General features: G+C 48.0%; 1 protein-coding gene and 2 long non-coding RNA genes across 16 annotated transcripts; 2 read left to right on the top strand and 1 right to left on the bottom strand.

The window, feature by feature from the left end:
• The first annotated feature begins 35,556 nt into the window (after window positions 1–35,556).
• Window positions 35,557–40,256, top strand: LOC120755409 (uncharacterized). The gene is made up of 4 exons (XR_005701763.2): window positions 35,557–36,040; window positions 36,812–36,938; window positions 39,037–39,114; window positions 39,789–40,256. It is a non-coding gene; the product is annotated as an uncharacterized LOC120755409 (long non-coding RNA).
• A 1,073-nt stretch (window positions 40,257–41,329) lies between these two features.
• Window positions 41,330–44,892, bottom strand: LOC120755408 (uncharacterized). Of its 4 annotated transcripts, none has more exons than XR_005701761.2 (4): window positions 44,710–44,892; window positions 44,531–44,630; window positions 44,052–44,163; window positions 41,330–43,047 (listed from the first exon to the last, which is right to left on the bottom strand). It is a non-coding gene; the product is annotated as an uncharacterized LOC120755408 (long non-coding RNA). The 4 variants fall into 4 exon arrangements; XR_005701759.2 differs by having other exon boundaries at window positions 44,531–44,580; XR_005701762.2 differs by having other exon boundaries at window positions 44,531–44,567.
• Window positions 44,893–44,934: 42 nt separating this feature from the next.
• On the top strand, window positions 44,935–54,565 carry LOC120755406 (maestro heat-like repeat-containing protein family member 6). 11 transcript variants are annotated; one of them, XM_040070263.2, is made up of 17 exons: window positions 44,935–45,064; window positions 48,275–48,407; window positions 49,344–49,476; window positions 49,720–49,772; window positions 49,880–50,020; window positions 50,327–50,475; window positions 50,736–50,883; window positions 51,092–51,279; window positions 51,368–51,505; window positions 51,778–51,892; window positions 52,065–52,202; window positions 52,442–52,618; window positions 52,752–52,907; window positions 53,053–53,154; window positions 53,504–53,606; window positions 53,860–53,916; window positions 54,205–54,565. In XM_040070263.2, the coding sequence occupies exons 3-17, from the start codon at window positions 49,368–49,370 to the stop codon at window positions 54,408–54,410; spliced, it is 1,980 nt and encodes a 659-aa protein (XP_039926197.1). In that variant the 5' UTR covers window positions 44,935–45,064; window positions 48,275–48,407; window positions 49,344–49,367; the 3' UTR covers window positions 54,411–54,565. The 11 variants fall into 11 exon arrangements, with proteins under 11 accessions (XP_039926197.1, XP_039926202.1, XP_039926205.1 ...); XM_040070262.1 differs by having other exon boundaries at window positions 45,052–45,186; XM_040070264.1 differs by having other exon boundaries at window positions 45,052–45,186; window positions 49,281–49,476.
• Window positions 54,566–61,305: the final 6,740 nt, after the last annotated feature.

Below are 61,305 nucleotides of genomic sequence, written 5' to 3'. Positions count from 1 at the left end.
GCCCATTCACCATCACCACATAGATGTTCTAACCGAATTGACAAATTATTATTATCAACAGCCGTTTCAGGATTTTGCCAAAGCTCTGCAAGTAAATCTCTTAATCTTTTTTTCCATGTGGAGTCCCAAAGCCTGAACTGTGTGGATGAAAGGAGAGCAGAAAAAAGCTGCCGGAGGTCAAAGGGAACAATAGGATTCCACGCTAAATTTGCTTTTAAAAGGCTGCAAAAGTATTCACTTTCGCGTCCAAATTTGGCCTGAGCTTTACACAAATCCTGGATCACTTGTTGTGGAAATGGATCCCAATTACTGTGGACAGCACTCCCTCTTTTTGACTGTCGGTATGTGACAGGGGTGGCTGAGAAGCCAAGATAATTTCCTGCTTCCGGGTTCCCGGCTTCCCCCCCACCCAGGGCATGGGAATTGGGACTGTGGGCGGGGAACCTGTGGGAACCAGGGGCAGGGAAGGGCTGGAGGCTTGAGTCACACGGGGCAGAGTTGGAGGGCGGAGGTTTGAGGGTAGGGGCAGAGTCAGAGGAGAGGGCAGTGCCGGGGGCGGCACCGAAGGGAAGGGGGGGTCTGGGGAGAGGAAGGGATTGCGAAAGGGACTGTGGGAAGGAGGGACAAACAAAGGGATAAGCTCCTTGTGATTCGAGAGCACGTGGCTTCGGCCATTTTGGGAAACACAGGAGTCCCCTCCATCTTGTGATCCTCCTTCTGCACTAAGACTAGCTTGGGATTCACTAAGATGGGGGTTTTGTGCACTCGAACTGTCTGCAAAAGTAAACCTAACTCTGGGTTTGCAAGCTGGGGAAGAAGGCAGTTTTGGGGAAAGCTTAGGCGTTTCTCAAGGAATATCCGGTTTTGGGAAAGAGATTTTGGGGTCAGGATAGGGAGAAACTGAGGAAACTGTGGAAAGTCCACAAGGAACAAGCTTTTTATTCTTTTCATTTTGTTTTTGCATTGCAAATAGAATCTGCAGGCTCCAAAGAGCAAAATTTGCTTTTTCTTTACCATTAGGGGAGCTTGATTGAGACAATTCTTGTGCTATACGTCCTAAAGTTAATTCGTGTTAAGTAATAAGATATGTAATTCATTCACCACAGAATGTAATAACGTACCATGTAACATTGATCCACTTTAAGTTTGGTTTAAGATCAGTAAACTCAAAGGTGTGTACAGGGTTAACTGAGACAAAAACTACACGGAGGGACACGAGGAATTCCTGCCGGGAATCGTTTTAGAAACGGCACAGAAGGACGGAGAAGGGAGATGGGTGGCCTGATGATCTTATGATTACATCAGATCGATATATTATCTGTTCCGGCCCGGTGTTAACATTTCCAAACCTTCTCCGGATGCGGCAATCAGGACATTGTTCTGCTTTTTGAGGAGCTATTCAGCGGACCCCGGACCCGAACATGAATATCTAATGACAGCTACCGCAAGGCAAGAGTCTTACAGTCTCAGCCAGCTCTCAGCGGAGGGACTGTATAAAAATCCGCAGTATTGGACCCAATTTGTGAACAGAGGGGGTAACAGGCTGACAGAGTCAGTTACCGTGTTCACCCAGTGCCGAAATCCTGGGATTCGACGCTGTCCCTTTTAAATTGTGGCTACCTGAAGATTGTGTTTAAGTCTCAAAATAAAATTCTAAATTTTGATTTTCTGAATTTGGCTTGGAAAATTTATTACAATTCTTTTACAAGTTTTCCCAAAATTCTGGGGAGTTTATTTGCTCAGATACCTCTGGAAATTGAGCCAATAAGCACCGAAGGAAATTTTTTAATTGCTTCTTGGAATGGGTTTTCCCATCCTCCAGGCATTTAAAATATTGTAATAGACCCTCTTTTTGAGACACAGATAATTTCGCACCCATTTTTGGCTCAGATTTTAAGTTCTGTGTCCTCTCTATTGTGACTGAGAAATTGCAAGGAAGAGAAAAGAGAAAGAGAAAAAAAAACCCTTCGCTGGAGAGAAAAAAAGCCAAAAAAAGGGGAAACAGTTTCCTTTTCCACCCCCCCAAAACTGATAAGAGGACTTTGAAGGTGTTTACTCTGAAAGTATAACCTTCCCCGATAGAGGGAAAAAACCCTTTTCCCTGAGGAATCCCACCTCGGAAGAAAATTTTCCCTTAGAAAACCGGAAGTGGTACTCACCAAAATTCCAGCGTTTCTTTCCTTTTCTTTCCTTGTTCCTTGTTTTGCCTAAGACTGACCCTTTTTGGTGCAAAAAGGGCTTCTAGTCTCAGTCTCCCGGATTAGTTTTCCACGAGCACGTGGTCACTCTCTCTGGGAGCAGCCTGTCGCTCGTTAAGGCTTCTTTGCAGCACTCCGATGGGATTTTTGAGTCCAAGAGAGAAAACTGCAGTCCTGGCCTGTAGAATCCTGTATCTGGAGACTCCACAGCGAACGCCAAGCCTGACGGGTCTGTCTCTGCGTGGGTTTCTTCGGCCACGTGCTGAGTGGTTCTTCCAGCTTTTTGGGAACCTTTTGTGGCTTCAAGCCCCAGTTCAGGTGCCAGTTGTAGCCGTCCCCATGAGATCAGATGGCCGCCGATGGCAAAATAAGAGAGTCTATTCCCGGCTCCTTTGGGATTTTTACAGCTTTATTCACTTGTGTCCTGCTTCGTTTGCTGACCTGTCCCGATGGCTCGCCGGTCCCGAGTGTCCCCGGCCCTCCCCTGCCATGGCTTTTTCCCCCAGGGGCAGGGCCCAGGGCTAGACCCAGAGGGCAAACACCCAATCAGGTTCAGAAGAGGGGGAAGGGGAAAACCGGGACCCGACCCGAGGAGGATGTGCACCATCAGACAGGGACAGATATATAGAAGAACACCCACAAATGTAAACTCCATCAATGCATTACAACATCCTTGGGTGTGCCGAAGGGCAAGCGAAGCAGCAGCACGGAGGCCGAGACTCAGACGTGCGACCGTGCCAATGGCCGGAGCACTGTCAGGCAGTGCTGGGATCCTGGGTGTGGGAACTGGGCCCCACAACTGAGGGATCGCAGCCCCTGCCTCAGACCCAGTCAGAAAGCCAACCAAGTAAGACCAGAGGCAGGTGGGCACCCTTCCAGTCTCTCTTGGGCATAGCTACCTGCCAGCCCCTGCTTCTTCTTACTCCACCTGTGTTTGGGGTGTGCTGATGGCAGCACCAGCCAGGTTGTGCTCTGTGCACCACAGGCTGTTGAGAGCTGGCATGAAAGTGCTGTGTGCACGGCGGAGAGTCCTGGAAGGTGCTGGCAAGAGTGTCCTGTGGGAACAGGGCTCTGGTCTCTGGCTGGGAGCAGCCTGGTTTTGCTGCAGTGACCTCAGAGTTTCTTAACCCCAGCCTTGCCAGGGATTCTTAAGAGTGTGTTGGTGTTCCCCAGGAAAGCTACACATTTGGAGAAAAGCCTTTAGGGGAAAGGGGCTTGCTTCTCAAGGAAAGTGCTGTCCAAGGAGCTCCCAGTGAGGTAGGTGCAAGTGCCTCCCCTGGCTCTCTGTGGTCCTTTCCGTCCTTGAGGAGAAGGCTGTGAAGAGCAGGTTTGGCATCCACATGGACCTGTGGGGATTGAATCATCGTAGAATCAAGGAATAGTTTTTGTTCAATGGGACCTTAGGTGTCATCTGCTTCCACTGTCTGTCATGGGCAGGGATGCCTTCCACTTGATAACGTTGCTTCCAGCCCGGTCGTGAACACTTCCAGGGATGGCCAGGTTTTCTGGCCAGTGTCTGTTATGGCTCAGTCACCCTCACAGGGAAGAATTTCTACCTAATGTCTAATATAAACCTACTTTTTTCCTTTAAAGCCATTCTCCCTTGTCCTGCCACTATGTGCTCAATATGTAAATTCAAACTTGAATCCAAATTTGTGAATCTGAAAGATGGATGACCTTCAGAACTTTTTGCAAAAGACTGAATAAGCTGAAGTTTTTCTTGACTGACAAGGAAACCTGGTAATGTTTCACTAAATGGTATCCTTCAAATCGTCTTGTTGGAGAGGTGATGCCTGTGACTACAAAATGTGAGGAAAGGATAAAGTTTGCTCTTGTGAAATTTACCACCTCTTTCCTTTTCAAAACAATAAGAGGTGAAGATTATGGGAAGTGGAGTAAGTTTAGTTTCTCTGGGGTTGATGAACTGCAGATCCTCATGATGGGGCAGAGATCTGGGTATCACAGAGATTGCTGTTATATGTTCTTCCTGGCAAGTAACAGAATAAAGGAAAGGAAGCTTAGGGAACAGCTCTATTTCTATTGAAAGGCTTCTGGTAACCTGAAGATGTGAGATCTGGAGCCTCGCTAAGTTTGGTGTAGTTCAGCGACTGATGACTAAGGTGACTTTTAAAACAAAACCCCAGACTATGGGGTTTGAGTATTTGTCTGAAGAGGAGATCAGTGAATGCTTGTTTGGCTTTGCTGAGTAGCCAAGGGAACAACCAGGTCAGATCAGTGGAAGCAGGCTAGGGATTTAATGTAGCTGAGTGCTGTTCCAGTATCAAGAAAAGTATCTTTGGGTGATAATGTGAACACACCCCTGCATCTCTGAAATCATTGTTTGTAAGAGCCACTCTAACTTTGATTTCCTCAAGTACTTGCTTGTATTGGATGTTTCCAAGTGTAGTTTCAGCAGATATTTATCCATGTGCTTGTGGAAGTGAGAATGTACATTCCCTACTCAATTTCCCCTTCCTGGTAATGATTAAAAGTTTTTTTGATTGTTGCAGTCAGTAGCTTCATGGTTAAGACCCTGGTTTTGGTCTTAATATACAAGCAGGAGAAGGTTTTGTGGTGGCTCTTTGTCCCACAAGCAGTGATTTTTGTGTGGACTGAGAGGCTTGTTAGCACTCTCTCTTGCTAAATACCTCTGTAGACAAGTTGTCAGAGAGTATTGCACTTCTTTCTTGGATTCCTCCTTTCCTGAGAACTTGCTGAGTGATCATGTAAAAAAGCCAAGATTGCAAGATTAGAATCAGAAGAAGAAATTTATTGGTGGTAGAGAGTTAATAGTTTCCATATGGATGTTGCTGAAGGAGAAAAGTAATGATGCAGCTTGTGAACCTGAAAAGGAGAAACAGGAGAGTATGTGTGCTCCTAGGGAAGGAGAGAATTTAATCTGTCCTGTTCAAAATCCTGCCTGTTCCCTCAAGCAGCCCTTTTTTGGAGCACTAATGTTTAGCTCAGTGGAGAACAGGTATTCAGGTATATGTCTGGAGATGAGTTTGCAGCAAGGACTTGACTTCCTTTTTTTTTTTTTCCCTGTGAAAAATTTTAAGGGCAGGGAGATCTTTGAGTTCTCCTCTGTCCTTCAGCCTGAGCATTCCTACCACAAGAAGAGATATTGATTTAAAAGAAAACCATGCCCAACTTGGGGAAGCAGAGGGAGATATGGGCTCAGATGAGAAATAAAACTATGCTGTGGAGTAGAAAAAGACTGAACAGCAAATTGAGACATTATAGTATGGCTCTGGGACTGCAGTTAATTTTTAGGAACAAGACCTAGGCTTGGTTCCCTAGCACAGGGAAATGTCATTTGCTCAGGTTCTCCCTGTTCCTGTGCAGATAGGAAGGCAGGGTCCTGTGAGATTTTTTTATTATGCTTTGTGAGATTCATGTTAGCAGAATGAATGTTCACTATTTCTGGACTTCTTTGGAGAGCAGCTTCACAGCTTGTCTTGTCCAGAGTTAGTGTGTTCAGCACTTGTTTTTCTTGAGACATGGGAAATATTTGTGCTGTCAAATCTGCATGGCTTTCACTTCTGTTTTCAGAGAACCCTTAATATTTACTTGATAATTTTGTTGTCCCTTTGTTGGTTGAAACCCTCCTTTTTGTGTTCTCATGAACTTAGAAGTCTTTCCATTTTTCTGAAGATAATTCAATGCAATGCAAGAGCCAAGAGGCTGTTTGAGAGGTCTGAACCTTTTTTTTCTTGTGAATAACTGATTTACATAGAGCATCAGGGATTTAATTTCCAGACAAGCTGCAAAATGGAAGTTTTCATTGCAAAATCAGGGGCTCGGGGACACCTCAACCCGAACAAATCCGCCTTGCCTGCTGCCCACCCAATGACACCCAGACAAAAGCAAACTTAACAGAAAACGAACGCGGAGGTCACTCCCCTAAAACCGGGCAAAACCTGAAACCCAAACCCGGGGGGTCCGCACCGAAAAATAAAATCGCAGTGTCTAAAACCCCTGTGGACACTTCCACCCAAAAGACAACTGCCCGAAACTTAAAGTTTACAAAATGAAAAAGAACAAAAGAGCACCCCGAGGAGAGTAACCCGCAGGGGGATGAGGCTAACCACCACCCCCCCGAGCTGCGCAGCCTGAGATCCCCCCCACTCCTGGAGGATCCCTCCCGAAATTAGGGTCTCCACACCGGGAGCACCCTCCGAAAGTAAGCCCCCTCACGAAGAAGGCTTACCCCCTCCTGAGATGCGATGAAGCCTGGGGTCTCGAGATCAGCTGCCTGAAGAGGACCTGCTGGGCGCTTCAGGCTGTCCTCTTCGTCCCTTGGGAGCGTGATCTTACGAAGCCGCTCGACCAAGGGTAGCGGGGCGTCCAGGGACTTTTCTTCAGGCTCTTGCAGCCTAAGTCCGTGCTGCGGGGTCCGCCTCGTGACCGGGGGGTGCCCCACGATGGACGCCAAACCGCTGTCGCGGTGCTGTTCCTCGCGCTGATGAGCGCGGCCACGGGCTAGCTCAGTCTCGTGCACCTCGGCAACGTGTGAGGTCGGGGTGGCAAGCCAGGCGAGCCACCTCCTCCCTGTGGGGTCTCGGTTCCCCTCACAGCGACGGTCAGCAGATGACAAATGCAACCCACGGCAGCCAATCAAAAGGCGGACTCCTCTGGGCTCAGGTAAACAGGATTTTATTCAGGGGGAGAAGCAGCACGGGGCTCAGCACTCTCTGACCCACCGCCCAGAAGAGACCCCGAGGCCAGGCGTGCGGCAGGTTTTAAGGGTGGGTGGAAACAGGGGTGGCGACAACCGGTCAGCCAGTCACAGGAATCAGGGGGTTAACCGGGGGTGTGAACCATGGAACTGGGGACCAATCACAAAATGAGGGGAGGGGGCCTCCCGGGCCCCAGCCTATCACTCGACACCCTTCCCGGAGTTCTCTAGAAGCCAGGGAAGGGTCTCTGAGTGACAGGCAGGAGACCACGAGGAGGGGGAGGGGGATTGACAGCGACAGGTGCAGGGAAGAGATGAATGACGGAAAACGTCTGGTTTTACAATAGACAAAATAACCGATGCAGAAGGGAAAACCAATGCAGTACACAGGGGTATACAGTGAACGAAACCATTATAAAAATAACTTTAAAATCTTACAAAAATAACTTAATAACTTAATAAAAACAATTCTCACACTACCACACCACAGTGGTGGAAGCCCTGTGTTCCCCTCTCTATGACAACACAGTGGTGGAATCCCTGGGTTCCCCTCTCTATGACATCACAGTGGTGGCAACACCAGTGCTTCCGTCTTTGTGACATCACAGTGGTGGCAGCCCCAGCGTTCTGCTCATTATGACACCACAGCAGTGGTAGCACCAGCGTTCCCTCGTCTATGACACCACAGTGGTGGCAGCCCCAGCGTTCCCCTCTCTATGACAACACAGTAGTGGTAGCCCCTGTGTTCCTCTCTCTATGACACCACAGTGGTGTCAACAGCAATGTTCCATTCTCTATGACACCAGAGTTGTCCAGCTGCAGCTCTCCTCCCTTTGTGACAGCACAGTGGTGGCAGCCCCAGCGTTCCCGTGTCTGTGACACCACAGCCGATGCAGCCCCAACCTTCCCTGCCTGGAGATGCTCAATGGCAAGTGTCCAGAGCTGCGTCCAGTCAACACCACTGAGCCGCCCCTGGGCCCCTGCCGGCCTGGCCTCAGCTTTACTCCTCTGCACACAGTGGCTCAGGGAAGGCCTTCTTGGCCTCCCCCACAGTGCCACAGACCAGGCTCAGATACAGTTACAAGAGCTGTGCCCAGAGCTGGCAGGCCAGTTCATTAAAATGCACAAAAACACTCTGCCCCCAGCAGAGCTGCTCCCTCCCTCCCTAGTTTCACCTCCACACACAGAGCACCTGAGACTGCAAGCAATGACCATTCCTCAGGCACACCTGCAGCAAAAACAGCTTGAGGAGTATTACCATGATATGCAATGCAATCACATGTAGACGAGAATTTTCACAGGGCCGAGAAGCTCCTCCGTGCCTGCTCAAAACTGAGTCCAGGGCCGAGAGCGAGCCTCCTTGTTTATTTCTTACTTTATATACATTTTTGGGTCTGGCCGAACATTGGCTTCTTGGAGTTCTCACCCCTCAGCCGAATGGTCAAACCAGCTGTCAGTTACAATTGCTTTTTAGGTTAGAAATATGCAAACAAAGGACAGAGAATGAAAATCAAAGGATTTGTTTATGTTACATATGTGGGAAAAAGGTAGAAACTGCTTCTAATATTGTACCATAGCTAAAAGACCTGACTCCATTTTATGAAAATTCAAAAGGCTTTAAAACACTCAGAAAACCCAGGGTAACATCTCACCGTTTTAACTTTACAAAAAAAGAAAAACAGAAAAAGAAAAATGAACATATTTACATAGGGAATATATACAAATTCAATCACTGTCTGTGGAGGAATCATCAGAGTGATCACTCGAGGATTCATCCACTTGGTGGTTTTCAAGTTGATCACGGCTTCCACCTTGCCTGTCGGCTGAATTCTGCCTCTGTGGTCGCAGGTCAGGACGGACACACTTTGAAGGTAGACAGCGTGTCCCAATGTCCGTGGACACACACGCATACCCTCGCCCCATAGCGATTAGGTCATTGGCTCCTTCCCATTTCTTGGTGACTAAATTTCAGACCCATACCTTTGCTCGAGGCTGTTGCTCACCGTCCGAAGCCTGCAATGAGAGATGATGGTTCAAAATGACAGGATTATTTGAGTTCTGCGGCACCATAAGGTGATTGATGCTGTACAAAGTCTTTGCCAACCGACAGTGCGGGGTTTCACCCTGCATTCCTCGCTTTTGTTTTTGAAGAACACGCTTGAGTGTACCGTGAGCACGTTCTACAATCGCCTGTCCCGTCGGAGAATGAGGGATGCCAAAGTTATGTGACACACCCCATGACTGTAGGAACTGCCGTACCTTCTGTGAGGCATAAGCAGGACCACTGTCTGTTTTCACAGCAGAAGGTATGCCAAGAACAGCAAAGGCCTGCCTCCAGTGGGCAATGACATCTCGGGCTTTCTCTCCAGTGTGAGCAGAAGCCCACATCGCAGAGGAGAACGTGTCCACTGTGACATGCACATACTTGAGCCGGCCAAACTCGGCGACCTGGGTAACATCGGTCTGCCAAAGCTCCAAGGCTTTAAGGCCTCTGGGGTTAACCCCTGCCGGCAATGGCGCACCAAAGGCGTGACAGTCGTCACACAACTGGACAATTTCACGAGCCTCAGTGGCCGTCAGTTGGAACTGCTTCTGCAGCGTATGCGCATTTTGGTGGAAAAACCCATGCGATGCCTTGGCCTGCGCGAGCACGTCAGGCTGAGGGGCTACCCACGCTGGGTTAGCCAACTTGTCAGCCCTTGCGTTACCTTCCGCTACAAATCCTGGCAAGTTAGTGTGACTCCGTACATGCAGAATGTAGTACGGATGAACTCTGGCCTGAATTGCACACCACGGGGCCTTCAGTAAATGAAACAAGGCAGGGTTACTGACCTCCTTCAAAACTGAACAACTCAATCGCTGTGCGATGTCAGCAACATAGGCAGAGTCCGTGATCAAATTGAAAGGTTCCTGGGAAAATTTCTCAAATGCCATGACATCAGCCCTTAGTTCAACCAGTTGGGCTGACCCATCCTCACGGCCTTCCAAAACCTGCCACTCAGATCCATCCTGCCAGGTAACAATGGCTTTTCCTGTTTTGCCCGAACCGTCAGTGAAGATGGTGGGACCTTGCACTGGCTCTTGGCTATTTTTGGGTCGTAGAGAAAATTGAGTATTTTTGGCCACTTGCAATAGCTTGTGGCTAGGCAGATGGTAAGTGATCTGCCCTGAAAAACCCTTGAGAGCACTTTGCAGTGAAACATTGTTCGCATAGCTCCAATCAAATTCCTCCCTCTGAACCAGGAGTATAATCTTTGAGGGATCTGCACCCATCAATTGCAAACACCATTGCCGGCACTTGATTATCAAGCGCGCAATCAATTCAAACGGCACCATTGCCGTCTTACGCGGCTGATGAGGCAGAAGACCCATTCCAAGACGTGCAGAGGATCAGTCCAATCACCATTCCATTGGCCGATGATACCTGTAGGATGTAAATCAGGAGTGGTAATGAACACAGTGACATCAATGGAAGGTTCAATGCGGTACACCTGGTGAGCCAAAACAGCTTGCTGAACCCCCTCCAGCACTTTTTGTGCCTCAGGGGTCAATTCACGAGGTGACTTTAAATCAGTGTCCCCTTTCAACAATTCAAACAAAGGAGACAGTTGTGCTGTGGTCTGTCCCAAGTAAGGACATAACCAAGTGATAACACCTACCAGCTTCTGAGCATCATTCAGTGTCTTCACCAATTGCACAAATTGTACCTCCTGGTGACGGATTGTCCGTTCCAGAATTTTGACCCCCAAATATTTCCAGGGAGGTTGTTGTTGCACCTTTTCTGGAGCCACCTGCAGTCCATGTGAATGCAGAGCATTCAACAACTGAGGCTGTAGCCTCAGCAGCTCATCCTGGGTGGGTGTAGCCACCAAAATGTCGTCCATATAATGATAGACGTGAGCATCAGGAAACTGCTTGCGAACTCCAGACAAGGCACAGGCTACATACCACTGGCATAACATTGGCGAATTGCACACTCCTTGAGGCAAAACTTTCCATTGATACCGCTGTGCGGGCTCGGCATTATTTATTGTTGGTACCATGAAGGCAAATTTTGGTCTGTCATCGGGATGCAGAGGGATCGTAAAAAAACAATCCTTCAGATCCACAATGAGGACTGGCCAGTCCGCAGGAAGCATGGTAGGCGATGACATGCCCGCCTGCAATGTCCCCATGCCTTCCATCATGGCATTGATCTTTCGGAGGTCTCGTAGCAACCTCCATTTCCCAGACTTCTTTTTGATACAAAAGACAGGAGTGTTCCAGGGACTGGTAGATGGTTCCAAATGCCCCTGGTCCGACTGCTCCTGTACGAGTTCACGAAGGGCGATGTCCTAGAGTAACTTTATGATGCTTGTATCCCCAATCGTCTGTTCTGTTTGTGCTGTATATTGAGTCCTGTGCCTTTAAGACTGGTTCTAAGAGCAAGGAGAAGTGCGGAGTTTGTTTTGAGAAAAACTACCTGACTCCTCCACATTCTTCTCCGGATGGTGTGTTCGGCAGAGGCTTGGAGAGACTGCAGGACAGAGATCATTTTTTTTGCTTTTAGTTAGTTTCAGCTAGCTAGGGCAGAGAAGTTCCCTGGACTGGTTTTTTTTTTCTTTTCCTTAGAACTGTTTAAACCTGCTCTGGACTGAAAACCCAGGGGAGCACTGAGAGCTGCACCTGCGGCCCACCGAGGCCTGGACCTCGGCATTTTCCAGCAGCGCCGGAGAGACTGGGACTGAGGAGAGACTGAGAGAGAGCTGAGCTACACCCACGGCAAGGACTTTCTCAATTTGCCATCTCACTTCAGAAGGAGAGGTTTTATTGTTTCATATTATTCATTCTTTATACTTGTATGCACTTCATTTGTTTAGTAAAATAGTTTTTTCCACTTTTCTCCAAAGAGGTTTTTTTTACCGGACCGGTTGGAGGGAGGGGCCACTTGGGTTTGCTTCCTTAAAGGGATCCTATACAGGGGTTTTCTCCCAGATTTGTCCCAAACCAGGACACACTTCTAACTGGCGCCTACTGTGGGGCACAAGAGAGTGGAAAAAAACTTGTATTGATTATTATTAACTGCATTTTTTGGTTATCCTTTGGGTGGGGATTAAACAGTCAGTAGCCATGTTGCTTCTTGAATTCCTAATGTCTCTTAGAATGGAGTCTTTTCTGCATTTCTGTTCCCTAGGCTTTTTTGAGGTCTTAATACCTTTCTAGTCCCTAGGTTTGTTTTCTTACCCATAAATAGCTCCAATATTATCCCTAACATACAGCTTTTACACTAGGGATGCACAAATTAGAATAGTTATTTTGCTGGGTTCAGTGATTATGGTTTACAAGAAGCTTATAAAGATACTGGAGTTTGTTCTGGGTATGTTCGGTTTATGTTTTTTTCGTCCTACCCTGCGTCCTAGTTCCAGCAGCATGTTTTAGGGATTTATCAACAATTGCACCCAGTTTGTTATAGGAGGAGTAGGGGATGAGGCTCTTCAGCCTCTTCTTTCCTTCTTCTCTTTTGAGTCAGTTACATCACTTTTGGAGAATGTTCAGGGTCTCCTGGATGTTAAAGACACCACCTTCCTGGTATTTCACCTGGTGACTTTCCTCTATATGGTTTATAGCTTTTCTAGAATGAGTCACACACTGCTAAACACTGTAGGGCAGCAGATAGAGGCAAGGGAGCAGGGAGATAAATCAGTCACTCAGGCTGCAGCCAATCCCACAGCTATTCAGGCTGCAGCTAAACCAGACAGTGAGGCTAAGACACTGGCAGTTGCTGCAATAAAGAAAGGAAAGAAGCACACGGACAAAACCGATCGACCAGTAGACGATGATTCAGGTGAAGGATCCTCAATGCCTCTTGACACCCAGTCAGGAGTCAAACCAACTGACACACAATCAGAAGCTGAAGCAACTGATGATACACAGTCAGAAGCCGAACCAACTGATACAAAATCAGAAGCCCAACCAACTGGCACAAGATCGGGAATCCAACCAAGTAGCACAGGATCAGAAGCCCAAGCAACTGCTACCAGATCAGGAGCCCGACCAACTGCTGCAAGAGCAGGAGATACTATTGAGTCCTTTCCCCTGAAGAACCTTCGTGGCCTAAGAAAGGATTATACTCAACGACCTGATGAATCTATAATTAGTTGGTTAGTCCATCTTTAGGATGCTGCAGGCGAGGCTACAATGCTGGATGGCACTGAAGCAAGACATCTGGGATCCCTATCACATGATCCAGTTATTGACCAAGAAATGATAAGAGAGGCTAGTCCTTGCAGTCTCTGGGAACAGGTCCTGGGAAATGTGGCACAAAGATATCTGTGTGCCGACGATCTCTATATGCAGCAAACCCAGTGGAAAACCATTGAACAAGGGATCCAGCGCTTGAGGGAAATGGCAGTGGTGGAGATTGTCTTCTCAGATGACATAAACACTAAGAACCCCGACTTGGTACCATGTACACCTGTGATGTGGCAAAAACTTGTACGACTTGGGCCACAAGAATACTCCTCTGCTTTAGCAATAATGAAGTGGGATGAGACAGAGGAGACCGTGCTTGATATGGCGAAGAAGCTCCGAACATATGCAGATGCCGTGCACGGTCCAACACATGCAAGAATTGCTCTTGAAACTAGCTCTAGAAACACAGGTGCGGGAATTAGCAGACAAGATGGAGGAAAATCACAAAGAACTCAAGCAGGACATTCTCCAGATCTCTGCAGTACAGGTTAGAGGCTCTGGCACCACACGCAAACGTTCCCTAGATAGAGAGGGAAAAGGCATCCCACGGGCTAAGCTGTGGGTCCTCCTGTGTGACTGTGGAGAAAACATGAAAAGATGGGATGGAGAATCTACTGATGCTATGACACAACGGCTGCATGAATTGTTGGATGGCAAGACTATGAGAGGAAGTTCCAGCAAGAAGGAAGCAGCTCCGGTTACCCAGGGAAATAAGGATAATCAGGCTTAGAGGGGCCCTGCCTCTAGCCAGGTAGAGGCTAGGGAAAACCGTGTTTTTTGGACTGTGTGGATTCGTTAGCCTGGCACATCAGAACCACAAAAATATGAGGCCTTAGTTGACACTGGTGCACAGTGCACATTACTCCCATCAAGACATGTGGGGGAAGAATCTGTTTCCATTGCTGGGGTGACAGGGGGTTCACAAGATTTTACTTTGGTGGAGGCTGATGTGAGCCTGACTGGAAATGAGTGGAAGAGACACCCTATTGTGACTGGTCCAGAAGCTCCATGCATTTTGGGCATAGGCTTCCTCTGAAATAGGTATTTCAAATACCCAAAGGGATTTAGGTGGGCATTCGGAATAGCAGCTGTAGAGACAGGGAGTGTTAAGCAGTTGAATACCTTGCCTGGACTATCAGAGAACCCATCTGCTGTAGGTCTTCTGAAGGTGGAAGAGCAACAAGTGCCAATTGCCACTTCAATAGTGCATCGCCGACAGTACAGAACAACTCGAGATGCTGTGATTCCCATCCACAAGATGATCCGTGAGCTGGAGACTCAAGGTGTGGTCAGCAAAACCCACTCACCCTTCAACAGCCCCATCTGGCCTGTGCGCAAGTCTGACGGAGAATGGAGATTGACCGTGGACTACCGTGCCTTGAACGAAGTGACTCCACCATTGAGCGCTGCTGTGCCGGACATGCTGGAACTCCAGTACGAGCTGGAGTCCAAGGCAGCAAAATGGTACGCCACAATTGACATTGCTAATGCAATTTTCTCCATTCCTCTGGCTGCAGAATGCAGGCCTCAGTTTGCCTTCACATGGAGAGGAGTGCAGTACACCTGGAACCGATTGCCCCAGGAGTGGAAACACAGCCCCACCATCTGCCATGGACTGATCCAGGCTTCACTGGAAAAGGGTGAAGCTCCGGAACATCTACAGTACATCGATGACATCATTGTGTGGAGAAACACAGCAATGGAAGTGTTTGAGAAAGGAGAGAAGATCATCCAGATTCTCCTGAAGGCTGGCTTCGCTATCAAAAAGAGCAAAGTTAAAGGACCTGCTCGAGAGATCCAGTTTCTGGGAGTAAAGTGGCACGATAGAAGGCGTCAGATTCCCACTGAAGTCATCAACAAGATCACAGCAATGTGTCCACCAACCAACAAAAAGGAAACACAAGCTTTCCTAGGCGCCATAGGTTTCTAGAGGATGCACATTCCTAAGTACAGCCAGATTGTGAGCCCTCTCTACCTGGTCACCCGCAAGAAGAATGATTTCTACTGGAGTCCTGAACAGCAACAAGCCTTTGCCCAGATCAAGCAGGAGATTGCTCATGCAGTAGCCCTTGGCCCAGTCAGGATGGGACCAGAAGTGAAGAACGTGCTCTACTCAGCAGCCGGGAACAATGGCCTGTCCTGGAGCCTTTGGCAGAAGAGGCCTGGAGAGACTCGAAGCCGACCACTGGGATTCTGGAGTCGAAGCTACCGAGGGTCTGAAACCAACTACACTCCCACAGAGAAGGAAATCTTGGCTGCCTATGAAAGAGTTCAAGCCGCCTCAGAAGTAGTAGGCACTGAAACACAACTTCTGCTGGCACCTCGACTACCAGTGCTGGGATGGATGTTCAAAGCAGAAGTTCCCTCTACCCACCATGCCACCAATGCCACATGGAGCAAATGGATTGCCCTCATCACTCAGCGCACCCGCATTGGAAACCCAAATCGCCCTGGGATTTTGGAAATAATTACAAACTAGCCAGAAAGTGAAAACTTAATCTCATGGATGAAGAGGAGCAGGAACAAGTGACACGTGCTGAAGAAGCTCCACCATACAACCAACTGCCAGCAGAAGAAACACGCTATGCTCTTTTCACTGACGGTTCCTGCCGCATCGTTGAGATGAAACGAAAGTGGAAAGCAGCTGTATGAAGTCCCACAAGACAAAGTGCACAAGCTACTGAAAGAGAAGGTGGGTCAAGCCAACTCGCTGGGCTCAAAGCTGTTCAACTGGCCCTAGACATTGCTGAAAGAAAGAAGTAGCCAAAGCTCTACCTCTACACTGATTCGTAGATAGTAGCCAATACTCTGGGGATGGCTGGAGAAGTAGAAAAAGGCCAACTGGCAGTGTAGGAGAAAACCTATCAGGGCTGTTAATGAGTGAAAAGACATTGCCACTCGGGTAGAGAAGCTACCTGTCAAAGTCCGTCATGTAGATGCCCATGTCCCCAAGAGTCAGGCTAATGAGGAGCACCAAAACAACGAGCAGGTAAATCAGGCTGCAAAGATAGAGGTGTCAAAGATAGACTTAGATTGGCAACACAAAGGAGAGTTGTTTCTAGCTCGATGGGCCCATGATGCCTCAGGCCATCAGGGCAGAGATGCCACCTATAAGTGGGCACGAGACCGAGGGGTGGATCTAACCATGGACAGTATTTCTCAGGTTATCCATGACTGTGAGACGTGTGCTGCCATCAAGCAGGCCAAGCGGGTGAAGCCCCTATGGTATGGCGGGCGATGGTCCAAGTATAAGTATGGGGAAGCCTGGCAGATTGACTACATCACCCTTCCCCAAACCCGCCAAGGCAAGCGCTATGTGCTCACAATGGCAGAGGCCACCACAGGATGGCTAAAGACCTACCCTGTGCCTCACGCTACGGCCCGTAACACCATTCTAGGCCTTGAAAAACAAGTTCTTTGGAAGCACGGTACCCCTGAGAGGATTGAGTCAGACAATAGAACTCATTTCAAGAACAGCCTCATCAACAACTGGGCTAGAGAACATGGCATTGAGTAAGTGTACCATAACCCCTATCATGCACCAGCTTCAGGGAAAGTAGAAAAATACAATGGACTGCTAAAAACCACTTTGAAAGCACTGGGTGGGGAATCATTCAAAAACTGGGAGCAGCATCTAGCAAAGGCCACCTAGTTAGTTAACACCCGAGGTTCCACCAACAGAGCAGCCCTGCCCAATCTGAGTCCCTACATACAGTAGATGGACAGAAAATCCCAGTAGTACATGTAAGAAGTTTGTTAAGGAAGACAGTTTAGATCAATTCTGCTTCAAGTACAGAAGATCCCATCCGTGGGATTGTCTTTGCTCAGGGACCCGGCTGCACATGGTGGGTAATGCAGAAAGATGGAACCACACGATGTGTACCCCAGAGAGATTTGATTGTTGAGTAAGAACCGTGTGTAATTATCGCTGTGTGCTAAATAGTACTGCCACTGTATGTAGCTGTATATTGCATATTTTTTTTATATAGATGTATGTATGTGTAGAGCTGGAGTATATATTAGTTTTAGTAAATTGACAATATGGGGATAAGGGGTGGAATGTCCTAGGGTAACTTAATGATGCTTGTATCCCCAGTCGTCTGTTCTGTTTGTGCTGTATATTGAGTCCTGTGCCTTTAAGACTGGTTCTAAGAGCAAGGAGAAGTGCGGAGTTTGTTTTGAGAAAAACTACCTGACTCCTCCACATTCTTCTCCGGATGGTGTGTTCGGCAGAGGCTTGGAGAGACTGCAGGACAGAGATCTTTTTTTTTGCTTTTAGTTAGTTTCAGCTAGCTAGGGCAGAGAAGTTCCCTGGACTGGTTTTTTTTTTCCTTTTCCTTAGAACTGTTTAAACCTGCTCTGGACTGAAAACCCAGGGGAGCACTGAGAGCTGCACCTGCGGCCCACCGGGGCCTGGACCTCGGCATTTTCCAGCAGCGCCGGAGAGACTGGGACTGAGGAGAGACTGAGAGAGAGCCGAGCTACACCCACGGCAAGGACTTTCTCAATTTGCCATCTCACTTCAGAAGGAGAGGTTTTATTGTTTCATATTATTCATTCTTTATACTTGTATGCACTTCATTTGTTTAGTAAAATAGTTTTTTCCACTTTTCTCCAAAGAGGTTTTTTTTTACCGGACCGGTTGGAGGGAGGGGCCACTTGGGTTTGCTTCCTTAAAGGGATCCTATACAGGAGTTTTCTCCCAGATTTGTCCCAAACCAGGACAGGCGACTAGCTTGTCATGAGGGAGGGGCCACTGGTTCTCCCAGATGGGTCTGTCCACCAGCCACTGTAAAGGAGGCGTGGGACACTCTGCGCCCTTCATCACAGTAGCCCCAATCAAAAATCCATTCCCAATCGCACCCCCCATGCAGCCAAAACATCCCTCCCCAGAGGTTCTGAGCAATCTCAGTAACATGAGGCCAAATTACGGCTGTCTGTCCCTCCGGGTTCGTGATGGCCACGGGATTCCGGCTCACGTAGCATTGCTTCATTCGTCCTAAGCCCGCGATCGATGTCTTTGCCAGGCTCAAAGGCCACTGCAGGGGCCAAGCAGCCAGGGAGAGAATGCTCACGTCAGCCCCCGTATCTAGGAGGCCATGAAGGCGAATCTCCGACGGCATGGCACCAACCATGGACACAGTACACAGCGTCTCAGGACGGTCTTTGGTCAGGACAGCAGTCCAGCGCACTTGAGGCGGCCCAGTAGAGCCGAAGCCACCGTCTCCTCGCGACCGGTCCTCGGTTCTGGAAACAGAAGACTTAAAAGGAACAAGTTGAGCAATTTGTGTGCCTTTTGGGATAGTCAGAGGGGGGGTGGGTGTGGAGACCATTGCATGAATCTGTCCCAAAAAATCCGCATCAATCAGTCCCAGGTGCACCATGATACCCTGAATGGTGGCACTGGACCTCCCCATCAGGAAAGCACTCATGCCATCACCCAAGGGACCAAAGGCATCCAGGGGAACCTTGTGTATTTTGTCCGAATCAATCGCGACAGACTCGGCTGTGCAGACATCAACACCTGCTGAACCGTGGGTGCTGGCTGCAAGCCTGCTGAGCAGATCTCCATTGGCTAGGGCTGAGGCAGAGACATTTGTGTCTGCACGCGTCTCACCTTCGCGCTCTGCGTCGCATTTCCCGAACTGCCCAACGGCTGACCATTCACATGCACCGTCGCCTTACACGCATTCGCAGCGTGATTCGGCCTTCCGCATCGTGCACAATAAAACAAGACAGCCGTAGGCTTCTGTGCCTTTCCGCCCTGTTTCTTCCTGGTCCGAGCACCCCACTGCTGCTGTTGCACCCCTTGGGGAACGACCCAAGCAGGCTGCACAGCAGCAGCCACAGCCGGTTGCACGGCCGCAGGCACGGCCGGCTGGACCACTGTAGCCACCGTCGGTTGGACAATCGTAGCCACAGCTGGCTGCACAGCTGTAGGCACGGCAACCACCTGTTGGCTGGAAGGGGATATCTTTGCACAGGCCCCAACCATCTCCGACATGGATGGTTCTCCAGGAAGCGCCTCAATTAACCCCTTGCAAACAGCATTGCAGTTGCCCTGAGCAAGGGACTGAAGCATGAGCTTCCTCGCCGCAGGATCACTCACCTGCTTCTCAACTGCAGCAGTTAGCCTTCCTGCAAAGCACAGGAAGGGCTCATCAACTCCCTGGGCGATAGTCGCAAAGGGCTGCTGTGGAGTAGCCAGCTGTAAAGTCTGAACCAGGGCTGCCATGCCTGTCTGCTGGCACTGCTCCTGGACCAAGGGCTCATAACCAGCCTGCCCTTCGGCCCTGGTATAATTGCCTGTTCCCATTAGCATATCGATATTAACCATACGCCTAGGATCACCCTGACCCAGTGTCCTATTCCGTTCCACCGCTCTGACTGCCAACTGATTCCATTTATGCTCAAAGAAATCATATTCAGCCGGTGGGAAAAGGGCCCGAGCCAAGCTCCGAATGTCAAAGGGTGTCAAAAGACTGACATTAAAATAATGGAGAACCTGCATCACCTCAGCTGAGCCCAGACCGTATTTCCCGACTGCATCACGCAGTTCTGTCAAAGCCTGCCAAGCTAAGGGTTGATAGGTGTTATGAGTAGCACCCTGAAGGACAGGGAAGGCCTGAAGACCCTCAGATGAAGCAGCAGCACCTGCCTTATCCTGCCCTGTGGGCCCCACAGGGTCAGAGGCAGGCACTCGGCTGGGGACCGGCTGAACATCAGACACCGCAGGTCCAGCACCAGCATCAGCATCATTGTTCAGTCCTTCAGCCTTAGCTTTCACTTCCCCCCAGAACCGCCAACAGTCTCTCGGGCGTACGGTCACCTGACGGGGGGAGCGTCCAGGCTGCGGACGAAGACCCAACGGCGCGGGACTCCTTACTCCTGTTAAAGACCGGCCGCATTCCGGCCGTGTCCCCGTTCGTACTGAACTTAGGCACCTCGGCGCCCACAGCCGCCGCAACGCTTGCAGCTGGAGGCGGGGGCGGGGCCTGACCAGCCGCTGGTGTCGGGCCTGCCGCATCCTCAGTGGGGCTGGAGCCTGCACCGGCCGCCGGAGACGGGTCAGACGGCTCCGCAGGGGGCACACATCCCGGCACAGCTGGGGAGCTTGGGCTGCGTTCAGGCGGAGATGGTGACTGCACCTCCGTCACTGCCGGGGCCACTCCATCTCCTGCCAGCAGCCCATTAGAACCGGCTGTACCAGAGTCCTTCCCCGCCCCGCGAATGTCGCCCGTGGCCGCAGCTCCTGGAGCTGGCGTGGGAAGCGGAGTGTCCGGAACCCCCCCAATAAGGGCCCCTGCAGTGGGGCGGAAGCCTGCAGGCACCGCCACCTCCGAGCCTCCCATGGGGGCAGCGTCCATCGAAGGACTGACTGGGACCCTGCTTCCAGCAGCATCCCCGCCCCGCGCTGCCTCGGCAGGCGGCGCAGGGGCAGAGGCGGCCAACGCACCCGCCTCCGGCCCTGGCTCGGGTTGCCGAGCGGGATGGGCCGCTTCACCCGACTCCATCGGATACGTGACGGTCGTGCGGCAGAACGGACAGTGCACAGTAACCGAATCTCGGCCAAAAGAAAGCGGAGGCCGCATCCCCGGTCCGCCCCCTCCCACCAACGCTGGAAAGGCATGGAGAGGAGGCGGCCCCACGGCGTGGGGACAGGCGGGGCCGGCCCCGGGCTCGGTGGGGTCCCGCCCCGCCCGCTGCTCGAGATCAGCGCCGGAGCCTGAGGGCGAAGAACCACCCGGCACAGGAATCAGAGAGGGAGGGGGAGAGTCCATATCACAAAGGAGCTGAAGCTCGGACTCAGACAATACCTCCGGGTCTGATATAATGATCCCGCCCCCCTCCAGCTCCCCATCCTGCTTTGAAACGGGGCTGGTAGCCTGCGAGCCGGGGGGGGTCGGCCCCCACACAGCCCTCTCAAATAACTTCCACTGCAGCAACAAACCAGCAATTTCCTCATCATATTCTATTTCAAGTATGTCCATCAAACACCTGCCGACTGAGCACAGCATTTGGTGTGGGAAATAGCCCACGCTGTCTGCCCCACACGAACAGACTCTGAAGCCCCTCCCGGGAAACCTCAGCGTGTTTCCGCTTCAAGAAGTCTTCCCAAAGTTCCAATACTAGATCCTCCTGCAGGGCAGGCACAAAATAGGGAAAAGGGGAAAGAAAACCTCACCAGACCATTCTTCCACACGCAGGGGTCACCACTTATTACCGTGATACGCAATGCAATCACACGTAGATGAGAACTTTCGCAGGGCCGAGAATTTCCTCCGTGCCTGCTCAAAGCTGAGTCCAGGGCGGAGAGCGAGCCTCCTTGTTTATTTCTTACTTTATATACATTTTTGGGTCTGGCCGAACATTGGCTTCTTGGAGTTCTCACCCCTCAGCCGAATGGTCAAACCAGCTGTCAGTTACAATTGTTTTCAGGTTAGAAATATGCAAACAAAGGACAGAGAATGAAAAACAAAGGATTTGTTTATGTTACATATGTGGGGGAAAGGTAGAAACTGCTTCTAATATTGCACCATAGCTAAAAGATCTGACTCCATTTTATGAAAATTCAAACGGCTTTAAAAAACTCAGAAAAACCAGAGTAACAGAGGAGTGCCTTGCAGCAGCACTTTTCTCATCCCAGTTAAGATGTACAAGCTCTGTTTTGCAGCAAGAACAGTGCGCACAGCTCTCACTGTGTATCCTTGCGAATGTCAGTTTGCACAGTGCAAATCCCATGTGAGTTTTCATTTGTTCCAGCAAGGAAACACTGTACTGCAGCAACTGTCCTGCTGCTTTCCGCTCTTGCTGAGATTCTGATGGTACACTGTGTGTTTTCCATGTTTGCAGCAAGCAGAGCATGGGGGGCTTTTTTAAGTTTTCCAGGGAAAGGAGCCACTGTTCGTGCCTAAGTCCCTGTGCTGCAGAGCAAGTTTCTGCCAGCAAAAATTACAAACAAATGAGGATTTCTCCCAGACCCAAGCTGCCACAAGTTGGAACCCCCTGCCTGCCCAAGGAGAGCCAACACTCCCTAAAAACTGACAGAAGGAACCTGAATGGGTCAGTTTCGTATCCCTTGCAAAAAGAGCCACTGTCTGTGTACAGAGCTCTCTGCCTGGGAGCGAGCTTCTGCCACCTAACATTATGAACTGTGGAGAATCTTTCTGTGGAGAATTTTTCTGATGCATGGCTGCACAGCAAGGGCTATGATACTGTTAAGTCGGTTGGAATGTAACTATGTTTATGTGGTGTATGTGATGATTAACAAGGATATAATATCCTTGAGCACTAGAATGATACAACAACAAGGGTGTTGTTAGTACAAAAATGTTGAAAAATGCTAGGCTAAGGAACTGAAAATGCTAGATTAAGAAAATTGTAACCGCAAGGCTGATTACAGGAAGAACATGCGTCAAAATATCATAAGCCAACCATGAGCTATAGTTTTGTAATATGTATGAACTAATTATTGACACTATAAATTTGCTATTAATCTAAATAAAGCTGAGACTTGTTGATCATCATCGGATGTGGCTTGTCTCCCGTTGTTTTCCGACAAATGGTGACCATTCCGACGTGATCCACAACTGAGAACAATGTAAGGTTCGGGTCCTGCAAGCAAAAGGACGGCTTAAGAGCAACAAAACCTAGGAGTGCTCCGTGCCCTGAGCGACCACAGAGGTGGGCTTAGCCGATACGTGCTGCCAAGACCTAGAGAGGCTGCAACAGCGCTGACGTAATTATGGACAGGCAAGCAGCATATGATTTATTTACGGCGTTCTTGCAGAAACGCCAGATTAAGAGACTAAATTTAGGAAAAAAGTTACCTGAACTTTTAGAATATGGTTATTCTCAAGGGTTTTTTATTAACCCCCATACTGTTCATGAGTTAGTGGAATGGAGACGATTTGGGGATAAGCTATGGGAGCTCACATTAGACGATAATAAGACAGCCAAGAAAATGAGCAAACTATGGAGAGTAGTACATAATGAGTTGTTGTTATGTCAGGCAGAAAAAAGGGCAGCTCGAGAAGTAGTGTCAGCTCAGGAAAAGAATAAAGATTATAATCCCTTCTTAGGCACTAGTACCCCTAATCCTCTCGTATTCACTACCATACATTTACCAGCCTCAGCACCTCCTCTGGCAGAAGTAGAATCTAGACAGGGAGCCAACAACATAAGGAAACCTCCACGCAGCCCCGAGAATGCTACCCCCGTATTGCCTCAGGTGGCCATGTTCCCAGATAGCCAGGAGCCTATCCCTGGGGCAGAATCTGACCTTGCGGGGGCTATGGCAAGGGAACGCCGCGAGGTGTGGACAGCCTTGGCGCAGCAAGGCGCTGAGCAGGGTGATAAAGATATGTTAGAGGCTGCCTCTGATTATTTGGCTTTTCCGGTTACTTTTACACCAAATCCAGCAGGAAGTTTGCAAGCAACAGTTACAGTTTTAAATTAGAAAATGTTAGCGCAGCTGCGCTCTACGGTTGGGCAATATGAGGTTACTAGTGAGCCTGCAAAACAAATGTTAGAGTATCTTTTTAATGCTCATGTTTTGTTGCCAGCAGATATAAAAGGGATAGCCCGACTCATTTTTACGCAACATCAACATTTGTTATTTACTGCACATTAGCAGGCAGAAGCACAAGCCTCAGCAGCTGTGCAAAGGGAACAAGGTGATCCACTACAAGGTATAACGTTAGATGAATTGTTAAGGCTGAGACCCTATCAAAGAATAGAGGCTCAAGCCCTTATGAGACCAGACAAGTGTCGAGAGGCTATGGCAGTAGCAAGAAGGGCCATCGATAAGGTTAAAGCTCCGGGGGGATTACCCATATATATGGGAATCAAGCAAAGTCGTGAAGAAACCTCTAGAGTCCTTTGTAGACAAAGTAGCAGAAGCCATAGATAGAGCAAGTGTTCAAGATTACATGAAAAGAGCATTATTAAAACAGTGTGTTTTACAAAATAGCAATTCACACACTAGATCAATAATAAATACTATGGCAGGAGATTAGTCAATAGCTGATTTATTAAAAAAGGCAGCAACTGTGCCATCAGGAACGCAGGCAGTTTTAGTTGATGCTATAAAACAATTAGGGCTCGGATTACAAGAGCAGGCAAAAGCTTCTCAGACGCAGGTAATAGCAGCTCTTGCTCCTCTTCAAGTAGCAACGGCTAGCACTGGTCCTCGCTCCTCACCTTCTGGTGCTCGCATGAAATGTTTTCGTTGCGGCAGTAGCGGACATATCCGAAGAGAGTGTAATGCTGCAGGGGTTTGGTGTGCAAAATGCCGCGTTGACACACATAACACCAGCGCCTGTCGACGGAGGTCGGGAAACTTGAGGAGCAGCGCGAACAGTCGCCGCGCCGGGACACAAGTAGCGGCTGCAATGTCAACAAACAACTGCGACCAGCCACCAGCGGGAGCCTCGGCATGGACGTGGCAGCCCCAGTAGATGTCACTATAATGACCACAAATCCTCTCAAGATCCCCACGGGACTTATAGGACCTATTATAATCAATGGACAACCAGTAGGTGGACTTTTGCTAGGGCGCTCTTCCACGACTATGCTGGGATTGTTTGTTTTACCTGGTGTCATTGATGCAGATTATTGTGGGGAAATTATGATTATAGCTTATACTCAATACCCCCCCCTGCAGATAAAAAAGGGACAAAGACTAGCACAATTAATACCCCTTCCTCAATTGATGAAAGATATTTCTCCTATGCGACATGATGCAAAAAATCAAGGGAGTTTTAGCTCTACAGGAGGACTAACATTATTAACCATAGATCTTTCTACACGACCTCGGAGGGCAGTTGAGCTCTGCCTCAATGGACAGATTAAAAAACTTATGGGATTATTGGACACTGGAGCGGATACCAGCATTATTGCTCCAAGTGAATAGCCTCATGATTGGCCTCTGCAGGCAGCTGCCACAACAGTGACTGGAGTAGGAGGAATGACTCTAGCTAGTCAAACACCGACGCTCACTGTAATCATTAATAGGAAATATGCACAAGCATCCTTTTCAATTACACCACTTCCACCTACAGTACAGTGTTTAATTAGACAAGATGTGTTGGCACAACTTGGTATTGTTCTCACCAATGATCACCCTTTGGGATAATGGCTGCTGCTTGGACTTTCCCCATTCCTCTCACCTGGAATACAAACACTCCGGTGTGGGTTAAGCAGTGGCCATTGAAAGGGGAAAGCTTACAACATGCACATGCCTTAGTACAAGAGCAACTTCAACAAGGTCACCTGAAACTGTCTACCAGCCCATGGAACACCCCTATATTTGTTATAAAGAAAAAATCTGGAAAATATCGACTGCTTCACGACCTTCGTGCAGTGAACGCCCAAATGGAACCAATGGGAGCTCTTCAACCAGGTTTGCCTAACCCAGCTATGTTGCCTCAACATTGGCCTTTGTTAATAGTGGACTTAAAAGACTGTTTTTTCACTATAGCATTGCATCCTCAAGATACACCTAGGTTTGCTTTTACGTTACCAGCTGTAAATCGTCAGCACCCCGATCAAAAGTTTGAATGGACTGTGTTACCTCAAGGCATGCGCAACAGCCCCACCTTGTGTCAACTTTTTTGTTAATGCTGCCCTACAACCTCTAAGGCAGCAGTGGCCTCAGGTTATCATTTATCATTACATGGATGACCTTTTGTTTGCACAACCTCAGCCCTTTTCGGATTTACAAATTCACCAAATTCAACAGACTCTTGCTAAACAAGCTCTGATTGTAGCCCCTGAAAAAATCCAGCAATCTTCTCCATGGAAGTATTTAGGATAGATTTTAACAGAACAGACGGTTACTCCCCAAAAGCTGCAATTTCATCACAACATTACTACATTACATGATGCACAAAAACTGTTAGGGGATTTACAGTGGCTCAGGCCTATAATTAGAATTCCTAATGAACTAATTGATCAATTACGTCCTTTGCTGAAAGGGACTGACCCCACACAACAAGTGACTGTTTCCCCTCAACAGCAGCAGGTAATTCAACTCATTGCTGAGTGCATTTTACAGGGCCAGGTTCGCCGGAGAACTTTAGATCTTCCTATTGACTTAGCCATATGGCTGGGCCCCACTCATTTCATGGGTGCATTGGTCCAGCACCTCAAGAGAACGGGGGAACAATGGGTGCTGGAATGGGTTATGCCTCCACTACAACAACAAAAGACTATATGGCAAAAAACTGAGCTATTGAGTCTACTTATCAAGAAAGGACGTCAACGTGTAGTACAAGTTATGAGTTTGGAACCTGATACCATTTTTCTGCCACTGCAACGAGATACATTAGATTGGTATTTGGTTAATTCTGCTGAATTACAGGAAGCGCTATTAGGCAGCACTAGTACTATCGCACCTAATAACAGCAAGCCTCCACTGAAATAGGTAGGGATGCAGAAATGGATGTTAGTTCCTAAAAGAAGTGACAAGCCCATACTGGGAGCACTTACTGTATATACAGATGCCGGAAAGAAATCCCGTAAAGCTGCCATTACATGGCAGAAAGAAGGGTCTTGGGAAAAGAAAATGTTGTCAGCGAAAGAAGCCGATACTTTGCAGACACTAGAGCTCTTTGCTGTGGTCTGGGCAATATCTCATTTCAGAGAACCAATTAATGTAGTGACTGATTCACTATATGTGGCAGGTGTTGTTGCACGAATAGAAGATGCCTTTATCAAAAAAGTACGAAATCAGAGACTCTATCAGCTTTTGATGCAGTTGAATAAAGCTTTGCACCAGCGAGAACAGCCCTATGCAGTAATTCATATTCGGAGTCATAAATGGAACATGGGTTTAGGAGAAGGAAATCAGCGAGCTGATGAACTGGTATCTACAGCCATAACCGTGCCATTGCCTCAACATGTGTTAGCACGAGAGGCTCACTCCATTTTCCATCAGAACGCAAAAGGACTTCAGAAAGAATTCCACATTTCACATGCAGAAGCCACTGCAATTGTTAGAAGCTGTCCCATATGCTGTCACCATAATGGAGGTTTAGGGCTAGGGACAGGGGTTAATCCTCGTGGAGCAATGGCCAATGAACTGTGGCAAACAGATGTCACGCATGTTAATAGTTTTGGTCGCCTGAAATATGTTCATGTAACAATTGATACATACAGCCATTATATTTGGGCTACGCCTCAGTCAGGTGAAAGGGCTATTCGTGTAATTAGACATTTAACTAGTTGTTTTGCAGTCATGGGAGTTTGGCGAAAGCTAAAAACAGACAATGGTCCAGCTTATATCAGTAGCAGGGTTCAAACCTTTTTGAAACAATGGGGTGTGAAGCATGTTACAAGAATACCGCATAATCCTAGGGGGCAGGCAATTGTAGAGCGAGCAAATGGTACTTTAAAAACTTATATTGAAAAATTTAGCCATATCACAGATATTCAGGAACGTGTGGCTAAAACATTGTTTGTATTGAACTATTTGTGTGTATTTGGATCATCAAAGGTACCAGCAGTTATCACACATTTTGACAGCCCTAGTGAGAACAAGACAGAACCAACAGAAATCTGGGTTAGATACAAATGTTTGAAGACAGGTTTATGGCAAGGTCCAGTGAAAGTATTATATTGGGGAAGAGGATATCTTTGTGTTTCTACCCCTACAGGACCTGAGTGGATTCCAGCTCGGTGGACGAAGCCAGCATCAAAACCTCAAAGTGGAGGACATCAGGAATCCTCAGTTACACCTAGACGGCTTAGTTCGCCTTCATCAGAAGTTCCTGTTGACAGTGACTGAACCTACCCTCTGTTATATATACAATAGACCATTTTGTACTTTTAATAGCCTGTTTAGCAAATTGTTAATTAAGGATTAATAATTTTGTTGTTGTTGTTGTTGCTTTCGTTGTACAGATGATAGCATGAGAGTTTTGTACCTACTGTTCTTTTGTTCCTGTATAGCAAGTGCTTGGTGGGTTCCCCCACAGCCAAAAACAAATGTATGGGTCACTTTGGCTAATTTAACCAATCAGGAAGCAATATGTCTTTCTCTTTCATCCCCCGGAAATCCTTTTTCCACATGTTTGGTAGGATTGCCTGTTGATGAATGGCCTTGCCCTTCACGGATCCCTACTTGTCAAAGAAACAATTCCCAAAAAACAGTGGATGCTTGGGACAAATGGGTGCCTTATCTACCTTTAGCACCCTTAGAGCCACAAGAGATTGAGTTATTAGGATCAGTTCAGGCTGATGGATGTGTTGTTTTTAACTTTACCAGTAGAACCTTACGTTCTGGAAAAAACTATACCACAATAGTTAACTCTTCTTTGGCAGTTTATCGAAATTCCACACTTTGGTGTAACTATACTTCTCCTATTGTTTCTGTATCTACTTTAGCACCACTTCAATTACCTTTTGGAATGTTTTTTATTTGTGGTGACAGGGCCTAGGCAGGCATTCCCTCTCGGATGAAAGGTGGTCCATGCACATTAGGACGACTATCATTGCTCACCCCGAACACATCTATGATTTTACATTGAACAGGTGCTCGGATGCGAACAAAAAGAATAGTCCATCAGTTTACATCAGAGTGTAAATCGGACATGGAATTTTGGTCCCCAAATAAAATAATTGCTGCATCCATCCTTGCCCCAGGAGTAGGAACAGCTCAGAGCTTGGCTACTCTTAATAAATTAGGGTGTTGGCTGGCAAAACAAACTAATGCCACGTCTCTTGCTTTAAGTAGCTTATTAGTAGATGTAGATTCGGTCAGGCATGCTACTTTGCAAAACAGGGCCGCAATTGATTTTTTGCTTTTAGCACAAGGTCACGGATGTGAGGAGTTTGAAGGAATGTGCTGTATGAATTTGTCTGACCATTCTCAGTCCATTCATGCTCAAATATCAAGTTTACAGAAATTGACAGAACAATTAAAATTGCAACAGGGGTGGAGTTTAGACGGATGGCTCGCTTCTTTGGGATTAGGACCTTGGCTGACCTCGATGATAAAAATAGTCATTGTAGTAGGCATTGTGATTGTTTTGTTGATTATTTGTTTGCCTTGTATTTGTATTTGCTTGCAAAATTTGATACAACAAGGAGTTCAAAAAATGTTTAATCAGCATCTCCTTGTGCAATTTAAAGAAAATGGGGGAAGTGTGGAGAATCTTTCTGTGGAGAATTTTTCTGATGCATGGCTGCACAGCAAGGGCCATGATACTGTTAAGTCGGTTGGAATGTAACTATGTCTATGTGGTGTACGTGATGATTAACAAGGATATAATATCCTTGAGCACTAGAATGATACAACAACAAGGGTGTTGTTAGTACAAAAATGCTGAAAAATGCTAGGCTAAGGAACTGAAAATGCTAGATTAAGAAAATTGTAACCGCAAGGCTGATTACAGGAAGAACATGCGTCAAAATATCATAAGCCAATCATGAGCTATAGTTTTGTAATATGTATGAACTAATTATTGACACTATAAATTTGCTATTAATCTAAAGAAAGCTGAGACTTGTTGATCATCATCGGATGTGGCTTGTCTCCCGTTGTTTTCCGACAATGAACGGATGAGGATTTCTCCCAGAGGCCAGCTGCCAGAAGCTGGAACACTACCTGCCCAAGGAGTGCCAAACGTCTCCCACAAACTGACATCAGGAACCTGGGGGGCTGAGTATAGTTTCCCAAGGAAAAGGACAACTGGTTTTGTACACAGCTCTCTGCCAGGGACTGAGCTTCTGCCACCTAAAATTCCAAATAGCACAGGATTTCTCCCAGACCCAAGCTGCCACAAGTTGGAACCCTACCTGCCCTAGTAGGGCCAAACGCCTCCTACAAACTGACATCAGGAACCTGGAGGGCTACGTTAAGTTTTCCATGGAAAAGCGCCACCATTTGTGCCTAAGTCCCTGTGCTGGGGACCGAGTTTCTGCCAGCTAAAATTACAAACAAATGAGGATTTCTCCCAGCTGCCACAAGGTGGAACCCTGCCTGCCCAAGGAATGCCAAATGCCTCCTACAAATTGACATCAGGAACCTGGGGGGCAGAGTATAGTTTCCCACAGAAAAGGGCCACCATTCATGCCTAAGTCCCTGTTCCTGGCACTGGGCTTCTGCCAGCTGAAATTCCAAATAGCACAGGATTTCTCCCAGACCCAAGCTGCCACAAGTTGCAACCCCCTTCCTGCCCAAGGAGAGCCAAACACTCCCTAAAAACTGACAGAAGGAACCTGAATGGGTCAGTTTCGTATCCCTTGCAAAAAGAGCCACTGTCTGTGTACAGAGCGCTCTGCCTGGGAGCGAGCTTCTGCCACCTAACATTATGAATGGATGAGGATTTCTCCCAGACCCAAGCTGCCACAGGTTGGAACCCAGCCTGCCCAAGGAGTACCAAACACCCCCTAAAAACTGACATCAGGAACCTGAATGGGTCAGGTTCGTAACCCTTGCAAAAAGAGCCACTGTTTGTGTACAGAGCTCTCTTCCTCAGATTGAGCTTCTGCCAGGTAAAATTCTGTGCAGATGAGGATTTCTCCCAGATGCCAGCTGCCACAAGTTGGAACCCTACCTGCTCTGGGAATACCAAAAGTCTCCTGCAAACTGACGTCAGGAACCTGGGGGACTGAGTTTAGTTTTCCAAGGAAAAGCACCACTGTTTACCTACAGAGCTCTCCGCCAGAGAGGGGAGCGAGCTTCTGCCAGCAAAAATTACAAACAAATGAGGATTTCTCCCAGACCCAAGCTGCCACAAGGTGGAACCCTGCCTGCCAAAGGAGTGCCAAATGTCTCCTACAAACTGACATCAGGAACCTGAGTGCCAAATGTCTCCTACAAACTGACATCAGGAACCTGAGTGGGTGGGTCTAATTTGCCATGGAAAAAACCCAGGGATCCTGTCTAAGGCCTTGTGCCTGGCACTGGGCTTCTGACAGCTAAAAATGCAAACGACGCAGGATTTCTCCCTATCCAAGCTGCCACAGGTTGGAACCCTGGCTGCTCTTGGCACGCCAATCTAGAGTGGATCCTCACTCTTCCTCCCTACGTCCCTGACTCACCTTAACTCCCGCGCTGTTACTAAATTCTTCCTCAATGTTGCCTTCAAAGGGAAAAGATCATGGCTTCATCACAGAGTCATGTACTGCTCCCCAGGAGGGCTCATGAGATGGGCAAACCAGATTCATCGTCTGGTTGATAAGGGGAGTTCGGTGAAATGTGAGCGGAGCACCAAAAACACGCAATGATGAATGCTTTAGTTGCACCTGCAAGTGAAACTTGAGCAATAGCAACTGCTTCTGTCCTCTGGCTATGGCTCACCTTGTCCACTTCACCTTGACTGCTGATATCCAGCATTACTTCCTGAAAGTAAAGAGAAAGAACAATGCCGTAATATAGTCATCATTCACACTACCCCTGCAAAGACAAACAGTGACACATCTCTTCAGGGTTCACCCCCTCACCCAAGATGGGGCAATCTACCACAGATTGAATCCATCTGCATCTGAAAGAAAGTTAGGAAAAAAATCAGAGTGCCTCAAGGTAACTGTACAGCTCCAGGCATTTTATGTCAACCTAGGAATGCCCTCTACAGTCCAACCACACCCTACATCACCAATTTCAGGCCCCTGCAGCTTGTCCCATTACCCCTACAGCCAGCTACGAGGCAGGGCAGAGCAGCTCCGGGCCAAAGACACACCAACACCCGTGACACAGGAGACAGGAAACGAGGGGACGCAACAAGAACAAAAAGCTCTCAGCAAGAAGAACGACCGCGAGGACTCGGAATGACATGACCAAGATGAGACCCAAGGCAAGCTGGCCAGGCTCAGAGGACCCTGCAGGAAGATGATGCCAAAAGGTGACTCATTCCGAGAAACACAAAGATGGATGCCCGAGAGTCCTCCGGTCAGAATCCGATACCGATCTTTGCATTCTTACAAGTCCTAACCCACCGTAATGGATCGCTGTGGCACACAGCTGCCGATACAGCTCAGAACAAGACCTGAGAAGACATTGGACCAGATGCTTCTGAAGAGAGACGCGATTCCGATGCGAGCCGGAGCTCCGGTGCAGTATCTGCACCTGGCTGAGGAATAGGGAGATGCTCAGAACGATGCCTGGCGTTTCCGAGAGGCCCCTTGAAGGACTAAGGCGAAAGACCTGCCACACGAGACACCCAAAAGACATGGAAGGCATGACAGACGAGTGACACGACACGCACCGGGAATGCTCGGCCCTGCGCACCTCAGCGCTGTGAGAGCTTCCCTTGATGTGGCCTAAGGCGTCACATCTTGGACAACTCCATATCCAAACCTGACTCAAAAATCCCCCCCCGGCGTGTCCCAACCCAGCACCCCACTTTCATCCCCTCTGTGGCTTGAGCCCTTCACTTATCTCTGGATGTCCGGGGATCAGAATCCACGTCGGGTGTGAAGGAAGGCTGCCTCGCCCTCTGGGAAAGTCCTGCTCTCACTGGGCTGCTGTCCAGTGACATACCATTTCCTACCGTAAGGAAAACCGAACATCAAAGCATCATCTCAGCAGATCTGTTGGCCAGTTGGCCAGGAGCCTCAGTGTAATATGAGCGGACCACCTAAAACACACAAACAACAATGGATGCTTAGAGCTGCAGCAGAAACACCACTACCCTAACCATTTTTTACACCAAAAAATAGCCAACTCTTATTACCCGCAGTCAATCAACAAAATATAATAAAAATAACCTCATCTCCAATCCCCATTAAAAAACCTCCAAAATATATACCCAGAACCCCCCCCAAACTTTAAAATATCTGCCTCTGACCCCATAAAAAGCAGATCCCATGTCTTTTGACCTATATTAATTCATTAACCTAACACATCAAACCCCCCAAAATTTACATCCTCAGTCAACACTAGTATGCCGTATACAGTAATCCCATTACTACATACAAAATCCAAACCTATTTCTATTAGTAACATAAGAGAAAAATCACAAATTTAAACTGTCATAAAACCCAAAAGCACCTAATCAAAAAGAAAATTTTAAAATCCCATTGTAACTAACCCAAAACCATTCAGAGCAAACGTCCTCCAAAACAAATATTTTATGCACCAAAAACCTTCTAACATTTAAAAGAACTACTGCAAAAATGTCCTCTACCCACATCACCGATATCACATAAAACTAATAAATCACTCACTGCATACTGCGCACCCATATTAAAAATCTAACACTCCCTAAGATCTTTAAAATAATTACAAACGATCCTAATAAAAATTTTAATTGCATTATCGAAAAACCCAAAACTAAACACAAACTAAAATACTCCACCATGGAACCAATTACCCACAAGGCAACCACACTACACTGTTTCCACTAACAATTCTTATCACATCATAAAAACAGAACAAAAATAAACCCCCAACCCTATAGAATCCCACAAAACAACTCACAAAAACTATTAAAAAAGATAAGTCAAACCAATCCACTTACTAAGCTCAAAACTGTACAACTGCCCCTAAACATGACTAACAAAGAAATTACCAAAACTCCATCTCTCCACTAACTCAAAAATAATAACTCTATAAAATTAACTAAAATCCGCAAACTAATTAACGACGTAAATCTGAACTACTAAAAATAAACATCACTATCCCCAAAAAAACATCTAAGGAATTCCACTATATCAATACCCATGTTCCCAAAAATAAAACTAATAAAAAACACCAAAACAACTAACAGATCAAACTAGAAAGATAAAAATATCACAAATAAACTTAAATTAACAACACCCCCCCAAAATTATTTCTAACTCAATAAACCCATCATGCCTCAAACCATCAAAACAAAAATACCACCTCTAAATACACACAAAGCCAAAAGATCAATTTAACCATAAACAATAGCGCCCATATTTTCCATAATTATAAAAGATATACTGCAATCAAACAAGACAAATAAATAAACCACTATTATATAATAAACAATAATCCAATTATAAACATTAGAAAACCCTAACTAACTACATCAAACTACCTCAAACCCACCAAAACAAACACGCACCATAATAAAAGCTATCACAGAATAAATAAAAACCTCTCCTATACCTCAAGCTGCAGCCCATTGCACCATGGTAAACCTTTAAAAACATATCCTTTAAAAACGTAATACACCACCAAAAAAAAAAAAAAATTCAAAACCAACCTGATCAACATGGAAACTAAGAAACACAACTTTAAATAAATAAAAAAAACATATCCCTTATCACACAACCATCCACAAACAAAATAAAACTACACAATTAATTATTAAAACTACCTTAAAACCACTAAACAGGGAAAAAAAAAAAAAAAAAAAAAAAAAAAACAACCACAACAACTTAAAAAATTAAAAAACCTGCATCTAACAAAACACCCAAGCCTCCACCAGTCAGCCAGGCTGGCCCTACCCAATCTGAATGCTCATATACAATAAATAAAAACAAAACCATAATAACATACATCAGACACCTATTAAAAAAAAACTACTTAAATCAATTTTACCTCAAATACGAACAAACCCATCCATAAAGTTATCTTCACTTAAAAAACAAATTAGACACAATAAATAACATCAAAACAAAACACTATATACACCACCGAACAATATCATATTGAATATAAACCCTTCAAATGCTGGGAAAGGCTGGTGTTTCCTTCGATTTTAGCCCTGAAAATGAGGCAGCCACAGCAGGCATTTGTCTCACCTTAAACCAATAAAATGGCAAATAAATGTACTCTCCCTTTCAATTTAGTCCCTGATAAGAACAGAAAAGGAGAGACTTTGCTCAAACTAAATCTCTCAAACAATGGGAAAAGAGAGCTTTCTATCTTTTTTGCAGACAATAACAGAAGAGGCCTTCCTTCCCTCAATTTAAACTTTTTTTTGTTCTCATAACCTCATTTTTCTTTTCTGGGGGCATCACGGAGGGATTGGCAAGACAAAATTTAAAACAGAAAGGAGAAAAGTTCCCCCCATACAGGCCCACATTGGCTCACGTGCTGCTGCTGCTGCCTGGCACAAAGGTCTGTCCCTTGGCACCTCCTTTAAGCAATGCTCCATATCCAAGTGCATCCAGTTGCTACCCCAGACCCTGTGAGATGATCTCACCACTGTTCTGTGAGACACACCATAGAACCCCACCACAAACCCCTCACTTCCAGCAGCTCCACACCAAAGTGAGCAGCCCTCATCACCCTAACAGCTTTCACCTGGCTCTGCTCTTGAGCAGGGGCTCTGAGCCCTAATTAAGTGAACAGCTCACACCTGCAGCTACTGCCGCCCCGAGTGTGAGGGCAGGGGCACAGGGGACTTGCTGCTCATTCCCTGAACAGCTCGTTGGCTGCACCTGACACCCTGGGGCACCGGCCTCTCCTTGCTGGGGATAAGGACCCCTCTTCTACTGCAAGTGCCCAAGGCTGAACTTGGGAATCCACCGGTTGATATCCAGTGATTGGTGATTCCAGAGGCTTCAGCAGCCTTGTCAGTGGCTTCCTAGGGAAAGGAATGAAGGCAGAGATAGTCTCAGATAGATCCTAGATAGATCCAGGTTCCCACGTCCCAGTGCAGCCACCCACACAGCAGGCACTCACTTCTCCAGAGTGAATGCTCACTTACAGCTAGGACTGACAGGGAGGCAGGAATCACAGGGCAAAGCCAAAATCCAAGTGCTGCATGCACTGCTCGTCTACCTGGTTTCCAACTAATAATCCATCACATCCCAGTAGAGGGGAACATCACCCAGGAGTGCAAAGCTGTTGGCGTAGCAGCCATCTGAGACTGACTCTGAAAGAAAGTGGAATAGGGGAACGGCAGCATCCGAAGGACTGGCAGTGGAGAAATGTGCACAGTGAGAGGTCTGAGGATGTCAGGACCAGGAACTGGGTGACACAGACCTCCCAGAGTCCAGCAGCTGAAGCAAGGTCAGGTGCCTCATCGTGTCGAGATAGACAGCAATGACCCCATTCTCCATGGGAATGGAGCCATCCTCCTTGGGAAAAGGCCAGAAACGGGTGTCACAGACCCACACCTGCAGGAGCTGAGTGCCTCCATTGCACATTTAATATGTGGATTCCTTCGATTTCTCCTCAACCAGCCTGTGAAGTGGGGAACACAGACCTGAGGAAATCTGCCTTGAGCTTACCTGTTTCCTCGCTGCCACAGGCTGAGGAGGCACAAATGGCTCCTGCACTAGAGCATAGCCCATGCTGGGGAACTGCTGACAGCTGCTTTTGCAAATCTGACATGAAGTTTGCAAAACCAGCACAAAATTCGAATCCCTGGAGGTTTTGTGGAGGAGGTATTGGTCACCCTGAGAACTGGATGAGAACAAGCTTTCATGGTAAGAGAGCCTGAGGTCCGTAGATCCCGGATTTGGTAAGATCCGTGTGGTTAAAATCAAGTCAAGGCCCCAGAGGCCGATGGTTTCTGCTCGTTTCTGTCCCCAGCCTGGGGAATCAGAGATAATTTCAGAATTAGAAATTTTAGAAAAATACAGCTAAAAATCTCACCTCTGTCCCCCTTAGGTTATCACAGTTTTTCCCAGCTAGGAGCTGCAACGAATTCAGGCAGGGGAAACAACATCAGGGAACAGCTGTAGATTCAAAGGCAGAAAGAGAAGATCTTCCAGCAAAGGGGAAAGGTTTCAGAAAACATTTCTGTGGTCTAATTCATATTTATTTCTGATTCCCCAGTGAGAAGAACACGAACTCCCAGCCATTCAGGCCTGACAGTTTCCTGCAGTGAGAGCTCAGCACACATCCACAGAAGCAACTCCAGTATCTGAAAGAGAAAAAAGAAAGACCAAGCCAGAAGAAAAAGGTGATTTGTTTTGCTTCAACGTTATTTCAAGTTCTTAAAGTCCAAGCAACATTTGCTCTTGATTTTGAATGGGTGAATCTTGAGCAGTGGGCATAGGTGATGCCATTCGTTTATCTGAAAACCTGGTGTCAGTGAGAGGAGACGCAAGAACTGCTTGTGTAGGAAAATGTGAGAGGATGCCAGGAGGAATGGGGTGGCATTTTTGAGGGAATCGCTGAGATAATTGAAGGGAGCCCAGCAGACAATTTCCCTGGGAAACCCGAGGCCCCTCGGGCCCACGGCCGGGGCTCTCCGGGGGCAGCGGCGAGGGCTCGGCGCTCGGGACTTGCTGTGTCCTCCCTCCTGGGCAGCAGCGGGCGGGGAAGGGACGAGGGGCTCCGTGTGGGACGAGGCTGGAAAGAGCAAGCAGAGGAGTGGCCTCAGGCTGGAGAGGGGCAGGAGAAAGACACCATGGCCAGAGGGACCTCCCTGGTGTCACCAGGGCAGCTGTGGGGAACAGAACGGGCACTTGGAGGGCGAATGGAGGTGAGGAGTGGACGGTTTGGAGCAGAATCTTCATCTACAGGGAACAAGCAGGGGATGTCTTTGGGTGAAAAGCTGAGGCCATGTGTCTAACCACCATGGCCCAAGTTCTGTCTGCGCAGAGTGGGACCAGAGGTGAAGGTCAATCCGAAGCCAGCCCTGCTTGACCTCTAAATTCCAGGATAACTTTTACAAGCTGCCAAATGAGGGATTGAAAATACCTAACAATGAAACCAAGAGCATTAATGAGATTCCTGGGGATCCCATTACCTTGTTGTCATAGAATTCTTGACAGAGTTTTGAGCTCTTGATGACAACAATGCATTTCTTTATTTGGATTATTCGCTCTATGGGGTTTGGGGTTTATTTGAATTTTAAAGCCCTTACAGTGACCCTGGCACTGCTCAGGAGCTGATAGGAGAAACAGAGTCAGAGCTCCTGGCAGACACAGGCTGTTTTCCCCCAGAGCAGATTGCAGAGGAATTGTTTGGGACTTGTGTTGTCCCTCTGGGCGATGCCAGTCGCTGTGATTTGTATAATTCCACACGTTTGACTCCCAAAACTTCCCAGCCCAGGGGCTTGAGCTGACAGGGCAGCACTAAGATTGCTCCCTGTGTGGAGCCCAGATTCAGTGCTCACTCTCAGCTTTGCTAGTTCAGTTGAATTATAGCCATGGCCCCCAAGTCCCTGCTCAGTTCCTGCTGCAGTAACCTCACGGAGCGAGGATATTCCCATGCAGAGCTGCCGCTTGAATGCCAGCTGTGTCAGGAACCGGCAGAGCTTCCAAGGAAGCTCAGCAGCACAGGGACAAGGACAGGTTTACATTTCAAAGATTTTGCTATTTAAAACCCTCATCTCCCAGCCCCACCCACGTCCCTAGGGGGCTCTTGACAGAGTTGCCTGGAATTCAGCTGATTTCATCCCCCCGAGCTCGGGCTCCCGTTGATATTTTAAAGCAGGAGAAGGCGCTGGCCGGACGCGCTCCCGGCCTGTGCCGAGGCAGCCCCTGGACCCACGGGAGAACATCTCTGCCTGCAGAAGCTCAGCTCCTTCCAGAGCCTCAGCAGTGGCCTCTACAAATTCTTTTCCCTCAGCTGAAGTACAGCTTAAGAAAGGATCTGAATAGGAAAAGAGTCACCTGCCTTCCCCACTCAGTGACTTTATATTCCCACTCAGGGATTGTTATAGCTAAGAGATCTAGAATTTAGACAAGAGAACAGTAATAGAGCTAAGTTCTAAGTGTAATGCTGATTTTCTACTGTCAGTATTTCCTCACCCATAAAAGACACTTGGAATGACTTTTCTGTTCCCCAGGACCACTTGTAGGAGTAAACTTCACTATTGGTGATGAGAGTTAAACATGAAGAAAAAAAGCTGGATAAGTATTAAGCTGTTAAACTTGCTGCCACAAGACTGTACTGTTAAAGAGTGTTACAGGGATGATGGGAAATCTGGGATAAGCTTAGCCATGAAGACTTTTTTCCATTTCATCTCTTTTTTTTTTTTTTCTTTTGAGGAAAATGGAATATCTTATGAAAAAATACGAAGTCGTTCTCTCTGATGTTTGTATTGACAGGTTGCCGAGACTTCTTTGGGGAACCGTACCGATTCAAAGCCTCGTTTGAAAGCAGCAGAAGCAGAGACAAGCTTTCAGGTATTCTCTTTCAGAGTAATGGTTGGCGTTTCTCTAAAAGGTCTTGTGAAATACAATTACTTGAAGTATACTTACACATTCTTCACCAAGTTCTGTCTCAAAAGAGAAGACTACTTAGTTCAGACTTTGACTGCATCTAATTTCAATTAATCTGTTCAAAATGTTTTCTGGATGGTAACAATTTGCAAACTATTAAATATTTGAAGGAGTTGTAATCAAATGACTTAATTTGATAGTGCAATGTCTTAATTTGATAGTGTGATGTCTATAGCCCTGGAAGCAGGAGCAGGGAGAGATTTCCAAAATAATTTTATGTGTGTCTATATATATATGTGTGTGTGTGTGTGTATATATATATATATATATTTAATTGTTATACACAGTATCATACGCAGTTACATGAGGCTGCATGCAGCATCAGACTGGTATGGCTTTGCACAGTGGAGGTTGTTAACTGTGCTTCCTTTAACAGAGATCAGGAGCCCTTTCTAGGCACAGTTGGCAGATATCATATTCTGCTGCAATAGTTTATAACTGGTACATCAGTTGAATAGAAATACAGCTCTGTGTGCACTATTGCCATGGCTTTTAACATACTTTTTTTTTTTTTTTGGCTTATGTATATATGTATTCTGTACACCATGTTTACACTGATGATGTTTTCACCTCTACAGGAGTTGCACAGCCCTCCATGGACTAAACCTGAAGATAAAAAACCACCTGAAAAAAAGGAGAAAAAATACAATGAATCAGTTAGTACAGCAGGAAAAAAACCTCTAAATGCCACTAATCGACACTGCAAAATGCCAATGGCTTCCATCCTCACGTTCCGTTAGCACAAAGGCATGAAATGTCCCGGGTTTCTAAAGCATGCATTTTTCACTGTTTTATCAACGTCTGGAAACGAGTCTAGAACAGGCCGATTAGTACCTTACAGCAAGAATCCAGAATGGATGTTTGAAGAAATGCTTTGGAATGCAGTCCGGGTTTGGAACTCTTGTTCTACCTTATCAGTAATTGTATACTATCAATTACCTGCTTTGTAAGCAGCAGTCATTCTCAAGTATTTTCTCAGTCTGTTTTATTTCATGTCATTTTGTGGCAGATTGGGTTTTAAGATTAAGGGGCAGTCAGTGTGTGTGTGTGGGAAATATCTGTGTAACCATATTTGAAGTACAGTCCTTAAGTGCAGCTGTAAAAAGAGAACTGTGCGTGGGGGTCCGTGTATGCTGACTTTTCAGTAATTCCATTTCAAATCTACTTCCCCTTACACAATAAAATAAGTTCATTTTGTTAATTTTTTTCCTCACTGCTGTCTTAACTAGTCCATTTTTGAACACTGAAAAACTAACAGAAGTGGAGTTTAAGGGATGGAGATAGAGAGATTCTTTTGCTTGAATCCCCATTACCTTGGGATTACTTTGGATCCCAGAAATATTTAAAATTTGGGAAAACAAGAATAACCAAAGAAGGGAACGCTGGAAAGCACCGGATGGCTCATTCTGGATACGTGGGAAAAGGGCTTATCCAAAACTTCCTCCCCTATGGAAAGGAAGTTGCACTCTAGGAATTATCCAAGCAGGATTTTTCCTGCTGCCAAACTGAGACGGAGATGATTTGGGAATACCGGTATGCGGCACCTTAATAAGAAATAAGAGAGAACTAATTGGAAAAATCGGGGGGTTACCAAATGTGGGGCAATGAGGAGTGGCCACCTGAACAGATAAGAGAGGCATTGGTCCAGCCCCCTGGGCACAAGGTGGGGGTATTGAACCCCAATTCTTGTGTCAAATTGCATCATAAGACCCCGACCAGTTGTAGAAATCATAACGAACTAAACAGCTGGGCGTGGAATTAACAGCCAGCCAGCAAAGGCAAAGCAGGGCTGCAGGGTACCAGAATCAGCCAGCATCAGACTATTGACTAGAGGAGGAAGGAGGGGTTTGCAGATAGTTTAACACATCTGACTGCTGTCTACAAATTGAGGATAATGGGGATGCAGCTTTGGACAGAGCCAGAAACATCTGGAAAGCAGCCCATGTGCCAGTCCAAAAATGGGAATTATAATAAATAAAGGATGGTTAGAAGATTTTTTCTTTATTATTATTCTTACCCTGGCAGAAAAAGGCAGACTTTGTAGTGTTATGTGGAATAACAAGTTTAATCTTTCTTCCATGTTTGATCCAGTGTCTTATCTGTTTAATTACCTACGTGGTTCAAAATACACCAATGACAATGCCCACCCATCCAGAGTCAGAAACCATGGAAAAAAGGCAGAAAATGATGGTGTTGAGAACAATTGAAGATGATAAAAACCTAGAGAAGGCATTTAAGATCTATGAAAGATATCAGTATGCCAAAAGCATGGAGGTTCAAAAGTTGTAGCTTGAGCCAAATGCAGCAAGGAAGACAAAGGGGAGGAGTTGTTACAAATATAACATAACCTTATAATATTGGCTTTGACATTTGTGTGTTAATCTTTATACGGTGTTATAGATTGTGCGTATAGTGCAGTTTATAACCCCTTTTAGCTGCTTGCTAATAAAACCTAATTTCTCATTTTAGGCACGCACCATACATGCTGCTGTAGCAATAGTAGTGTGATGACAACAGGATGTTGGTGTACACACCTTAGAGCTTCTAGGAATAACAGTGTGATGGATGCATTGTACTGTAGGCCTTGGCAGAACATAAAATGTTAAAATGCTTCTGTGTAACCGAGAGAACTGTGTAAAGCATTTATGGTGTTTGCCACATCTGCTGACCGACCTCTCCGAGTGAGAACGGTGACACAAACTAGAGCACCAGAGAAGAGTTAGAGAAGAATTTGTTAACTGCTCATTATCAGAAATAACAGGACAAAGGCACAAGAAGGATTAAAATATATTGACCTGATCTGCAGGATGTCACGCAGATAAGTCAGAGTGGAAAACCAAAACAAAGTTTCTACAACATCAAAAGCTCCCGAGAATGTTTGAATGATGCACGAAACTTACGAATGCGTTTGTACCACAGTAAAGTAACAGCATATAGATACCCCTGCCTTAAATGTACCGGCATGTGCACTGGCCGAGAGGCAGGAACGCCCCAGCGCTGGACATTGTCCTTTTTTATTCCCTTATTAAACATTTGCAAAATACTTTAAGAGTGAAATTTAATTATTTTACAGTACTTAAAATGGCAAAGATTGTAATTTTCTAGATATTGATAAATAATCTTAATCTATATATAATTTATTTAAAAAGAATGCCCGTATCTGCTGTGTTACAGTCAGGATTTTAGACTCTAAGAAATTTCAAATAGGGATCTGTGGGGTTTGAAAATAAAAATACAACATTTGTGTGTGTAAATGAAATGATAAAGAGCTTGACGAGGTCAGACAAGATGATCTGCATGAAGGAACTGGAACCAGCTCCATGCAGTCAGAATTTTTGTGTCTCCTCCTGCTGGAACCCCTGAAATCCGGGCTCTGGGGTGGGCTGGGAATCGGGGTTTCTGGGCACCCCTAAAACCGCTGCGCATGTGCCTTGTGGGCACAGCCGGCACCGCAGCTCCGAGCGCTGCGGGCGCTTCCCACAGCTCCACTGGGACATGGAGCGGGGCCAGGACCAAGGCTGGCACCGGCACGTGGAGCGGGACTGGGACACGGAGCTGCACCGGCACCACAGCTGGGCTCTGCCATGTGGGGCCACTCCCCCCCAAGTGCCAGAATACTCATCTTGATTGCCAGTATTCATCCAGTCACGGTTCCCCGCAGTGCTGCTACCTGGCCGTGCCAAACACTTCTCATCTTCAAAATGAAATGAAAAGATGAATGATGAGGTAAACATGGAGAAGAAAGTCAGGCTGCAGCTCAGACTTAGAGTGCTGACTCGCCTCATCGCTGTACTCCTCTGGCCTCCCATGTATCAGGTTTACTGCATTCCTATTCCCCTGCAAAAGGATTATTTGTTAAAGTCACTCAGACACAGGGAAAGCCTGACCTTTCCAAAGTTCTCATTTCTTAAAGCAAACTGCCAAGGATGTGACAACAGCATGCATTAAAGACAAATCACTAGAATGCTGCGAGACACCACTGTATCACTCCCTATGTCTCTGCCTGACTCTGCACAGACTGGCCATGGTTGCTCTGTCTGAGGTGTAGCTCAGGTGGCTAAACAAAGCAAAATGCTAGCTGTAAAGTCTTTTTTCTACTCCACCTACCCCCTAATCTATTCCACAGGGCATAACAGTTCCATACTAAACACAAACAACACATTATGCTACAAATGGTGTGACACAAGGATGATAAAAAAAAGCCCAGCAAGAAGAATAATAGCAAGGACAGAGATGATGCCAAAAGAGATGCCCAATGGTATGGCAATGGTAGATGGAGGAGGCTCTAAGGAGCAGAAGAAACAACTGTAACAGAGGGACCTGTTAAAAGAACTGTTGGTCACAATAATCAAGATGGCTGTGAGAAGATGCTACATTCAGAATGCTCCTGGTAACCGTACAACCTTACAAGGGTGTTACAACTCACAGCTAGAAAGGATGGATGACAGCACAGCCAGGAACAAGGCCTCAAAAGACAGCTGATTCGATGCTTCTGAGATGTGACCAAGCCCACAGCAAAAGAACAAATGATATTGACATTGTGCCAAGAACTGCAAATGTTCAAGAATCTAGAGACAATGGCTGACACTTATGATAATATGATAAGGCTCTCGAGGGGAAAAGGCAGAGATATCTCGTCCAAGGGATCCCAAAGACATGCTAGATGACACGGCACACCAGACAACATGACACAGACTGGAACTGTTCTGCACTGCAACTAAAAGTAAAGCCATTTCCCCTTAGTTATCCTAAGAGGCCCCTTAGAGGACATCCCTTTCCTCTCTGCTAGCTGTTAAGCCTATCTCAGGAATTTCCAACCCATTACCCTCCTGTCATCCCACCTCCAAGCCACGGCCCCTGACTTATCTTTGGGATGACCAGCAAGGTAAATCCATGTTGGACCTGAAATGAGTCTGCCTCAGAAGGCCCCATCATTGCCCGTTAGCCTCTTAGCTGCAATAAAGAAAACCAAAAATCAGTTGGTTAACTAGCACACAGGCCAAAATCCCAGCAAGTTGGCTATTTGCCCTCTCCTAAGCATTCCTGGGTCCTTGAGTCTGTGGCTTCATCCCACATCTAATGCTATGGCTGTTATTACATTTGGTACCTGGGTTAGCGAAGGGCAAAATTGCACAGCATTTCTGCAGCTGGTGGATGCACTCACATGCTGTAAGACACACAACCACATCTGCTGCACTTGTGAAAAAGCCTTAGGGGGCCCTCAAATGGACACCATTTCTCACTATGCTGCCTTCAAAACCCCCCTCACAGTAACTCCTAACTGGGTACCCAGCTCACAATCCTCAATCTCAGGCATTACCTTTAACACGGGGCAGATCCCTTTTGTGGCAATAAATCTGTGGAAAGAATCTGAAGGGTCATAATTGACACAACCCAGAATTTCAGGAATAGTATGCCTCCTAAAAAAAAAAAAAAAAACCACCAAAAAAAACCCCAAACCAAAAAACCCCACAACTAGAAATTACAAAAGCACCTTACCATTCCAGACCACACAACCCAAAGTCCTGAACCTAAATACTCCCTGTACCCAATGGTTTCTTCTTCATGGTGTCTTTAAAGCCTCTGTTACTTGTAGAGGCCCAAAAGCACCTACTAAAACCAAGCTGAGATAAGTTGAAAGACCCACTTCACTGGCATAAGACAAGAGCTCCTATCCCAGCTGATCCCCAGGAAGGAATGAAGCTCCTTAGCAAAGGCTGGGGTTAATATACCCCTGATTAGGCCCACCCCTCATTCCCACAAATCCTGGGAAAAGGGAGGCGGCAACTCCCACAAGGTATAAAAAGCCCTCAAAGGGGCTACAGCTGTTTGGCTTCTCTGACTTAAATTCAAGGTGAGTAAGGGCTCAATAGCGAGGAAAGCTCTTCGGGGAAGTAACACTGCTCTCTTTTTTTGCTGCAACTACTTCCAACAAGAGGGCAGAAATGAAACTTTGTGTTTTGGCAGTATAGCTAGGTAAGTTGGATAACTTGTTGTTGACTTATGTAAGGATTTCTTAGTGACTCTTATATAGTACTCCACCTGTAACTAAGTAGGATGGCAAAGAAGAGTAATGTTACAAGTGGTGTAAAGTCCCATTAAGGCCTCTGAATAGGGCTACCTACTTTATAAACAGAAATAAGAAAAATAGTAGACTCCTAGGCAGTGTTAGGGTAACTAACATACATGCCTGGCTTGCTCCTAACCTGAGACACTTTTTACTGGGGCTCTTGTAGAAATGCAACTGGAATGCAATTTTAAACCCTTAAAATGCTGAAAAAGACAGAGCTTCCTTCAACTAAGCCCCTTAGAATGAGGAAATGGGGCAGCTACCTCCACTTAAACTGAGACAATGGCAAATAATGGCTTGTCCCCTTTAATTGAATCCCCTCAAATTTTTGAAAAAGAAGGGTTTCACTCACTTTAAAACCTGCCAGTGATAGAAAAAGGGGTGTTTTCCATACCCCCTCAATTCAAACCCTTCAAAAGGAGGAACAGCTGGGCTTGACCCTCAATTTAAACCTTAGGATGATGAAAAGGGAAGAGTTACCCTTAATTCAAACTCATGAAAAAGTGTCATCAAGGTTTTCCTTTTCCATGGAAAATGGGGATTCTGTATCAATTAATGCCCCTAAAAGCATGGAAAAGGTAGGGTTTCCTTTGACTGAGACTTCTAAAATTGTAGGGCAGGAAGCAGATTTTTTGTTTGTTTTTTTTTTTTTTTTTTAATCTGACACCACAATTTGAACACAGACAGTCATGGAAAAGGAAGATTTTTTCACTCAGTTTAAACCACTTTTCTCCTAATAATCCCTCTTCTTTCTGGGAGTGCTGTGGAGGGACTGAGGGCTCTGGGGGGGGACTGACAAGGTAAAAGTGGAAAGGTGAAAGCCCCTCTCTGGGACCCTGCATGCTGCCCCTTGGCATGAGGGTTTTTCCCTCAGCATTTTCTTGAAGCGATGGTCTGTGCTGAGGTGTACCTGGCTGCTCCCCAGCCCCTGCTGTGTGCTCCAAATGTCATTCCTGGAGGGACGCTCGGGATACCTGCATTGGCCCCTCTGAATTAGCAGTTCCCAGCACAGGTGTGCCCCAGTAACCCTCTGGCAGCTGGTCACACCTGGAGCTGTGGCCCCTTGGAGTGGGGGGTGAGGTGGAGATGGGTCCTGCTGGTCGTTCTTTCCCCTGCACAACCTTTTGTCTGCCCCTGAAACACTGGGGTGCCAAGCTTTCCTTTCTGTGGAAACGAACTGTCCTTCTTGTCTGGGTGCCTGTGGCCAAAATTGGCATTCTGCCTCCAAAATTCCCTATATGCTAGGTTTGTAATTACCGAGGAAATTCTCCCCAGATCATAGGCAATTAGCAGCCAATCATTACTGAACTGTGCTGCTGTTGAAGTCTTTGACATATCCCCTGAAGGGTCAGGGGTTTGGCTGGGTCATTTATGGCTAATCCTGACAAGCCCGGACCAAACCTGAGCACTGCCAGTCACTGGTCCGCCCTGAATTTCAGTGAAATATTGATATAGTTTATAAGTACTCCCTTTGCCTGCTACAGAGGCTTTCCATGTGCATCCAGGGAACAGATTCGCTCCGGCCTTTGTTCCCAAATGCCTCACAGACACCACCTAAGCAGAAAGCTACTACAAGTATTTGTTTTTAAAGTAAACCTTTTACTTTGTTGAACTGTATGAATTAAATAAATGCATGTATTAAGGATCATGGGGGGAAACTTTTCAGAGAGGAAAATACCGTTGCACAGAACCCGTTTTGAGTATATTGCATTCTTTTGGTATTAGGAATCCCATCTATATAAGACAGCAGAAAAATGATATTTGGCAATTTGACTTTTTGGAATTGGGTCACTTAGTTACTTTAGAAGTTAATATTTTGTGATTTTAAAATAGAATCAATTTGGTCTATTGGAACAGGGTTCCTTTTGTAATAAATATGATAGACCAAATTCTATAAATCAAAATTTAGAATTTTATTGTGAGACAAAATAACAGTCTCTGATAGCCACAATTAAAAGGACAGCGTCGAACCCCGGGTTTCGGCACTGGGTGAACGCGGTAACACACTCTGTCAGTATGTCACCCCCCAAGTTCACATTTTCGGTCTGAGGCGGTCCATTTTTATACACTGGTTTGCTGAGGGAAAATCGGGACTCCAAGACTCCCCCTTCCGAGGCAGCCTCATTAGCTATTCATGGTCGGGTTCTGGTGGGGTTGAAAGGATCTTCTCAGGAGAACAATGTCTTGATTGCTGTGTCCGGATACAGTGTAGAGATGTTAATGTCGGGTGGGGACAGGTAAGATACCGATCTGATGTAATCATTTGGTTCTCTGGCTTCTCCATCTCCCTCTTCCGTTGTCTTTGTTCTCCTCTAATGATTCCCGGCAGAAGTTTTCTCGTGTCCCTTTTCACGTAATTCTTGGCATACCTCTCTCATGTCCCTCCCTTGCCATCCGTAGCAAAGGAATTCCTCGTGTCCCCCTTCGTGCTCTCTCAGTCCCAGTTAACCCATGGTATACACGATTAGAAATGAACTTACATTTTACAGAGAATGAATTACATATTATAACATTTAACACGAATTAACTTTAGGACATATATCACACTTTGGTAATTCTGAACTCGTTGTTCTGGTATTTGGAAATGTAGACTTTGAAATGTGCAGTTCTAATACTTCGAAAGCTGGTTTACTGCTATATTAAATCCAGGTATTTTGATGTTTTGGAACCTAGTTTTTGAAACATGAGGCGTTGGTATAATTTTGTAGGCCGTTTTATGGGCATTTTGTGAAGAGAGATTTAATATCTTTCTGAGTGGGGGGTTCGGCATTTTGTACCATGTGCATGGCAGGGTACTTTGGCACAGAGAAGACTGCTACCTCCTAAAATTACAGATCGAGCGAGATTTGTCCCACATCCTTGATGGCAAAAGAGAAAACTCTGGCTACCTATAGACTGCCAGACACATCCTAAAAACGGTATCAGGAACCTCGGCAGGTCAGTTTGCCTTACCATGGAAAAGGGCCACTGTTTGTGTCTAACTCCCTGTGCCAGGCGCTGTGCTTCTGGATCTAGAATTGTGAACGGATGAGGATTTCTCCCCGACCCGAGCTACCACAAGTTGGAACCCTGGCTGCCCTTGGAGTGCCAAACGCCGCCTACAAACTGACGTCAGGAACCTGAGCGGGTGAGTCTAATTTGCCATGGAAAAAACCCGGGCTTCATGTCTAAGGCCCTGTGCCTGGCACTGGGCTTCTGACAGCTAAAATTGCAAACAGTGCAGGACTTTTCCCAGATCCTACCTACCACAAGTCAGAACCCTGCCTGCCCTTGGCGTGCCAAACCTGAGTGGGCCCTCGCTCCTCCTCCCCACTTCCCTGATTCACTTTAACTCCTAGAGCCGATTTCAGTGCTCCCCGGGCCCCAGGGGTCCGAGCAGCATTCCTGCCCTGGCCCACACGTGCCTCGTGTCTGTGTCACACCCGCGGGTTTAGGATGGCCACCAGCCGGGACGTGTCCCAAGGAGGCCGTGCCAGCTTCTGTGGAAGGCCCCGTGCCCTTCCCACGGCAGCTGCGTCGGCAGCCCCGGGGGCTCCTTCTGCTGCCCTGAGCCCGCAGAGCAGGGCAGCGTTTGCTGCTGGCTTGAGCCGCTCCTAAAGATCCTGTTGGGCTGTCTTAGACGCCTGGGCCGAGGGAATCCTTTCAACCTGGGCCACTTTGGGTGGGCTGAGGGCAGCCCCAGCGCAGGTGGCAGCGTGTGCAAGGGCCCTTTGTGACACGGTGCAGCATGGTCACCGTGGGAGGGAGTGGGACAGGGTGTCAAAGGGCCCTTTGTGACACGTGGTGACATAGGTGCTGGTGGTGACATGGCCCTGCTGCAGTGCTCGGAGCATGCAATGGGACAGGACAGAACAGAGCTGTGCTGTGAGGAGCCCCCCAACAGTGCACTCATTCGTGTCTGAGCCAAAATTTTTTCCTTGACTTTACTGCTGCAGGTGGCCTTGAGGCCAGACCACAGGACTTCGTGACCTGTGGCTTTCTCCGGACTTCTCTTCTGCAGGTGTGCTCAAGGGAAGACCGTGGGACTTGGGCTCTGAGTTCTTCCAAGGCTTCTCTTTTGCAGGTGCCCTCAACGTCAGATTTTGGGATGGCAGAGAAACGCCTAGGTCTGTTCAGGATGAGAAAGAACAAAGGCTCTTCAGCTGCCTCAGCAAAGCAGCCTAAAGCAGCGGCACAGTCTCAGCCAGTGCAGGATGGTGAGTGGCTGAGCTGGGCCACAGGGCTGATGGCTGCAGCCAGCTTGTCCCCCACCCCATCCTACCTGCTGTGGACATGCCCACAGAAAGGACAGGAGAGGGGCTGCCCCCTGCAGTGGCCGTGCTTCATCCCTTGGTCATCCCAGGGTTGTCCTTGCCTGGGGAGCGCAGGGCTGGGCTGTGTTCTCCAGCCCCTCCTGCAGCCCCTTAGCTCTGGCTGCACTCGCTCTTTGCCACACGCAGGGAAGAAGCGGACACAAGAGCAGGACCGTGGCCACTCCGACAGAACACTGAAGGTACCTGCAGCCATCTCTGCTTGGGCTGGGCCTGCTGAAACTGCTCAGCTGAGCACTGCACTTGGAGCACTCCATGGAACATGTCTCTCTTCCCTGCTCTTCTGCAGATGTTTCCGAAGTTCATGTCACACAGAAAGACCAACAAAAATACTGAGGGCACAGACAAGTTTGGCTCTAGGCCAACTGATGTTAGCACAGCATCAATTGAATGCGCAGAAATGACTAACTACGTAGTGAAGGCTGACCAGGTAACAAATGAGGTCACCTGAGTGACTCAGTTTATAAGAAACACTGGCACTACCCCCACTTTAACTGTCATTTATGTTCACAATTTATTATTCACGGATAATCATGTTTCTTATCAGAAGCAATAAGCAGACAGTGCCCATGTCTGGAGGCCTCTCCGGATCATGTGGTGCATCAAGTCATGTCTGCTTGGCCACCTCAGCCTCTGAGGCCAGCACAATGTGGCGGGAAGGGAAGCACTTCTTTGGGAAAGCTGCGGAATCTCCTCCTGCAGGGAGCACTCCAAGTCTTCCCCATGCCTCTTCCAGGTGCCAGCCATGGTCAGGATCATGCACGAGAGACTCTCATCCCCTGTGACTGCCGACGTCAGGCTATTCATGAACATTCTGAGGATGGCTGATGAACACCCTCCTGGTGTGGTGCTGACTCTCCTCCGCTGTGCCCCAACGTGTGATAGGTACGGGGCCCGCCTGCCTTGAGAGCTCAGGGCTCACCAGCCTTTAGGGCTATTGCCCTGCACAGTCTGTGCAATGGTGTCTGCCAGACAGGCAGAGAGGTCCAGGACCCTCGGGCCCCTCTGCTTGCTTCCCAAGCCTGCTGCCAATGCTCCCTCCCTGCCCTTCAGGGCACTGGGACTCTGTCACCTGGGCCCCCAGAGCTGCACAGGGCATGGTAGCGTGACTGAGACGCCCCTGACACAGAGCTCTGATCCCACAGAGCTGCTGCAATGATGTGGAGAAACATAGGCTCATCGAGTCCCACAGTAGAGAGGGTGCTGCCAACACTGCTCAGTGTGATGGAGGATTGGCCTCTGCACAGCATGTTCACTTCTGATGGGGATGACACAGGTGTCTTTGCCCTGGCTGTGAGTTTCTGAAACTGGCTTCTGCTTGCCCCCAGGTCACCTCTCCAGCAGCTCTGCCTCCTTTGCCTGCCTCAGGAGCTAGGATGAAACCTGTGCTAGGGGCAGGCTCAGGGGGCACCAGGGCCGCTGCTTTCCCTCTGTCTCCCCTCAGGTCCTGCCGCTTGGACACCTCGGCACTAAACGCTGTCTCGGGCTGCTTCTTTTGCAGGCAACTCTGGCGCTCTGGGTGATTATCCAGGTGCCCAAGTGCCATGAGGCAATGCACAATTATGCCCCCCACCTGCTCGTGGCTCTGTTAGTTCAAATTTTTGACAGCACAGAGCATGGTGCTGAGGAGGTTGACGCCTTTTGGATGCAATGCCAGGAAGAACACCACCTTGACACAAACCCCAGCAGGTGTTCTATCGCAGTCCTTCCATCCCTCCCATGTCCCCAGGGTAGAAGCCAGAGATCACAGCATGACCTGGGTTTGCTCTGCACACAGATTTGCAGTGCAGACCATGAAGGCTCTGCTCTGCCGACTGCAGTGTGACAATGTGGTCACGGAAATGGGACGCAAGTGTGGCTGGGACACGTTGCTCTGTGCCCAGACCCAGCACTATGCCATGGGTCTGCTGGCCAGGTGAGACCCCCTTCACCCCACTGCCCCCGGCATATGTGCCCTGTGCCTGGGGTGCCCCACACAGTCCCTGTGGTCGTGGGCCAGAGGGCCTCGGCACTGAGGGATGGCTCAGCAGACTGGGAAAGGCTGGGAGAGGAGGGTGCCCAGGAGGGTCTGCCTCTCAAAGCACCCATGTTCCCTTCTGGGATGCTGGGGAAAGACCGGACAACTGTGAGTCAATCCTGGGAGAGGTTTGGCCCCCCCACCTCAGGGTGCCTTTTTCTTCCTGACAGGGAGATGCGCCGTGACTTGATGCCCTTGTGTTTCCGCATTGCATGCCACCTGCTTGGGCTGCTCAGCACAGCGGGGCATCGCTGGGATCGGCCTTTCCTGGCATTTCTTGTGGAGGTGAGCCTGAAGGCCAGCACTGCCTGGCTGAGCTGCCTCCCAGCTCTCTGCCCTCTCGTAGCCGCAGCTGCCTGGGATGGTGCCTGCACCCTGTGCTGCTGCCTATGCCCAGCCCTGTGCAGTTTCTGGCTCCTGCTGGCCAGGTCCCCTGTCACTGCCCTGTGCCTTTCAGGTCTTCGACTGCCTGGACTTGAGTGAATGTCGTGACAGAGTTCTGGAGATGATGTCAAGATATCTGCAGAGCGAGTGCAGGGAGAGGGGTCGCCTGGCGCTCAGAGGCCTCATGGTTCTCATCAAGGATCCCTTAATAGTGAGGAGGCAGCAGCTGAAGCTGCGCTGGGGAAAGCAGCCTCATGGGCTGGCTGGGCTTCAGGAGCTGAGGCAGATGCTCCCAGCTCTCCTGCCTCCTGGCTCAGCTGCCCGAGTGCTTCGGGACAGGCCTTTGGCCTCTGGGCCCTGCGGCGGCAGCAGGGTGGGGCTGCAGTGCCAGGGCGCTGTTGGCGGTGCAGATGTTCATGGCTTCACAGCAGAGTCTTGTGTTCCACACAGGCCAGAAGAATGGGCATCCTGTCTCAACGGCTTGTGGATGTGCTGGGTGATGCAGACAGAGAGGTGGTCAGGCTGTCCCTCTCCGTCTTCATGAATGTTCTCCAGTACAAGGATATCCTGATATCCAGCACCACTGCCCCAAAGCTGGCTGAGGCACTCCTACCGCTCTTTGACCATGTAAGTCTCTCTGCTTCCAGCCACGGGCAATGGCTGCTGCCCAGGAACTTTGTGCCCTGTGGATTTTTAGGCTTTTTCTCAGGTGGGCCTTGAGAAGTTGGTGTTGAGATCTTTTCGTCTTCTCTTCCTCCAGGACCACAGCCATGTGCAGCTCCTCTCCATTCAACTTTTTGAAAAGGTGATGGACTTGGTAGTGGATCAGGGAAAAAAGCCCCTGAAGAGAACTGTGAGCCAGAGCCTGCTTCCACTCTTCTTGCACTGCCATGATGAGAACCAGCACGTGGCAAATGTGAGATTTTGTGTGATGCCGGTGCATGGCTGGGAGGGGGTTTGGCTGCCTCCTGCCCTGGCGTCTTGCAGTCTGCAGCCTCCTGCCGGTGAGAGTCCTGTGCCCTGGGCTGCAGTGCCATCTCCACATCTCTTCTGTTCTCCAGGCCTCTATGGAAACACTGCTTTGTGCAGCCAGGTTCCTGAAGAAGAGGAGTCTGAAGCAGGCGGTTAAGAAGGAGATGCCGATGAAGTTCGGCAAATGCCTGGTAAGGACGGCGTGGAGAAAGCCCCCTGACCGTGGTGCTCAGTGTGTGGGGTTTGCAGCTGTGTCACTGCTCACTGCTGCACCCAGGAGACATACAGGTTCTTCTCCAGACTCCTGTGGCCCCGAGCCGGGCGCCGATGGAGCCCTGGCGCAGCGGGGCCGCAGGGCGAGGTGGCACACACGGCTCCCCGGGCAGCACTCGGCTCTCTGCCCCCTCCAGAGCTCGGCGCCAGCGGCTGCTGGCCGGGTCTCAGGGCTGTGTGGGCATGGGAGGCCGGGGCTGGGGGCAGCGAGAGCCCGGCCGGGGGGCTCAGCCCACACCAACCCTTCCCTCCTGCCGCTCTCTCCAGCTGCAAGAGAACCGGAGCCGAGCGGCCGAGCTCCTGCTCCAGGCCCTGCCATACCTGGAGAGCCCCCAGGAGCCCCTGCGAGAGGCGGCCATCAGGTTCATCGGTGAGCCACGAGCCCGAGCTCCCTCCCCGGCCCGCCGTAGCTCGGCCCCGGCCCCGGATGCTGCCCCGGCAGCGGCGTCCGGGCCCGGCGCCCTGGAGCCCCGCCTGGCCTCGGGGCTGCTGCCGCCCTCTCGCAGCCGTGCCCTTGGGCGGCAGCAGGCGGCAAGCGCCAGGGCCAGGAGGCCGTGTGGCCACAGGGCCGGCAGCTGTGCCGCTGGCAGGGAGCTGTGCCGTGACAGGCTCTGTGTTCCCAGGGATGGCTGCGCGGTACCTGAAAGGACAGCCAGGAGAGCTTCACGTTCTCAGTCAGGGTGAGTGAGGGCAGCGGGCTGTCAGCGGGGCTGGCGGGGGCAGCTGCAAGCCCTGGCCTGGCTGCGGAGGGCTCTGCTCCCTTTGTGGATGAGGGGTGGCGTGGGTAGAGCAGAGAGATTTCAGGGTCGCAGGCGGGGGAATTTGTGGCCAGCACCTTCCAGCTGATCCCGTTGGGCCCTTCTCTCTTTTTGTCACGACGAGTGCTGGGAGGGATAGCTTTAGCAGAACAATTTCTGGGTGTCCTCGCAGGTCTGAGCTCTGACCATGGTAGTTCATCTCTCTTCCAGCCCTTGAAGCCATGAGCAAAGATGACAGCCCATCCTCCACTAACTTGGAAATTCAAGCAATTTTTGGACAAAGATGTGCAGAACTAAGGTCATCTGCTGGATTCGGAGAACCAGTGTCCCAAGAACAGTACCAGGAGCCAGTGAAGAGAACATCACCACTGAGTGTCACTGGAGAGCCAGGCATGGATGATGCCAGGCACAGCTGAGCCAGTGGGAAGCTCTCATAGCTCCTGCCTTCTTCCTCCCTGTTGACAGCTCCCTCCCTCCAGCCCTCAGACCCTTCCCATCGCCTTTTTTTTTCCCCCCATCTCATCCCTTCACTTCCCCTTCCATTAATAAACAGTTTGGTTTCTCCCCCTTACCTGGATCTCTGTGGAGCTGAAGCAGCGCAAAAACCTGAGCCCCGGTACACACAGGCCTCTGTTGCCGTTCTCTTCTGCGCCGTGTTTTGTGCAGAGACACAGAGGAACGAGGGCAGATCAGGCTGGAAAGGTTCCTGTGCTGAAGGTCCAGTTCCACAACATTGTGGAGTTAAAGGTTTTGCTGAGCACCCTGAACCCCCTGGATTTTGGAAGAGCCAGCCTGAGTATGCTCTGAACCCAGCTGTGTGGGATTCCGTGGCAAGCATCCATGGAGGGCTAAGGAACTTGGAACGCTGGAAGTTTTCAAGAATAGTTTCCTGAAAGCACAGCAGTGCTCCATCCCTGCACAGGGTCAGGAAGAGGGCAGAACCAGAGACCATCAGGGCTTAACAGGGAGCCTTGTGTAGCCCTCCCCACGAGACCAGACGGCCACCAATGGCAAAATAAGAGAGTCTATTCCCGGCTCCTTTGGGATTTTACAGCTTTATTCACTTGTCCTGCTTCGTTTGCTGACCTGTCCCGATGGCTCGCCGGTCCCGAGTGTCCCCGGCCCCTCCCCTGCCATGGCTTTTTCCCCCAGGGGCAGGGCCCATGGGCTAGACCCAGAGGCAACACCCAATCAGGTTCAGAAGGAAGGGGGGAAACTGGACCCGGCCCGAGGGGGATGTGCACCATCAGACAGGGACAGATATATAAAAGAACACCACAAATGTAAACTCCATCCATGCATTACAACATCTCCCCTTTTCTTATTACATTAAGAGGGAGGAGGGCTCGATTTGTGGGGGATACTCAGAGTTTGGACCTTGAGTACCTTTAAAGTTGCAAAAGAATAATAGCCTTTAGTATGAGGAAAACTGTCTAGAAAAACACTGCTATACAAACAAAACTGTCTAGAAAAACACTGTTAAGGAGTAATGACAATTAGAAGGAGAAGGTTTGGCGCTTTCTCCTCCTCCAGGCAGCACTGGCCACTTGTGGAGCCTCTGCAGGTGCTTTTGCGATTTTTTAGGATGAAAGGTTTCACCCACTTGGCTGGCACCCACTTGGGACCTGAGGGAGTGGACACGCAGGCATACCCATGACCCTGGGTGATCAGATCATGAGGACCCTCTGTTTCCCTGGTTGCTGGATCCTTTACCATTACCGGTGGCTTTGCTTTCAGCTGCAGTTGACAGTTCTCTCTGAAATGGTGCACAATTGGTGGGTTAAGATTTTGAAACATACAATTTAAAAAGTTTAGAGTGAACAGGGCCTTGGACAACTGGATTTGTGGTGTTTCTAATTTTAGAGACTGATGTTGGTGGTTGAGGACCCTTTTGAGATTTTGGTGGGTCCTTTCCACGATGGCCTAACCTGTCGGGGAGTAGGGAATGCTGGTTTTGTGCTCTACTCCCCATTGCTGCAGGAAGCTTCTGAACTCCTTGGATGTGTACGTGGGTCCATTATCAGTTTTTATTGATTTGGGGATGCCCAGGAAGGAGAAAGCCTGTATTAGGTGTTTCATGGCATCACTGGACTTCTCCCCTGTGTGGGCAGAGGCATAGACAGCTCCAGAGAAGGTGTCTGCAGATACGTGGACATATCTTTGTTTACCAAAGGACATGATGTGTGTCACGTCTGTCTGCCATACCTTGCAGCTTTTCAATCCTCTGGGGTTTGCTCCTGCACTCAGGGCTGGGAGTGCGCGTTGCTGTCATGAGGGACACATTGACACAATTGCCCAAGCCTGTTCCCGAGTTAGGTGGAACAGGTGAACTAGGCCTGGTGCATTCTGGTGAAAAAGCTGATGGCTGATTTTGGCTTGTCCAAAGATGTCTGAGAGTGGGGCCATCTCCACAGGCGCAGCAAGAGCATCAGCCCTTCTGTTGCCCTCGGCTATGAATCCTGGTAAATCAGTGTGTGATCTGATGTGCATCACATCAAATTGTTGCTCTCGGTGGGAGATCAGATTTACTAGTTTTGAGAGCAAGTTGAAAAGTGCAGAATTGGAGACCCCACTCAGTACAGCTTGTTCAGCTCTGGATACTACACCTGCTACGCAGGCCGAATCTGTGACCAAATTGAATGGTTCAGGAAACTTTTCAAAAGCTCTAACAACTGCAGCCAACTCAGCTACCTGAGGTGATCCTTCCACCTCGACAATATCGTTTTCCCACTGCTGAGTTTGAGGATTTTTCCATGTTATTACTGATTTATGAGATGTTCCAGATGCATCTGTAAAAACGGTTAAAGCCTTTAAAGGCCTCCTGCTCTGAACACTTTTTAATGATAATTTGAACTGAATTTTTTCTCTAAATAACTTGTGAGCAGGCCGGTGAATTGAAATTTGACCTGTGTAGCTATCCAGAGCAAACTGCAAAGCTTCATTTTCATGAATCAGGTGCTCCAATATTGCTTTTGTGATTTGGCCCAAGTTTTTCTCAATTGGGATGTGAATACACTCAGAATCACTTCCTGCCAACTTCCTGATCCAGGTCCTGGCTTTCCGAATCAATTCTGCTACCAGTTCCTGTGGCCTGGTCATTCTTTTGGACCGGTGCTGACTGAGTAAAACCCACTCTATGATTAAGAGGGGATCCCTACAGTCTTTGTCCTTTGTTGATTTTTCCACTCTTTCCCACTGAAAAATCATCCCGTCTAAGTGTGGCAATTTGCCTACAATGATGAATCTGAATGGCAAGTCTGATTTGCACCTGTTGGCCTGTCTGGTGGCCATACGGTCCTGTACCTCTTCTAGGGCTGCTCTTGCCTCTTGGGTGAGGGTCCTAGGAGAACTGAGCTCCTCTCCCCCTTTTAAAAGATTAAAGAGGGGGTCTAGGTCTTCAGTGGTCAGACCTAGCCAAGGTCTTACCCAATTTAAGGACCCACACAACTGCTGGACATCTGCTAAGGTCCTGATGTTATTTTTGACAACCAATTTTTGCAGCACAGTGGTCTGCTTACCAGTCTCCAGACCCAGGTACTTCCAAGGCAGCATCCTTTGAATCTTTTCCTCCTGAAGCTCAAAACCTGCAGCAACCAAAGAATCGATTGTCAGGTCAAGCTCTGGGACAGTAAGTCATCATTGGGGGCACACACAATCACATCGTCCATGTAGTGCAGGATGATGGCTTCTCCTACAGCTGCGCGCACTGCGGACAGCAGGGAAGAGAGGTACCATTGACAAATAGATGGCAAGTTTTTCATCCCTTGGAGAAGAAATTTCCACTGATATCTTTTCCTCGGGGCTTCTCGTTTGAGGGTAGGAACTGAGAAGGCGAAACGTGGGGCATCATCAGGGCGTAGAGGGATCTGGAAAAAACAATCTTTGGTATCAATAACTGCCAAATTCCAATTTTGGGGGAGCATCGCTGGGGATGGCATCGCTGGTTGGAGAGAGCCCATGTCCTCAATGACATTATTAATTTGACAGAGATCGTGGAGGAGCTGCCACTTGCCTTTGTTTGCCTTTTTTATAACAAAGACTGGGGAATTCCATGGAGATGTGGTTTCTACAATGTGGCCTTTAGCTAGCTGTTCATCCACTAGCTCCTGGAGCGCCTTCAATTTTTCTTTACTGAGCAGCCACTGCTCTACCCAGACTGGTGAATCAGTTTTCCAATTGAGTTTCTGGGTAGGGCGCTCTTCAGTGGCCGCAGCCTGAAAAACCAGGGGGGCATCTGGAACACCAGTCGTGACCCTACACTGGGCCATCAGGTCTCTCCCCCACAAGGGCTCTGAGTAATCTAAAACAAATGGACGCAGTGTAGCTAATTGTCCATTTGGCCCCTTGATTTGCACAACACCTTTTGATTTTTTTGCCCATTTCATTCCCCCTATACCTTCTACGTGCCTGGCCACATTTTGCAGTTCCCAATGCGAGGGCCACATCCTTTCTGGTACAATCGTTACATCCGTGCCTGTGTCCAAAACTCCTTTCAGGTTTATTACTTCCCCACTGTGACGGACCTCACACCCTGTTATGAGTTTGTCCCTCCCAATAACTCATGTGAGGCAAACCTCAAGGTGTTTGTTCCTTGTGCTGTTTTTTTCAGGGAACGGGTCAGGTGCTGGAACAGCCTGAGCTGTTACCTGCCCCTCAGGCAGAAACAAAGGTGGACAGACACAGCGCTGCCAGAGAACTAGTTGTTTAGGGTTTGATGAGACGAGACCAGGAAGGATCTCGATCTCTCTCGGTGTGTACTTGGTGTCCCCAAGGATGACATACTTACTGTCAACATGTTGCCAGGAGCCCAGCACTTGTAGATCCAATGAACCTAAATGCCAGTCTGTGTCACTTAGGTGCAAGGATTCTGTCAGTTGCAACCTAAAAGGCTCTTGGAAACATTCTGTGGTTAAACAGGGTCTGCTTACGTCATGATCTGAAAGGGTCATATCTGGTGACTTCTGCTGAAAGGTAGAACTGATTTTAACAGGATTATTTAATTTAACATTTGCATTTTTTAGTTTTTTCTCCTCCCCCCTCTGATTTGCCCTATTTATGTCGGCATGCTGGGCAAGTGAGCGCTGTTTTTTGAAACATTCCCTTTGAGCTCTTGAAACCTCCCACCCCATTGTCCTGAAAGTCCGTAAGTTGCTTCTTTAAAGGGCATTGAGACGCCCAATGTCCAGCCTGATTGCACAGGATACAAGTCGTTCTTCTCTTGGGTGGTGGCCGTGGCACAGGTAGCATGGCATCTGCGGCGGCAGCTCTTTGCAGTGGTCTGAATGCATCTCTGGAACTGTGATTAAGGTGTGCACTCATGAAGGGAACTTTCTGGGTACAAACATGCAGCATGTCATCTAAGGTTGGAGCCGGTTCCATGGGCAGGCTGAAGATGGCTGCCTTGCACTGTTCGTTTGCATTGGTCAGTGCCATCTCCTCCAGGACATGTTCCTGGGCTCCTTCATTCTTAACCTGTAGCTCGACAGCTTGAGTTAGTCGTTCAACAAACGTTACAAAAGGTTCTGATGGCAGCTGCTTAATTTTACTATAAGGTTGAAAGGACCCATCAGGTTGGATTGAAAAGAATGCTTTTAAAGCAGTCTATTGCGTTCTAAAACAACTAAAGGAATTTCTTGAGCTTGTTTTAGTGCTGCAGCCCATTCACCATCACCACATAGATGTTCTAACCGAATTGACAAATTATTATTATCAACAGCCGTTTCAGGATTTTGCCAAAGCTCTGCAAGTAAATCTCTTAATCTTTTTTTCCATGTGGAGTCCCAAAGCCTGAACTGTGTGGATGAAAGGAGAGCAGAAAAAAGCTGCCGGAGGTCAAAGGGAACAATAGGATTCCACGCTAAATTTGCTTTTAAAAGGCTGCAAAAGTATTCACTTTCGCGTCCAAATTTGGCCTGAGCTTTACACAAATGCTGGATCACTTGTTGTGGAAATGGATCCCAATTACTGTGGACAGCACTCCCTCTTTTTGACTGTCGGTATGTGACAGGGGTGGCTGAGAAGCCAAGATAATTTCCTGCTTCCGGGTTCCCGGCTTCCCCCCCACCCAGGGCATGGGAATTGGGACTGTGGGCGGGGAACCTGTGGGAACCAGGGGCAGGGAAGGGCTGGAGGCTTGAGTCACACGGGGCAGAGTTGGAGGGCGGAGGTTTGAGGGTAGGGGCAGAGTCAGAGGAGAGGGCAGTGCCGGGGGCGGCACCGAAGGGAAGGGGGGGTCTGGGGAGAGGAAGGGATTGCGAAAGGGATTGTGGGAAGGAGGGACAAACAAAGGGATAAGCTCCTTGTGATTCGAGAGCACGTGGCTTCGGCCATTTTGGGAAACACAGGAGTCCCCTCCATCTTGTGATCCTCCTTCTGCACTAAGACTAGCTTGGGATTCACTAAGATGGGGGTTTTGTGCACTCGAACTGTCTGCAAAAGTAAACCTAACTCTGGGTTTGCAAGCTGGGGAAGAAGGCAGTTTTGGGGAAAGCTTAGGCGTTTCTCAAGGAATATCCGGTTTTGGGAAAGAGATTTTGGGGTCAGGATAGGGAGAAACTGAGGAAACTGTGGAAAGTCCACAAGGAACAAGCTTTTTATTCTTTTCATTTTGTTTTTGCATTGCAAATAGAATCTGCAGGCTCCAAAGAGCAAAATTTGCTTTTTCTTTACCATTAGGGGAGCTTGATTGAGACAATTCTTGTGCTATACGTCCTAAAGTTAATTTGTGTTAAGTAATAAGATATGTAATTCATTCACCACAGAATGTAATAACGTACCATGTAACATTGATCCACTTTAAGTTTGGTTTAAGATCAGTAAACTCAAAGGTGTGTACAGGGTTAACTGAGACAAAAACTACACGGAGGGACACGAGGAATTCCTGCCGGGAATCGTTTTAGAAACGGCACAGAAGGACGGAGAAGGGAGATGGGTGGCCTGATGATCTTATGATTACATCAGATCGATATATTATCTGTTCCGGCCCGGTGTTAACATTTCCAAACCTTCTCCGGATGCGGCAATCAGGACATTGTTCTGCTTTTGAGGAGCTATTCAGCGGACCCCGGACCCGAACATGAATATCTAATGAAGCTACCGCAAGGCAAGAGTCTTACAGTCTCAGCCAGCTCTCAGCGGAGGACTGTATAAAAATCCGCAGTATTGGACCCAATTTGTGAACAGAGGGGGTAACAGGCTGACAGAGTCAGTTACCGTGTTCACCCAGTGCCGAAATCCTGGGATTCGACGCTGTCCCTTTTAATTGTGGCTACCTGAGATTGTGTTTAAGTCTCAAAATAAAATTCTAAATTT

Source organism: Hirundo rustica, chromosome 7, assembly GCF_015227805.2.
Source record: "Hirundo rustica isolate bHirRus1 chromosome 7, bHirRus1.pri.v3, whole genome shotgun sequence".
Taxonomy (NCBI): domain Eukaryota; kingdom Metazoa; phylum Chordata; class Aves; order Passeriformes; family Hirundinidae; genus Hirundo; species Hirundo rustica.
This window is presented reverse-complemented; position numbering and strand designations above follow the sequence as displayed.

Excerpts from the sequence above, each read along its gene's own strand:
- LOC120755406 (XM_040070263.2), top strand. The coding sequence starts at position 49,368 with ATGGCAGAGAAACGCCTAGGTCTGTTCAGGATGAGAAAGAACAAAGGC. Across the intron at positions 51,893-52,064 it reads TCCTGGCATTTCTTGTGGAG|GTCTTCGACTGCCTGGACTT; the intron begins GTGAGCCTGAAG and ends TGTGCCTTTCAG. Across the intron at positions 53,607-53,859 it reads GGCGGCCATCAGGTTCATCG|GGATGGCTGCGCGGTACCTG; the intron begins GTGAGCCACGAG and ends CTGTGTTCCCAG.